The sequence below is a fragment of the Nuphar pumila genome, chromosome 2, assembly GCF_984573655.1.
Source record: "Nuphar pumila chromosome 2, dmNupPumi1.hap1.1, whole genome shotgun sequence".
Lineage (NCBI taxonomy): Eukaryota > Viridiplantae > Streptophyta > Magnoliopsida > Nymphaeales > Nymphaeaceae > Nuphar > Nuphar pumila.
The window spans coordinates 118,681,513-118,753,601 of NC_143250.1; the positions used below are offsets into that span (position 1 = coordinate 118,681,513).

Sequence of the window (72,089 nt, forward strand, 5' to 3'; positions counted from 1 at the left end):
GGATGGTGCCCAATGACGATGGTTAGGGATTTCAGTTTGCCCCAACCACCGTCAGGTGATCAGGTACAGGCACTCGGTGACAGGGTTTCTAGTTTGCCCCAGCCACCACTGAGTGACCGGGGTGCGACGCACGGTTGGCCAGGCTCAGTCCCCATCCGGTTTGTAGGGATCGACCCGGGTTGGTTGTGGTCTGACCTATTGATCGGGTTTGGCCTAGCCCGACCCAGTGGGCCAGACCTTGATGCTTGGCTATGGATTAAAAAAAATGAATAACTTTTTTTTTAAGATTTTTTTTTTGTCCAGGCCATTAAGTATGCATTTTAGGTCCCTTTAGAGGGTTGACTTCGGATAAATTTTTGACTCTATTTGGAATATGGCTTTGTTTTTTTTTCGCATGTAATCACATATTAAATTTGAACTATGATATTCTTTTTAGAATAAGGGTTTGATATTCTAAAATGAGTTGATTGAAACAACATGTTACCAAAGTAACCTCTCTTGTGAAGATTGAATTGTTTAGAATATTAAGATGTTTGTATATTTGAGGTTCATGTGAATAGTGATCAGTCCAAATGAAGATTACTATTTAGTCAAGCTCAAATATACTTTCAGTAATAAATATGAGATGATTATCAGGTTTTTCATATAAACAATGAGTCGATCCAAAGAAAGGCTTGTTGTTTGATAGGATTAATTATTTATGTTTGATTACTGTAATAAGAGTATCACTTACAAGTTGACATTTTTGTCTAAAGACTAAATGTCAATATTGTGTTGGGTATCTTGTAATGGGGTTCACCACAGTTTAAATATGTTAATTAACGTTAATGCATGTGAATATATATATTAATTGTGAACATGTTATGATTTGTTTTATTCTTGATTTAGTTAATTCTTCTGCTTCTATAATATCTATAAATATCAGTTCAATCTCTATTTTGAATGGATCAAACTTCAAAAACTGGAAAAAGAACGTTATGATTATTCTTGGGTGTATGAATTTGGACCTTGCACTTCGAGAGGATCAGCCCACTGCTCTCACAGATAGAAGTTTCACTGAGAATAAAAGGAACTATGAGAAGTGGGATCGATACAATCACATGAATCTTATAATCATGAAACATGCAATTCTGAAATCCTTTTGAGATGATATGTTTGAAGAGGTTAATGCTAAGAAGTTCCTTGAGGAAATTGAAAAATATTTTACTAAAAATGAAAAGGCTGAGACAAGTACTCTCCTTTTGAGTCTTGTTTCAATGAGGTATAAAGGTAAAGAAAACATAAGGGAGTATATTATGAAAATGTCTCATCTTACCTCAAAACTAAAAGCACTAAAGTTAGAGTTATCTGAAGACTTACTCATGCATTTAGTTCTGATATCTCTTCCTGCACAATACAGTCAATTCAAGGTTAGTTACAACTGCCAAAAGAAAAAATAAACTCTAAATGAGTTCATTTCACATTATGTGCAAGAAAAAAAAGGAAAAAACAAGAAAAGATAAAAAGTGTTCAATTGACAGTTACCTCTAAAGACAAATTTAAGAAAAGAAAAAAGGATAAAGAAGCTTCAGTGGACCCTCCATTGCAAAAGAAACATCATGATATAAATTTTAGTTGTTTCTTTTGTAAGAGTGAGCGTCACATGAAGAAGAATTGTACCAAATATCATGCTTGGCATGAAAAGAAAGGTACCCTCCTTAACTGATCTCAATTCTTGAATGAGACCCATCTAGGTGGTGTTGCTTCTGGATTACTTCTTTCATCTGGATTTCTCAAAATTCCAGAGTTTTAGTTAGATTAGGACTTTGTATTTTCACCTTTTTAAGCCTTTTTTAAAATCTCATTTATGTTTTAAACCAGAAGTAGTTCTACCCCTTATCCATTCCTTTCATTTTGGCCAAAATCTCAGAGTCTTAATCAGATTAGGACTCTTTTGCAGAGTTTCAGTCATATCAGAACTCTACTTTTTATTGCTATTTTTACCTGTTTTCAAGAAAACCTTCCAAAATCTTTCATTTTTGCCAAAATTTTAGAGTTTTAGTTGGACTAGGACTCTGTCCCTGAGTTTTAGTCGGATTAAGACACTATCCTGATTTCATCCTTTACTTCTATTTTTCACTTGTTTTTTAAAACCTTCTTATATGACTTTCAAAAAGATAGAAATTTTAGAGTTTCAGTTGAACTAGAACTCCATCACAGAGTTTCAGTCAGACTAGGACTATATCCTCCATCTCTATTTTTACTTATTTTCAACAAAATTTGTCAAAATCATCTGTTTTGTTCAAAATTCTAGAGTTTTAGTTGGACTGAGACTGTAATGTTACTCAAAACAAAGATATTCATGTATGGCATAAGAGATTGGGTCATCCCAACATTGTTAAAATCTCTTATTTGCCTTTTATTAAGCATCTTTGTAATGAAAATTTTGTATGTAATAAATGTATTCTTGGGAAAATGAAAAGTCTTCCTTTTTCTCAAAGATCCATGTTTACAACAAAATCTTTTGAAATTATTCACTCCGATGTATGGGGTCTGGCTCCGGTGATATCTAAAGAAGGTTTCTCATACTATGTTATCTTGGTGGACGATTACACTAGATTTAGTTGGATATATTTTCTTAAACATAAACATGAAGTTTTCTTGATTTTTAAAATATTTCATATGATGATTTTAAATTAATTCAATAGAAGTTTAAAAATTCTTAGAACTGATTCGGGTGGCGAATATTTTTCCAATGAAATCAAAAGTTATCTTGAAAATCATGGTATTCTCCATAAAAAAATCTTGTCCTAAAACTCCACAACAAAATGGGTTGGTTGAACAAAAACATAGGCATATTATTGAAACAACACGAACTTTGCTCATTTCACAAAATATTCTGAAAAGACTCTGGGCTGAGGCAGCCCTTACATCAGTCTATCTCATAAATAGACTCCCATCAAAAAACTTGGACAAGGTTTCCCCATTTGAAAAACTATACGAAAAAGAACCTGATTATAGCAGATTAAGGGTTTTTGGATGTAAATGTTTTGTCCTTACTGATAAAAATGACAAACTCTCCCCCAAGGCCATTTCTTGTGCCTTTCTTGGTTATTCTGAAACTCAAAAAGGTTTTCGTTGTTATGATATTAAAAATGATAAACTATATGTTTCCAGAAATGTAAGCTTTTTGAAAAATATCAGTGGTTTCGAAAAAATTGAATCTAATGACGAGAATATAGACTATTCTTTTCTGTTTGATCTGTTGACTGAAGATGATGATACTAGTGATGATGAGTCGAATCAAAATGACTCAAGTAATAATGAAACCAATTTTGTGCCCCCAACGTTTCATCAACATGTCAATGAGGAACCACATAGAGATCCCATAACCTACACTCATAGAGATAGGAGTACTTTCAGAAGTGCCCTCGAAAGATATTGTTCCGAGGTTAATTTAACTTTTGTACCCAAACACACTTGGTGAATGAATTTTGGTGCTACCACTCACATAAGTGTGTTTATGCAGGGTTGCCTAAGTTGTCAAACGTCAATTGATGCTGAAAGATTCATCTATGTGGGCGATAGCAAACCAGTTCAAATTGAGGCAATAGGGACTTTTAGGTTATTATTAAAGACTGGTTGTTATTTGAATTTGAAAGAAACATATTTTGTACTGTCATTTAGACGAAATTTGGTTTCTATTTTTGTATTAGACAAATCTGGTTATTCTTGTTTATTTGGAAATAGTCAATTTAAGTTATTTCTTAATTCAAATCTTATTGAGACTAGTTCTTTATCTGTGATCGATAACTTATATTTACTTAATATTGTTATCTCATATCATGAAACCTTGCATTCAAATTCACGTGGTAAAAAACAAAAATTAGCCAATGAGAATTCTGCTTTATTATGGTACAAGCGCTTAGGTCACATTTCTAAACAAAAAATTGAAAGGTTCATGACAATTGAAATTCTTGATTCCCTTGATTTTACTAAATTTTAAGTTTGTTTTAAGTGTATAAAAGATAAACGAACAAACATAAGAAAAATAGGTGTCGATAGAAGAACAAATGTCTTAGAACTTATTTATATAGATATTTGTGGTTCATTCCTTATAGTGACTTGGAACGGTCAATAATATTTTATTACGTTCATAGACGACTATTTACGTTATGGGTACCTATATTTGATTCATGAAAAGTCTAAGTCACTGGATGTGTTCAAATCATTTAAGGCTAAAGTTAAAACCCAACTTGGCAAAAGGATTAAAGTTGTCATATCTGAGCGTGGTAGTGAGTACTATGGTAGATATGATAGATCAGGTAAACAATGTTCAGAGCCACTTTGCTAAATTCCTAAAGGAATGTGGTATTGTCTCTCAGTATACCATGCTAGGTACTTCTGGCATGAATGGTGTTGCTGAGAGACAAAATAGGACCTTAAAGGATATGGTAAGGAGTATGATATAAAATATGGATACACAAAAAGCCTAATATGAAGCATTTTCATATTTAGGAATGTCCAGTTGAGGTAAGGCCATATAGGCCACATGAAAAGAAACTGAACTCAATAACAGTTAGCTGCTATTTTGTTGGATATTCTGAAAGATGTAGGGTTATAAATTTTATGACTCTATAAATAAGTCCTTTTTTTATACGGAAAATACTTGTTTCTTTGAGGATGCCAAGTTTGAGGAAGGTGATAAGGTAAAAGACATTGCTTTTGAAGAAGAATATGTTTCTCTTACTATAGTTGTTGTTGACAATAATCAGATTTCAATTTCTGACATTATTCAAATAAATCTAGAATAAGGCAATATTCAAGATCTCTCTATCTAAAATCAAGTCTTTTCTCTAGAGTACAAACTCAATAACTTCAAGAAACGCCTCAAGAAATACCTTAAGTAACTCAAGAACAAGTGTCATTAAAGAAATCCACTAGAGAGAAGAGAAGGGCAATTCCAGATGATTATATTATTTTTCTCTAAGAATATAAGGGTGATACTGGCTTAAAAGAAGGTGATACAATCAACTTTCAGCAAGCTATACAGAGTTTTAACTCTCAAAAGTGGATAGATGACATGTATGAAGAGTTTAAATCCATGAAAGACAATGACGTATAGAATCTTGTCCCATTACCTGAAGGTGTGAAACTCATTGGTTGCAAATGGATATTTAAAACCAAGAGAGATTCAAAGGGTGATGTGGAAAGATATAAGACATGGTTTGTTGAAAAAAGGTTTACTCAAAGGGTAGGCATTAACTATAGAGAGACTTTCTCTCCAGTTTCTATGAAAGACCTTTTCAGAATTATGATGGCACTTGTAGCATATTTTGATTTGGAGCTACATTAGTTGGATGTAAAAACTGCATTACTTAATGGTGACATTGATGAGACAATATATATGTTACAACTGAAATATTTTGTCCCAGGCGATGTAAAGAAAATTGTTTGCAAATTAAAAAAAATCATCTATAGATTTAAGCAGGCTTCCCATCAATGGTATCATAAATTTCATCAAGTTGTCCTCTCATTTGGTTTTGAGATGAATGTGATTGATGAATCCATATACCATAAATTCAGTGGGGGTAAATTTATTTTATTGGTTTCATATGTCGATAACATACTACTTGCCAGTAATGATATAGGCTTATTGTATGAAACCAAGAAATTTTTGACAAAAAAATTTGAAATAAAAGATCTGGTGACATCTCTTTTATATTAGGGATTCAAATAAATCGAGATCATTTTTGAGGTATTCTTAGATTATCACAAAAGAGCTATATCTAAAAGATTCTTGACAGATTTGGCATGAATGATTGTAAACAAGGTGACACCCCTGTTGCTAAGGGAGACAAGTTTAGTCTCACTCAGTGCCCCAAACACTAGTTTGAAGTTAAGGATATGAAAAAGATTCTCTATACATCTGCTTTAGAGAGTCTTATGTATGCTCAAGTGTGTACACGTCCAGATATAGTATACATTGTTGGAATGTAGGCAGATATCTCAGTAACCCAGGTATGTATCATTGGAAAGCAGTCAAACGGGTTATGTGGTACTAGTAAAGAACAAATGATTACATGGTCACATACATGAAGTCAAATTAGTTAAAGATCACTAGGTATTCTGATTATGACTTTGTTGGATTCCAAGACAGTCACAGATCCACGTAAGGTTATGCTTATCTATTGGTCGGGGGAGCTACTTCTTGGAGGAGTGCTAAGCAGACACTCATTGCATCTTCCACTATAGCAGCAGAGTTTGTAGTCTGTTATGAGCCATCCAATCATGGAATATGGTTATGCAATTTTTTCACTGGCTTGTGGATTTTGGATAATGTTGAAAGACCGCTAAAGTTGTTTTATGATAATAATTTGGCAATACTATATTCCAACAATAACATGAGCGCATCAAAGTCAAAACATCTAGACATCAAGTTCATCATTGTCAAAGAAAGTGTGCAAAATGGTCAGATATCTATTGAACATATTGACACAAACTCTATGATTACGGATTCGCTTACCAATGGTTTACCACCAAGGTCTTTCATGAGCATACTGCTTGAATGGGTGTTGTATCATTTAATGATATGCTGGTTTAGTGGGAGTTTGTATTCGGATGTTCAGAGATAAAATAAAGTTTCAGTTTATTACTTTAGTATAAGGTTCAGGTTTCCGTTTCTTTGTTTACTCATTTATATTGATCTCACTAAAGAATAAGGCAGGACCAGTTGAAAATAGGCATATTTGGATCACATTACATGTAATTTTCATGCTACACATCCATACTTAATCTATGTCGTTGGTTATGTCAATATACGTGATCATTGATGGATATAATTATGATGATTGTAATGAAGATCACTTTGGTTCTATATTAACATAATTGATGAACCAGATTGTTAGAGATGTCATCTAGTAAGACAGTTTTTCTTTTTTAGCTCATAAGGATATTGTATAATGCATGATCATATGGTAACATATATGGCCCAAGTGAGAGATTGTTAGCAATTTAGTATGGGCCAACATATGTAATTGATCACACATTATAAATTGTCTAAGGAAAGACTCATACAAAGTGATCTTATATGGTTGGGCCACATGGCATCTTATAGAGTATGGTTATAATAATGTGTAGATATCACATGTACCCTTATATGTGAATTTTCTATTTAATGATGGGCTAAATTAAAAGAAGACAATAGAGTGGTTACAATTAGGTTATGGTCCCCAAAGCCATATATAGTGGTGGTTCTCTTTTACCTCCCTATTAAAAAATCTCATTAGGTTTAGAGAAGAAAGAAAGGCCACCTATAGAGGTTTTGGAAGATCTACACCATCAAGATCTACCGGTGCTACAATGTTTTTAGGTACGCTTCTACATTATGTTTTATTTGTTTATGTATGATCTTTTCAATGATTTAGCATGAACAAATTTTGAAATCAAGAAATATGATTTCTCTAATAAGGAATCCAACAAGATATACTATTGTTCAAATACAAGGGATTTTTACAAGAGCCGCAGCGACATTCTGCTACAACAAACCCCGATCTTCAAGAAGATGACACCTTGCACCTTATGAAACTCACTTCTCATCTCTAACCTCAATCGCAAGGCTGGTGGTGCCCCAGGTGTGCGACCTTCAATGCACTAGCCTCCTCACAATGTTTATGCTGCAAATTTGATAGTGAATCATGCCACCTGCATCTCTTTGTGGCGGTGACAAACGCAGGTCATTCTCAAGAACAGAGCAATATGGGTGATCATGGCTAGACCGAGGTCAAGTCCAGAAGGAGGAAGCGTATGGATAAGAAAGCACATCAAGCTACTACATCATTTAGAAAAGTTGGTGGAGACTGGTTGTGTGCCTCTTGCAAATATCGTAGAACACTTTGTCCTCAGTGCAACTCAGTCCCAAAAATGCATTTCAATGCACCCTCAAAGTCCAATGCGTCAGAGGGACGAATGAGAGGACTTTCATCTTCTCCCACCATATTCAAAGAGGTCTCTGCAGTCCCAGTAGGCAGTCATGTTCTCCTTTCAGACCATAGTGCGGATCATGGAAATGGTGTTGGCACTCACATAGGGGATATGGGGGAAATCTTCTTCGGACAAATGCGATGTCCCTTAAGAGGAACATCAGGGGGGTGGCGGCCATTTGTGGTCCGCTTGAGCCTAACTCATTTGTACCCAACCCACTTCTAGTGCCATGGAGGACTTGATGCCTTCTGACGCAATGATAAATCAAACACCCAGCCTGTTCGGTCGTCGAAAATCTCACGAGCTTCAAGCTGCTTCAATGGATGCCATGGCGTCCTCCCTCAATGTGGCATGTGTTTCGAAGGTCAATCATGAGCTGAAACAATTCGAATCCCCCAAAACAATCATTATTCTTTTGCTTTTTCCTCGACCAATGGGGTTCATAGCCTCTCCTTGGAAATAGGGGATTTAACGGGAAAGAGTGGAAGTGTCTCACCACCTTTTAATACTTCCCTATTTTTTCTCCCTTTTTGGAAGTTACGTTGGTCACCACTATACGTGAATTGGTTTGGCATTGCTCTTTGGATCAGCAAATGGTTAGACCGTTTTTACTGCCTCACCCAGATTCAAACCTGATAGCTCCAGCTCATGTAGAACTAAGCCCAGCATCCAGCAACGACCACTATATTTATTTCTGATCTATGGTAGATCTCGAAGCGATTTGCTCAGCCCAGGACCCGGTTTCTACTTTGAATCTTGCATTTTGTAATGAACCGGTTTGTTGCCAGTCTACAAAACTGGTTTCGTCCATTACACATTGCATTGAACTGGTTCAGTGAACAACACCACATGTTGTTGACCCTCATCTAGTCATAGCATCCTTGAGTATGGGTTCAATGTTGACTCTGGCCCTTGAGCTGACCTTGTAGAATCAGTCTCGTTGGCAGCATCTTCATCCGATCTCCCCTCACCTAGCCATATTCTTCAGCCACCATTGGTTAACACCTCATTGAGCTTGCCCAGGCACCCTGCATCACCCAGTCAGCGGATGGACTGTGACCATCCTAACAACGATGTCAATGATGAACGTACCCTAAGTGAAATCCTCAATGCTATCAAAATCATTTTGGCAGCATCCACTCGATCCTCAATTTTATCAGATTTTAGATCGACAAAAAAGTGAGTATGTACTAGACTCGTGTCTGTTTCTTCCTCACGTTGATGCCGCTGCAGTGTAAGGTTTGAAGGGGCACCTCTAATCCTATTGCCAATAAACATAATGATGTGGAATGATCGAGTATTGGGCGGTCGAGCCAAACAACTTTTTATTTCCAGTGTTCTTATGCATAAAAAGTATGTTGTCATCTCTATTCAAGAGGCAAAATTGTTAAAAATTAGAAAGCTTTTTATGGAGGATTTATGGCAGAGGTGTTCCTATGCGGTGCGGCCAATATTAGGTATCTCAGGGGGCATCCTTGTTGCTTGGAGGGGCAGCTTAGAAGGCGAGGTTATGCATGTTGGGTTGTATTCAATTTTTATTTTATTTTCAACAGGGGAATTGTAGTTTCCCTTCCTATTATCGTCGATTTACAGGCCCAGGACTAGCGCCTCTAAAAAAGAGTTTTGGGCTAAAGTAAGGAATATAATGATGATGTTTGATCCGGATATTACAAGTAATTGGTGTATCAATGGTGACTTCAATTACATTCTTTGGTTGCATGACTCGAATTGTGTACAACTCTTTACTAGAAATATATGTCAGTTCGCAGATTTTATAGAAGTACATTTATTGGATGTACATATGAAAGGTTCTAAATTCACATGGTCCAATAATAGAACGCCACCAGTGATGAGGAAGCTAGACCATTTTTTGGTTTCCTCTTACATGATTCTGCATCTTCATGACTTGCGATCATCGACGAATCTAATGGAGATTTCAGACCACTCTATGATTTGGATCTCTTGGGGACAAAGCTTTGGCTTTAAGCTTGAAATGTGGTAGTTTCGGGGACCCAGATTAAACGAATATGTCTCACAAAATTCAAGGACCTAGATGAATGGGAAGCTAAGTTGCATCATTTTCAATCACTTGAAGAGACTACCCTTGACATTGGGAGGCATCCAACTTGAAAATGAAAAGGCAAAACCTTGTAAATCTTATTGGTGAGCGGTGAACCTGTGATTGTATGAGATAGAAACAACGGGCCAAGGCTTATTGGCTAAAGTCTAAAGAAATAAACTCCCATTATTTTCATCAATGTGCCTCTTCAAGGAGGGTGAATGAGGCTCCTTCCTTAGTCATTAATGGGGTTAGACTTGAAGGTCAACAAATCCTACCACATGTTGCAGACTACTTCAAGGACCACTTTTCAAAGGTTGTAGTTACGGACTATGATATATCCCTCTTAACTTTCAATTTCTTGAATTTATCGAAAAGGGCGAGAATCTCTAATGCCTTCTCTATGAAAGAAGTCAAAAAAAGCTATTTGGTCTCTTCTAAATGGATCCGGGTATAGATGGCTTTCCAACGGAAATTTACAAACACATGTGGGATACTCTACAAGGGGAGTTGTTACAAATGATGACGGATTTTTTTGTCAATGCAAAAATCTCTTTGGCCTTTTGTAAATCTTTGGTGATTCTTATACCCAAAGAGTCACACCCTTATGATCTAAGTCGATTTTGACCAATTTCTTTGGTAGGCTTTCTCTTTAAGCTTATTTCAAAAGTGTTGACCTTAAGGATGAAAAATATCTTTGGACGGCTTATTTCAGATTCTCAAAGCACATTCATTTTGGTGAGAAAGCTTCATGATGCGTGTGTCATAGCTTACGAGAATATCCATTCCATCAACCTTAAGGTACACAATCTCCCATCCTCAAAATAGATCTTGAAAAAACATTTGACTCCTTAGGTTGGAGATTTTTGTTGAGTTACATGCGAAACATGGGGTTTGGTAAGAAATGGATATGCTGGGTTGAAGGTTTTTTATCCGCCACTTCAATTGCTATGTCTATTAATGGTGAAAAAGGTGAGTTCTTTAAACCTAAAAAGGGTTTGCGACAAGGGGCCCCGATTTCTCTCCTTCTATTCATTATTGCCATGGAGGCATTATCGGTTATGATTTCCAATGCGGTTAGGGCTGGAATATTCAAAGGGTGTATGGTATCGGATTCAGTATCTATTTCACACCTCCTCTTTGTGGATGACTTATTAATTTTTGGAGAGGCTTCGGAGACAAACATGTGAAACTGATGAATCATCCTTAAATATTTTTCAGAAATGTCGGGTCTAAGTATAAATGAAGGCAAATCTCAAGCTATGGTGCTTAATGACCCTAGCTAGCAGAAATCTTCAAATCTTGGCCTCCTCCATATTCAATTGTGATGTGGGTGGTCTACCAATAAAATACTTGTGTCTTTAACTACATCTCGGGGTCTCTAGGGAACACCATTGGAATCTGGTAGAAGATTGAATTAGCCAGAAAATTCAATCTTGTGCCTCCTGGTTTCTCTCAAGAACCTAGAATTAGCCTAGTGCGGTTTAACATCTCTTGCTCGGCAATTTTTTTTTTTACAAATCTTCAAGATTCTAAAAAAGTTGGAAAAAAATGTTTATCTCTGTGTTTCAAAAGTTTATTTTGGCATAGGTCTTTGGAAGGAAAAGCTAGGGCGTTGATAAATTGGGACTCTTTATCTTAGCCCCTTTTTTTTAGGGTTTGAGACTTCACGACTTGGAAAGATTCAATAAAGCTCTATTGGCAAAATGGCTATCATATTTGTAAAAGAGAAGGCATCCTTAGCCTTATTTTTATAGAGAAATACGGCTTGAAAGGGTGGGCTTGGGGCTGGTCAGAAAATCATAAATGGCTTCTAGGATGTTGTATTTGAAAGGGGTGGATATCGGTGTTTAAAGACTTCAATGAAGTGAAAATAAAAATCAAAACATACTCTTTTTTGGCAAGAGCCTTGGCATGAAAATTTTAGACTAAGGGACATATATCCTTTAGTTTATGATCTTCCTCATGCAAAGTATGGCAAAGTTCGGGACTTTTGGTCACCTACCTCGGGAGCAAGGAAAGTTGTGTAGCGTAGAGATCCCTTGAAATTAGTATTTCATCAATGGTATACCCTTATGAACTCTCTACGTGGAATCTCACTATCGCATCAAGAAGATTTGGTCTATTCCTCTCTCTCTCTAACGACAAGTCCTTCTCCACTTCTTTTATGTACTCCTTAGGTCATCATCCACTTTTTGGCTCCCAAAGCATGCTTTGTGGGGAGCTTGCCAACCACCTAGAGCCTCTCTTTTGGGATGGATGATCCTTAACGACAAGGTTAATGCGGAAGCCAAACTCAATAAGCATGGTTTTGCTCTAACTAGTCGTTGTTCGCTATGTTTGTGCACGGAGGAGTCCACAATTCACTTGTTTTGGGACTGCAGTTTGTTTTGTACCTTGCTTCACTGCTCTTGGAGCAACCTCTTTAGGGATTGGGACTCTATAGCTTTCCCTAGAGATTGTCATAGCACATCATTTCAAGGCAAGAGGTGCTCGTTGGTTGTTCCTTTGGCGTTCATGGGTTCTGACTGCTTGGCGTGAGATATGGTTAAAGCGGAATAAGTGTATCTTTGCCGGAAAAGCTACTAACTTAGAAGTCATCCTTTATCATCTACGTTGGGAGATTGGTGCAAGAATTAGGCTAAAATGGCCCAGCATCCCCATTGACTGGGTCGGGGTACGAAGAGCTCTTTTCGCTTGATCGAGGTTTTTTCTCAGTTCTATAGCAAGGGCTGCATGTAGCGTTGGGTGTGTGCGTTCTGGTGTGCCTGTGTGCGTGTGTATGGGTCTGCTATGTGTGCATTTTGGAACCTGTGCGTGTGTGTGTGCGTTGTGTGGTGGGGGTCTTTGGGTGTGTGAGTCGCCGAGTATGATACAGTGGTTCGGTTGAAGATGTGCATGGTTCCCATGCCTGCTGTCGGGTGCTATCCTATCCATTGCCTTCTATAGAAATGCAGAATTTGTTCCATTTCTTCTGCTGCCTCACTTTTGCTGGATGGTCGTGTTTCTGTCAATACTATTTCTGCCGTGCAGGTCATCTGAGGTTGGGGAGATACCATGTAATGGGAATCTGTATGCCCGTTCCCTTGGCCACTTCTGGCTGCAGCATCCGGTGTCAACGAAGCTGATTTATTCATCTTCATCTTCCGTGTGTTGGAGCTGCCTTCATGGATCCACTCGTGAAGCAATCCTTTGGCTTCTTGGCATCCAGAATGTCATCCTGTCTCATCTGCTTATGATGGAACTGCTTTACGTTGGGCTGGTTTCTTCTCTTAACTATACTCTGATTCGGTCTACGGTTTACTGCCTTCTCTATTTTTCTTATCAACAGCAAGCGATATCTCATTATTTGCTATCTATATCTGTATTAGCTTTAATTTCATATTAACATATCATTCATTTCTTTCAAAAAAAAAACATTTAAACTCTACTAACATGAAACGTATATTATGTTACTAAAAAAAATCATGTGGTCCAGATCTTTATAATGGTTAAGATCCAGCTCAGCCTGGTCCTTAGTTGTATAGCCCTAATTATGAGAGGGTTGTGTATGTTCGCCCCCGATGATTCACTCAATTCCACGTCTGTGTTCGGGGCGTTGAATGAGCACCACGTATACAAGCACATGGGGCTCGTATTCCCGTGTATGTTGGCATAACTTTGCATCGGACTCTGGTGTTGTTGCAAAGACTTAAGTACCCTTTCTTGCTATTCTTCTCATAAAGTGATGGTTTGAGAAAATGACAAAAATGCCCTTCATTCAAAAAAGAAAAAACAAACAGTTCAAAAAAAGGACAAACATGTCCTCCATCCAGAAAGTCGAGGAAGATGTTGTCTCTTCAAAGTCTTCTTTTTCTGTTCAAAAAAAGGACAAACATGTCTTCTTCTTCTTTCTCCGTAAAACACTGTAAAACCCTCTCTCTCTAGAGAAGAAATCAAGGGAAACAAAGAGTTCTTCCTGGAGAAGGCCATGAACAACAACCCTCTCACTCTCTCTCTCTTCTCTCTCTACTTCTGTGCACATCCAACAGACGATCCTACATTGCTCCATCGTCATCTTCTTCTTCTTCCTTCTTCGTAAAACACTGTAAAACCCTCTCTCTCTCTAGAGAAGAAATCAAGCGAGGTAAAGGGTTTCTCCTGGAGAAGGCCATGAACACCAACACTCTCACTCTCTCTCCCTTCTCTCTCTACTTATGTGCCTGATTTAGAGTTTTTGCCCTTACAGGAGGGGGGTCCGAGGGTACATCCCAGCGTGGGTAGCATCATTCAACTTGATGAGTTGTGGAACCTGATTTAGAGTTTTTGCCCTTACAGGAGGGGGGTTTGGGGGCTCCTCCCAGCGTGGGTAGCATCATTCAACTTGAAGAGTTGTGGAGTCTGATTCAAAGTTTTTATCTATTCATATTTTAAGGCATTAGATCTCATTTTTGAACATCCACGCATGTGCAGTTTGCTTTCATCATATTCAGTTGCTTTCTAGATTATACTTTGAATTCTTGTGCATTTTAGATCTATCGATTTATATGTAACCAGAGCTCATTTTAACTTGAATTTTTTACTGCAACTTCATGCATATGTCTTCATGCTCTCCACCAAAAATCAGACCATTCTGAGTTTGTTTGACCCACTTTAAAAATCGAGATTCAAAACCTGTTATTTTGCACCATCAGGATTTTAGCAGAATCAGGACCAACTTGCGGAAGTGATTTCTCCCTAACCAGAGATGATTTTTCCGATCCGTAAAAAAGGTTGTTTTCTAAATTGAATCTAGTTTATTCATACCAAATTTTAGCGATTTCTATGGTGTTTTCGTACCCGTTTCGGGTCAAAAACCATAACCCTGTCACCCTGTGTCATTTTAACGGCTCAGATTTTGATCTCTTTTGTTTGAATTTTATTTTCCTAATGGAAGATCATTTTTAAATTCTGTAAAATGGGTTCTCTTCGTTTATGTCTCTAGTTCATCCCTGTAAATTTTCAGAATTTTTCATGGTCAATTACTATTTTATTTTGATTAAATACCAGAACCTTGTATCCAAATTTTATAAATATTCTGATTTTGGCCCCCATATCATGACTCTTGTAGCACTTCTTCAACAAATTGTTATTTGATTGGCAATATTCTTCAGCAAATTATTGTTATGATTTTTTTGAGTCTCTACTAGGATTTGTAGTATTTTTGGGTCTCCAACGAGCCTCACAATGATTTATAGTGTTGTTCGATCTTTTAACTATGATATATAGTGCTTTGGGGTCTCCAACGAGCCCCACAATGATTTGTAGTGTTTTTCGATCTTTTAACTATGATTTATAGTATTTTCGGGTCTCTAACGAGACCCACAGCGATTTATAGTGTTGTTGGATCTCGCTATAGCGATTTGTAGTGTTTCTCACTAAACACTACAGCGATTTGTGATACAAATCGCTATCCAAATCAGGACCAACTTGTCAGGGTCATATCTCCCTAACCAGAGATTGGATTTCAAATCCGTAAAAAATGGTGTCTTCGTTATGAAGTCTAGTTTATTCCTATAAATTTTCAGCGATTTCTATGGTCATTTGATACCCTATTTGGATCTAAAACCAGACCCCTATCAGTCTGCCTTATTTGAGTTACATAGGTTTTTATTTCATTTTGTAAGAGTCATATCTCCCCAACGGAAGATCATTTTTCAAATCCGTAAAAAGGGTTTTTTTCCTCTATGTGTCTAGTTTATATCTGGAAAGTTTTATAACTTTTTATGCTCATTTGATATTTCGAACCTGTTAAAAAGCGAGACATGTTATAAAATGTTATAAAACTTAAAAAGTTTGAAACTTCCTCTATGTGTCTCGGTTTTTAACAGGTTCGAAATATCAAATGAGCATAAAAAGTTATAAAACATTCTAGATATAAACTAGTCACATAGAGGAAGAAAACTCTTTTTACGGATTTGAAAAATGATCTTCCGTTGGGGAGATATGACTCTTACAAAATGAAATAAAAACCTATGTCACTCAAATAAGGCAGACTGATAGGGGTCTGGTTTTAGATCCAAATGGGGTATCAAATGACCATATAAATCGCTGAAAATTTATAGGAATAAACTAGACTTCAAATCAAAGATACCACTTTTTACGGATTTGAAATCCGATCTCTGGTTAGGGAGATATGGCCCTGACAAGATGGTCCTGATTCGGATAGCGATTTGTATCACAAATCGCTGTAGTGTTTAGCGATTTGTAGTGTTTCTCGCTAAACACTACAGCGATTTATGATACAAATCGCTATCTGAATCAGGACCAACTTGTCAGGGTCATATCTCCCTAACCAGAGATCGGATTTCAAATCCTTAAAAAGTAGTGTCTTCGTTATGAAGTCTAGTTTATTCCTGTAAATTTTCAGCGATTTCTATGGTCATTTGATACCCCATTTGGATCTAAAACCAGACCCCTATCAGTCTGCCTTATTTGAGTGACATAGGTTTTTATTTCATTTTGTAAGAGTCATATCTCCCCAACGGAAGATCATTTTTCAAATCCGTAAAAAGAGTTTTCTTCCTCTATGTGACTAGTTTATATCTAGAATGTTTTATAACTTTTTATGCTCATTTGATATTTCGAACCTGTTAAAAACCGAGACATGTTATAAAACTTAAAAAGTTTGAAACTTCCTCTATGTGTCTCGATTTTTAACAGGTTCGAAATATCAAATGAGCATAAAAAGTTATAAAACTTTTCAGATATAAACTAGACACATAGAGGAAGAAAACCCTTTTTACGAATTTGAAAAATGATCTTCCGTTGGGGAGATATGACTCTTACAAAATGAAATAAAAACCTATGTCACTCAAATAAGACAGACTGATAGGGGTCTGGTTTTATATTCAAATGAGGTATCAAATGACCATAGAAATCGCTGAAAATTTACAGGAATAAACTAGATTTCATAACAAAGATACCACTTTTTACGGATTTGAAATCCGATCTCTGGTTAGGGAGATATGGCCCTGACAAGTTGGTTCTGATTCGGATAGTGATTTGTATCACAAATCGCTGTAGTGTTTAGCGATTTGTAGTGTTTCTCGCTAAACACTACAGCGATTTGTGATACAAATCGCTATCCGAATCAGGACGAACTTGTCAGGGTCATATCTCCCTAAATAGAGATCGGATTTCAAATCCGTAAAAAGTGGTGTCTTCGTTATGAAGTCTAGTTTATTCCTGTAAATTTTTAGCGATTTCTATGGTCATTTGATACCCCATTGAGATATAAAACCAGACCCCTATCAGTCTGCCTTATTTGAGTGACATAGGTTTTTATTTCATTTTGTAAGAGTCATATTTCCCCAACGGAAGATCATTTTTCAAATCCGTAAAAAGGGTTTTCTTCCTCTATGTGTCTAGTTTATATCTGGAAAGTTTTATAACTTTTTTTGCTCATTTGATATTTCAAACCTGTTAAAAATCGAGACACATAGAGGAAGTTTCAAACTTTTTAAGTTTTATAACATTTTATAACATGTCTCGGTTTTTAACAGGTTCGAAATATCAAATGAGCATAAAAAGTTATAAAACTTTCCAGATATAAACTAGACACATAGAGGAAGAAAACCCTTTTTACGGATTTGAAAAATGATCTTCCGTTGGGGAATATGACTTACAAAATGAAATAAAAACCTATGTCACTCAAATAAGACAAACTGATAGGGGTCTGGTTTTATATTCAAATGGGTATCAAATGACCATAGAAATCGCTGAAAATTTACAGGAATAAACTAGACTTCATAACAAAGATACCACTTTTTACGAATTTGAAATCCGATCTCTGGTTAGGGAGATAGGGCCCTGACAAGTTGGTTCTGATTCGGATAGCGATTTGTATCACAAATCGCTGTAGTGTTTAGCGATTTGTAGTGTTTCTCGCTAAACACTACAGCGATTTGTGATACAAATCGCTATCCGAATCAGGACGAACTTGTCAGGGTCATATCTCCCTAAATAGAGATCGGATTTCAAATCCGTAAAAAGTGGTGTCTTCGTTATGAAGTCTAGTTTATTCCTGTAAATTTTTAGCGATTTCTATGGTCATTTGATACCCCATTGGGATATAAAACCAGACCCCTATCAGTCTGCCTTATTTGAGTGACATAGGTTTTTATTTCATTTTGTAAGAGTCATATTTCCCCAACGGAAGATCATTTTTCAAATCCGTAAAAAGGGTTTTCTTCCTCTATGTGTCTAGTTTATATCTGGAAAGTTTTATAACTTTTTTTGCTCATTTGATATTTCAAACCTGTTAAAAATCGAGACACATAGAGGAAGTTTCAAACTTTTTAAGTTTTATAACATTTTATAACATGTCTCGGTTTTTAACAGGTTCGAAATATCAAATGAGCATAAAAAGTTATAAAACTTTTCAGATATAAACTAGACACATAGAGGAAGAAAACCCTTTTTACGATTTGAAAAATGATCTTTCGTTGGGGAGATATGACTCTTACAAAATGAAATAAAAACCTATGTCACTCAAATAAGACAGACTGATAGGGGTCTGGTTTTAGATCCAAATGGGGTATCAAATGACCATAGAAATCGCTGAAAACTTACAGGAATAAACTAGACTTCATAACAAAGATACCACTTTTTACGGATTTGAAATCCGATCTCTGGTTAGGGAGATATGGCCCTGACAAGTTGGTTCTGATTCGGATAGCGATTTGTATCACAAATCGCTGTAGTGTTTAGCGAGAAACACTACAAATCGCTAAACACTACAGCGATTTGTGATACAAATCGCTATCCGAATCAGGACGAACTTGTCAGGGTCATATCTCCCTAAATAGAGATCGGATTTCAAATCCGTAAAAAGTGGTGTCTTCGTTATGAAGTCTAGTTTATTCCTGGAAATTTTTAGCGATTTCTATGGTCATTTGATACCCCATTGGGATATAAAACCAGACCCCTATCAGTCTGCCTTATTTGAGTGACATAGGTTTTTATTTCATTTTGTAAGAGTCATATTTCCCCAAAGGAAGATCATTTTTCAAATCCGTAAAAAGGGTTTTCTTCCTCTATGTGTCTAGTTTATATCTGGAAAGTTTTATAACTTTTTTTGCTCATTTGATATTTCAAACCTGTTAAAAATCGAGACACATAGAGGAAGTTTCAAGCTTTTTAAGTTTTATAACATTTTATAACATGTCTCGGTTTTTAACAGGTTCGAAATATCAAATGAGCATAAAAAGTTATAAAACTTTCCAAATATAAACTAGACACATAGAGGAAGAAAACCCTTTTTACGAATTTGAAAAATGATCTTTCGTTGGGGAGATATGACTCTTACAAAATGAAATAAAAACCTATGTCACTCAAATAAGACAGACTGATAGGGGTCTGGTTTTAGATCCAAATGGGGTATCAAATGACCATAGAAATCGCTGAAAATTTACAGGAATAAACTAGACTTCATAACAAAGATACCATTTTTTACGGATTTGAAATCCGATCTCTGGTTAGGGAGATATGGCCCTGACAAGTTGGTTCTGATTCGGATAGCGATTTGTATCACAAATCGCTGTAGTGTTTAGCGATTTGTAGTGTTTCTCGCTAAACACTACAGCGATTTGTGATACAAATCGCTATCCGAATCAGGACCAACTTGTGAGGGTCATATCTCCCTAAATAGAGATCGGATTTCAAATCCTTAAAAAGTGGTGTCTTCGTTATGAAGTCTAGTTTATTCCTGTAAATTTTTAACGATTTCTATGGTCATTTGATACCCCATTGGGATCTAAAACCAGACCCCTATCAGTCTGCCTTATTTGAGTGTCATAGGTTTTTATTTCATTTTGTAAGAGTCATATCTCCCCAACGGAAGATCATTTTCCAAATCCGTAAAAAGGGTTTTCTTCCTCTATGTGTCTAGTTTATATCTGGAAAGTTTTATAACTTTTTTTGCTCATTTGATATTTCAAACCTGTTAAAAATCGAGACACATAGAGGAAGTTTCAAACTTTTTAAGTTTTATAACATTTTATAACATGTCTCGGTTTTTAACAGGTTCGAAATATCAAATGAGCATAAAAAGTTATAAAACTTTCCAGATATAAACTAGACACATAGAGGAAGAAAACCCTTTTTACGAATTTGAAAAATGATCTTTCGTTGGGGAGATATGACTCTTACAAAATGAAATAAAAACCTATGTCACTCAAATAAGACAGACTGATAGGGGTCTGGTTTTAGATCCAAATGGGGTATCAAATGACCATAGAAATCGCTAAAAATTTACAGGAATAAACTAGACTTCATAACGAAGACACCACTTTTTACGGATTTGAAATCCGATCTCTGGTTAGGGAGATATGACCCTGACAAGTTCGTCCTGATTCGGATAGCGATTTGTATCACAAATCGCTGTAGTGTTTAGCGAGAAACACTACAAATCGCTAAACACTACAGCGATTTGTGATACAAATCGCTATCCGAATCAGAACCAACTTGTCAGGGCCCTATCTCCCTAACCAGAGATCGGATTTCAAATCCGTAAAAAGTGGTATCTTTGTTATGAAGTCTAGTTTTTTCCTGTAAATTTTCAGCGATTTCTATGGTCATTTGATACCCCATTTGGATCTAAAATCAGACCCCTATCAGTCTGTCTTATTTGAGTGACATAGGTTTTTATTTCATTTTGTAAGAGTCATATTTCCCCAACGGAAGATCATTTTTCAAATCCGTAAAAAGGGTTTTCTTCCTTTATGTGTCTAGTTTATATCTGAAAAGTTTTATAACTTTTTTTGCTCATTTGATATTTCGAATCTGTTAAAAATCGAGACACATAGAGGAAGTTTCAAACTTTTTAACTTTTATAACATTTTATAACATGTCTCGGTTTTTAACAGGTTCGAAATATCAAATGAGCATAAAAAGTTATAAAACTTTCCAGATATAAACTAGACACATAAAGTAAGAAAACTCTTTTTACGGATTTGAAAAATGTTCTTTCGTTGGGGAGATATGACTCTTACAAAATGAAATAAAAACCTATGTCACTCAAATAAGGCAGACTGATAGGGGTCTGGTTTTAGATCCAAATGAGGTATCTAATGACCATAGAAATCGCTTAAAATTTACAAGAATAAACTAGACTTCATAACGAAGACACCACTTTTTACGGATTTGAAATCCGATCTCTGGTTAGGGAGATATGACCCTGACAAGTTGGTCCTGATTCGGATAGCGATTTGTATCACAAATCGTTGTAGTGTTTAGCGAGAAACACTACAAATCGCTATAGCGAGGTCCAACAACACTATAAATCGTTGTGGGTCTCGTTAGAGACCCGAAAACACTATAAATCATAGTTAAAAGACCGAAAAACACTACAAATCATTGTGGGGCTTGTTGGAGACCCCAAAGCACTATAAATCATAGTTAAAAGATCGAACAACACTATAAATCATTGTGAGGCTCGTTGGACACCCAAAATACTATAAATCATAGTAGAGACTCATTAGAGACTCAAAAAAATCATAACAATAATTTGCTGAAGAATATTGCCAATCAAATAACGATTTGTTGAAGAAGTGCTACAACAGTCATGATATGGGGGCCAAAATCAGAATATTTATAAAATCTGGATACAAGGTTCTGGTATTTAATCAAAATAAAATAGTAATTGACCATGAAAAATTCTGAAAATTTACAGGGATGAACTAGAGACATAAACGAAGAGAACCCATTTTACAGAATTTAAAAATGAACTTTCATTAGGAAAATAAAATTCAAACAAAAGAGATCAAAATCTGAGCCGTTAAAATGACACAGGGTGACAGGGTTATGGTTTTTTACCCGAAACGGGTACGAAAACACCATAGAAATCGCTGAAATTTGGTATGAACAAACTAGATTCAATTTAGAAAACAACCCTTTTTACGGATCGGAAAAATCATCTCTGGTTAGGGAGAAATCACTTCCGCAAGTTGGTCCTGATTCTGCTAAAATCCTGATGGTGCAAAATAACAGGTTTTGAATCTCGATTTTTAAAGTGGGTCAAACAAACTCAGAATGGTCTGATTTTGGGTGGAGAGCATGAAGACATATGCATGAAGTTGCAGTAAAAAATTCAAGTTAAAATGAGCTCTGGTTACATACAAATCGATAGATCTAAAATGCACAAGAATTCAAAGTATAATCTAGAAAGCAACTGAATATGATGAAAGCAAACTGCACATGCGTGGATGTTCAAAAATGTGATCTAATGCCTTAAAATATGAATGGATAAAAACTTTGAATCAGACTCCATAACTCTTCAAGTTGAATGATGCTACCCACGCTCGGAGGAGCCTCCAAACCCCCCTCCTGTAAGGGCAAAAACTCTAAATCAGGTTCCACAACTCATCAAGTTGAACGATGCTACAGTTAGTGTGCAGGTCAGTCGGTGTTTGATGGAGAAATGTTGGATCGTTTGTTGGATGTGCACAGAAGTAGAGAGAGAAGGGAGAGAGAGTGAGATGAGGTTTTACCCCTCTCTTGTAAGGGTAAAAACTCTGAATCAGGATCTACAACTCATTTAGTTGAATGATGATACCCACGCTGGGAGGAGCCCCCAAACCCTCCTCCTGTAAGGGTAAAAACTCTGAATCAGGCTTCACAAGAATCAATGTATAGGTCAGTCGGTGCTTGATGGAGCAATGCATGATCTTCTAATGGATGTGCACAGAAGCAGAAATAGAAGGGAGAGAGAGAGTGAGAGGGTTGATGTTCATGGCCTCCTCCAGGGAAGATTTCTTTCTCGGATAATCCTGCAGTGCAGAGACTGGGTCTTAAATAATCATCTTCGGGGCACTTAAGTCTTTACAACCACTCCTTTTCAAGAACCGTCATTTTTTTTTGCACCAATGGAGGAGAGGGTACTTAAGTCTTTGCAATCTTATCAAACTTCAACGCTAATTAATGCTGACAAACATGGGGATACGAGACGCACATGCTTACATACGTGGTGCTCTTTGAGACCCCCGATCATGAGATGTAGCTAACTGCCATGTTCGGGGGGGAACATATAACCTGCTTTGCCTAATTATAGATTACTCCTATACCTTCCTGTAACATTTTCATTTTCAAAAGATGGCTACTCTGACAGTGTTGATTCTAAATCAATTTAGTACAGCCTCTAAAACTATGTGAATGATGGTGGTGCGAGTATTAGTAGCTAGTTTGCAAGTTTTTGGTATCTAGCCAGCCCACTGATAAGGTTTCATAATCTCATACTGTTGGTTGTAAATTAATTTAGTAAATCCTTTAAATCAAATTTTGTTGACATTCCCCCATTGGCAAAGGGAGAGGCTGATGATAATGTTCCTCCCATACGTATGGATCAAGAAGAAAGCCTAGGACCATCATCCAATATCAAGCTAACATTATAAAAATTGTGCCATCGTTTTTGCTATAGTTACCAGGATAAGAAATCGGTATGATAACCAATGGGGGCTCCGCTTGTCTGGTAGGAAAAGCTAGTGAATGTCGACTTGTGTTGGGACGTTGCAGGTTCAAAACTCAATGGTATAGTTGTATAACTGGTAGGAATCTGCCTAACCCCAGCTTGCCTTTCAAAAAAAAGAAATGGGTATGAGATGAGATAAACTAAGTATTATGTGAGAAGCAAACATTTAAAATATATCTTTCACATGTGAAAATGAAGCATTTAGGAAGTATAGGAAAGCAAGCAAGAATTTTTTTTGAGAGAGAGAAAAGGCAAATGTTATTTATTTATTCCATATTCATTTTCCGTTTATATGATACATATTTAAAGTTGTTACATTTATGTTACAAAGCACATAGAGAGGTGATAAGCCCTCCCAAATCCCCAACTGAGAAAAAGCAATTCATGCTTGTCAGGGAGAGTTCATGGTGGTTTTCAATGATTTTTATAGAAATTCATGCTTTTCCGTAAAAGCAAGCAAGAATCCATGCCCCGAGGGAGGTTGGCGTAGTGGGGTGGGGCCTTGACTGCTAGATGGGCAATTAAGATTTGATTCTCATGGGTGTCACCCCTTTGTGCAAGCCAATGCGTAGCCTAGGCTCCAGGAGCAGGGGTCCTGGACTCGGAGTTTTACGCTGCTGGCACTACCATCATGCTATGGCAGGTTGAGCCAGCGCGACCATGTCTTTATGCTGGGTGCGGTTTCTTTGGGTTTTAAATTCAAAAAAGAAAGCAAGCAAGAATCCACAATAGAAGCGAGTAGAAGTGGCCTAAGGTAAAACTTTTACTTTTACCTAAAATCACCGTATATGTTTATTATCGACAAGCACCAATCATACACGTAGGCTTAATAAAGAACAAATTTTTAAAAAGAAAATACAATTGTTTTATCATAAAAGTGCATTTCTTACATCAATAAGGTTAGTTTTCATATTGAGAAAAGCAAGTTTTCCTCTCTCTAAAAGAGAATCTAAAAGTTAGGATCCTAAAGCTTAAAACATGAAAGTGAATGGTTTCATGCTTTTGAAGTGTACTTTCTGCAAAGCGAGTTTATGAAGTTCTCAGAAGCTTCCAGTAACTATGGCTTTTACATGACCAACGGGGTTTCGCTTGTCTGGCAGGTGCAGTTAGTGAACGTTACCTTGTGTTGGGACGTTGCAAATTCGAACCCCAATGGTATGGTTGTATAACTGGTAGGGGTCTGCCAAACCCCAGCTTTCTACAAAAAAAAAAAGAGGAACAAGGAACAAAAAAGGGCAAAAAAGAGACGAGACATGATGAGGCCGTAACCTGAAATTTAAGAGAAACAAACAAGTCTTGTATTAATTCATATTCTTGTGAGAGAATCTCTGCATTATGGATCCGGAAGTGAATGCTATAAATATCTTGAAAGGTAAAACTCAAAATAACCAAGTAAAGGCACTAGTTTCCTGCACTTATGTAAGAGCAGTTTATGTGGTCAACTTTAAGCTGTATAACCTCTTATATAGTAAAGAGGAAATAGATTTTAAAGGAAAATAGTTCCACTAGTGGAAGATTTTCTAGTCTACATCATGACATTTATGTTTACAAGTACCATCTTAATGGTTTTCACAAACAAAAGGCATCTTTTCCTAAGATTGAAAAAGACATGAGCTAGTTGTTTCCATTGAATGGATCACCTCATTTGGTCATGTATGGCTGGCTCTTGGTACAGCCCGCAACGGTTCCACTCATCTGGTAGAGGTGACTTGTGAATGTCACCAAGTTGACCGGACGGCACAAGTTCAAATCCCACGGGGAGCATCCCTTGTTGCAAGGTCGGGGCTGGGCGTACTACCGGGTGGGCAGGGGGGACCTCAAGGGTTTTACCAACACAAGGCCAACCAATATGGGGTTGGTGATGGGGGGGGGGTCCCTTGGCCTAGCCAAAAAAAATGCTCATGGTACTTGAAAAACATCTTGTTTTGTTCTTTTTGACATTTATTTGCACATCAACCGTATTCAGAAATCTTAGATATAGAACTTCCCTTGATTGTATTTTTCATAGATTAATGCAAATTTTTTTCTTTTTCATGTTTATTTTTAAAATAGTTGTAGCAGGCCCACTAGGACTTCACACACCTGCATAGGTGGGTTGCCTTAAGGCTTTTAAATTGAAGGAGGTTGAGAGTTCGATACCCCAAGTATGTATCCTTTGCTGCAAGGCCTAAGCCAGGGGGTGTTGGGGAGAGGAGAGGACAGGGAGTACTCGTAGAGTTTTATGTTCTGAGGTCTAAGACCCCTCTCACCCTGTAACAGGGCGTCCAAAACGTAGCAACAGTTTCTCCGTGCTAAAAAAAGGAGAGAGAGAGAGAGCTGTACCATTTAGAAAAAAGCCTGCAGTACAAATACTTTTTTTTATTTGGAATATTTGTATTGAGGATGAAGCCAACAGACTGATCATTCTTTGAATATGAACTGTGGCTATATGCGATGAAACTCATGTAGTTTAGTCATGTTCTATGATGCAACAGCTGCATCTGATTTTAGAGAGAGAGAGAGAGAGTTGTTCCATTTAGGAATCAAGCGTACAGTATAAATACTTTTTTTATTTGGAATTTGTATTGAGGAAGAAGCCAACTGACTTATTATTCTTTGAATATGAACTATGGTTATAAGTGATGAAACTCATGTAGGTAGTTATTTTTTATGGTGCAACAGCTACATCTTATTTGGAGTGTCGATTCAAGCTACTCCAGAACAGAAGTTTCACGTGATATTGTGTAATTTTAGCTGCATTTGCATTATTATTATCCCTTGAGATATGGGATAGGCAACATGACGACCAGCTTGTGTCCCACCTTCCAAAGAGCTCGCTAGAACTCATAAAATTGGCTCAGCAAGCCTAACATGAATAGCAGGTACGTGTTCGGCTCGTATATGCTTGTTATGTGGTAATGAATATAATTTAAATATATATATATATATATATATATATATATATATATATATATATATATATATATATATATATATATATATATATATATTATGTAGTGCATAACAAATGGCTGAAGTGTTGGGCTTGTAAGTGATAGGTTTGAAGTTCAAATCCTATAGTTAGCTTGTGCTCAGCTCAGCAGATCCTAGAGTTCCAATATTATTAATTGTAGCATTGCAACAAATAATGTGTCTTCTTTGAATGAGCTCAGCTTGTTCAGCTCAGGCTCATCATGAAATCGAGCTCAACTCCTCAGCACAAGCACAGTATGAGCTTGAATATCTCAAGAGCTTGGCACACCGCTCATTTACCAGCCCTACCTAAGATGCATGACAGACAATGTCACGGGTTTACTTTTTCAATAAGCCAGTGCGGCGCAATGGTCCTTCCTTACCGTCGCAAGCCTTCCTATCGCTCTGTCACGAGCATAGAATGTTTCGCAAACCTGCGATGTGCAAAGCTGTCCAATCTAACCAGTCTAACAACCAAAGGCAACGTACCAACAACTTTTCATGTGCTGAATCATTTTCATTGGCCCTGCACGCCACCTCATACGCAACTGCTTAGCGGAAGCTGATCAAGCGCATTTTCAAAATGTGCATTTCATCTAGTCCACGTCGCTTAGTGCATAGTCGTCACATACCAGCTATCACTTTCAAAAAGGGCACAAACTTGCCTTAGCCTTGCATGCCATGAAGCGTATTGCGACTCCATACGTACGACATAGCAAAACCTCACCACTGAAGGAACAATACCTTGTAGACCTCAGTCCGAAGACCAATTGATGATTAAACACCATAGCGAAGAGCACTACCCAGACTCATTCATCGACGCCTAGGCATTCACTCGCCTAGCCCCGAGTCACCATACTCGATTAAAACTACCTAAGGTGATCCTTGGAGGAGTTAGCCCTAACCCACATGCACCCATATGCATCCAAAACTGTTATGCGTGAGAATTCTTGCAAGCCGAGACGTCCTTAACCAAATCTCCAAACGCAACATCCTTTGATCCGCTGACACTGCTTAATCAAACAATGCTCTATGTTTGTGCTGCCACATAACGATGCACTAACAATGATATTGTTGCTTATCGCATGTCGTGCTATCACCGCACGTCACTGATGAAGCCAACGCATGCTGCGCATTCCTGCACTTGATGCATTTTTCACTCAGTAAAGCTCTGCATTGTGCATGCCTCATTCCAAAAGCTCGGTTCGGGACATTCTATCTCACTCAAACCATTGTCGTCCTCGACAATGCTGGTGCAGGTAAGAACACAGTCTCAACTGATATGTCAGTTTTTCTTTGTACTTATCTTTGGTTTACTTTTTTTCTTCACCTTACTCAACTTGTTCTAGTTTTCATCCACCATCGCCGCAACCTTTAACATGTCAAGTCTCATTCCTTAACGCACCTCCGATCACTTAGACAGTAGTCTTTCACTCCATCAACATCGAGCATCGTTTGCTCGTGGGACTCCAGTGCAGTCTCATACACAAACAAATCATCATCGCCCGCACGACAAACTAGTTATCTTTAAACTCATGGTTGGGGTGCCTTCCAACCCCAACAAGAGAAATTCCAAGCCCTTTGTGGTCCTCGTAGAGAAAGACAACCACCAACGCGTGCCACAAGGATATCAACTCCCTTAAGCACCAACTTGCGATTTTTTAACGGCTCAAACTAATCCTCAAGTGAGGGATGCATACTTGCGTATCACCTCAAAGCGGTCCTTCAAAGTGTCTTCCTGGGCACTCGTCCTCACAAGGCCACATTGGCCCCACGCTGCAACTCCTCTCCCGGAGCCAGCACGCTGTAACTCTCTCTCAAAGTCAGCAAAATATTTTCGCAGAAATCGATGAGCTATGAACAATAACTTTTTCTGCACACACAATTCAGAGAGGATCTGCCAACTCAAGGGACCAAAACAATGAGCATTCTGCTCAATATGGTCACTCCGCTAACCCACAATCTTGGGAGAGAATCATGAAGTTTTAGTTGAGTCTCACATACCCAAAGGTTTGCGCAAATCCATTCAGCCAAATACAACGTGCATTCTCTGCATGCACAAGACAAATGTCACACTCCACCTGCGAGCCTAATGCACAACTGGTAAGAATCTTTGCCTTATCTACGTTTCCTTAACCAACTGAATAGCAACATTACACTTCTACTTACCACATCCTGCCAACATTTTACTTATGTGTTCGGTCAACAATACTTCAGCTGCACAAATTTGTGTAACCAAGATAAATCATCTTTGTCTTCTTCAGTGTCGCATACAATAAACAACAAGGTCTCTGTAACTCTTTCTGCTTTGATGTCAATTTATCATGGGTTTACTTTTTTAATAAGCCAGTGCAATGCGACGGTCCTTCCTTACCGCTGCAAGTCTTCCTATTGCTCTTTCACGGGCATAGAATGCTTCGTAAACCCTCGATGCGCCAAACGGCCAAAAGTTGTGTACCAACACCTTTCCATATAATGAATCATTTTTATTGGCCCTGCGCATCACCTCGTGCGCAGTTGCCTAGTTAAAGTTGATCAAGCATATTTTCAAAATGCACATTTCATCTAGTTTATGTCGCTTAGTGCATAGTCGTCCCATACCAGCTATCACTTCTGAAAGGGGCACAAACTTGTCTTAGCCTTACGTGCCATGGAGCGTATTGTGACTCTATGCACACGACACAGCAAAACCTCACCACTGAAAGAACAAGACCTTGCGGCCCCCAGTCCGAAAACCAGTTGATGATTGAACACCATAGCAAAGAGCATCACCCAGACTCATTCATCGGCGCCTAGGCATTTACTCGTCTAGCCCTCAGTCACCATACTCGGTTGGAACCACCTAAGGTAATCCCTGGGAAAATTAGCCCTAACTCACATGCACTCTCGTGCGTCCAACCGCTACGCGTGAGAATTCTTGCAAGTTAAGCGGTCCTTAACCAAATCTCCAAAGGCAAGATCCTTTGATTCGTTGGCACTGCTTAATCAAACAATGCTCCACGTTCGTTCTGCCACATAATGATGCACTAACAACGATATTGTTGCTTATCGTATGTTGTGCTATCACCGCACGTCACCGATTAGGCCAACACATGCCACGCATTCCTGCACTCGATGCATTTTTCACTCAGTAAAGCTCCACACTGCGCATGCCCCATTCTGAAAGCTTGGTCCAAGACAAACAGATTCACTTGTTGAATTGATCACCCAAGCGGATTTTGCATTTAACAAGATACTTGGGAAGGTTATCCACTTGGATCCACTCAAACATCTCTGATAAGTATAGACATTATGCTAAGTTAACCTTAGGAAACTCTAATTAACTATAGTTTATTGTTCTAATGTTTTGCTAGCCAAGATGTGAGATTAGCTCCATTTCAACTATGTGGCTTCTTGGTTAAAAATAATGCGACTCCACAGGTCCAGCTGCTCAACCATCATTCTTTTTTTTTTATATGTAGAACTAAGAGATTCATTGCCTATATAAAGAGGCATTGAAATATACATGGTCATATTCATAGGAATACCAATTTAGATTCAACGGTTATTGAAAACAAATACGAAAGACAATATAGAGGATTGTGATCTATAAATTCTTAAACTTAACATGCTTTAAAGAGCCAAATAAATTAAGATTATAGAACATAAAGAAGCATTAGAAAGGTGGGAGTTCAAAATGATGGCATCTCTCTCTCTCTCTCTCTCTCTCTCTCTCTCTCTCTCTCTCTCTCTCTCTCTCTCTCTCTCTCTCATCATTGAAGTCTTGTGATCTCCTTTTGTGTTTAATATTTTGTAAAACGCTTAAACCTTTCAATTCCTTTAATTCTTGTAAGAATGGGATTGGAGTAACTTCATTTTTTTTCCTTTTTTACGTGAATGAGGGGCTTCTTGAAAAGAATTATAGAGCTTTTGAACTGTCAAATTTGGGGGATGTTATTAAACATGGCAAAGCTGGTCAAATGAGAGTTTAATCAAATTGGGTGAAAGATTTCTTATAGAAAAATCAAAATGTTCAATTTTTATTTGGTTTTAACATGCTTCACCTAGATCTCCATCAGGTATTAGTTTTTTCTGTCTCTCGACTCATTTTTCAAAAGCCGGTGAAGCATAGCATATTCTCATCATAGTCACAAATATTGTTACCGAGAAAAATATAGGAAAGGGAAATCTCGCATTGTTTCAAAAAATTTGGTGTCACAAAAAATGTTGACATACTTAAAATACATAAAATATAATATATTATTATGTATGTATAAAAATATAAAATTTATAAAAAAACAAAAAATTGTTGTTATCATGATAATATTTTGATAAAACATGATATTTTTTAGAATAAGTGATATTTTAAAAATAACACATTTTTCTTGGCATCATATCAACCTTTGAAAATCTTGTGATAACAACATGATATTTTAAAACATGTGCCGTTATTTGTTACTACGATTCTCATGCGTCTAGGCCTACGCGGAGAGGGCAACTAGGCAATTCTAACTTAAAGTGAGATCTATACTCAAATAACGAAGCTTTAAATTATAAATTTATTGTATGTCAAACACCAACAGCTGAATGTTTTGAATTGACAAATGCTAACAAATTTAATGTTTTAGACACTTATTTTGAAAATTAAGATCCCTTATTTGATGTTAACTTACTGTTTGAGCCACTTGCCTAGGATCATTATTTGATGTTAGACTTATTCGTTTGATGTGTAACCATTTTGAGGATAATTTTGAGTAATTTGCATTTATTTATTAGATATTGTCATCAACGCCAGGCATTGTCCCACCCATTTGTCGTCCAATTATGAGTTCCATTTCGGCAATAATTCTCTGACATTAAAAAAAATCCAACATGGAGTAAATTATAGTAACCCAACACACGTGCATGTGTGCACGCACATACACATTGATTTCATCAAAGTAGAAATTAATGTACAGATATGACACAATTAGATCACAAATAGGAAAAGAAAAGAAAGGATAAAGCTTGATATTGATGATTACGTGATGATGAAAAGATGCAATAACTTTAGCTTGAACATATGTCACAGGGACACCATTTTAGCTGCATGTCCCTGGTGACAACCGGACACGATGACATGGACGACATGGACACTGACACATGGATAATAATTTAATATTTTGATAGCTTTACATAATATTTCAATAGAAATACATTTTTATATATTAAAATATAAAAACAGTTTTTTACTGATTAAAAAAGTAAAAAAACATGCTCTCATGTCCTATTTGAGAGATGCGTGACTGGGACTTACCAGTGAAAGTGGTAGGGACATGTTTTCTAATTCTCAAAACCTGAAACAATCGGAGAAGAAAAGCCATCAGAAGATTAAACAGGAGAAAATACAAATTACATTTATTCAATTTAAACATATGTATCCAAGTACCATTCAGCTTGCAAGTTGCTCAAAGGTTTTGCTTATTCTTCAAAATTCAGGAGAGGTCACACAGCAACCAGTTAATCCGCACGGCACTATAATATCTTGGTTTACATCAAGCAACCTATTTGTAATTCAATACATTGATTTACAAAAGATATAACATTCATATAATTTTACAGTGAGAATGGATGCGGTTTTGCAGACACTTCAAGAATTCGAGTTTCAAACTTCAAATTCCAAAGCCAAAGCTGAAGCTACCTGATCATTTATAGACTAAATAATGCAAGTGTTCACGTTGGCTTTTCATGCTGATTATGAGATTCTACACCTTCGATACGCCGCGTGATCTGAGATATAGCATAATGAGATGCACTTGAGGCGGCATAGTACGATGTCACACAACATTGAGCAAATCTAGGAACCACATATCCTGTAGAAATCCCATCAGAATGTAATCAGTTCGAAAGCTTCTAAAAATTGATACACAATTTGCTAGAATGTAACAAATTCCCAGAAAAAAAAGAAGTCTAGGTCCAATTGAAAATCACCAATCAGATCAGTCACCTTCATGACAGTGTTAATTTTCACTCAATCTCCAAACCAATGTCAGAATCAGTTTCAGGTATCAATCGATTTTTAAAATGATTCAGAGATTCGGCCGACTCAGAAATTGAACCGGATCTATCAGAATCGGTCAATTAACCATCAGATGACACATCATTAAGAAATAAAAAAGCAAATTATTAAAAAATTATTTAACCACCCTTAAAATTTGTTAAAACATTAAACCAAATCAGCCCTTTAGAAAATCGATTTTGAGCTGATTCAGTACAAATTGGTCAATTCAGGCTGTTTCACAATCATTCTTACAACAATGCTCTGAACTGTTCAATGAGACTAGCTAGTTGTGCCCCCAACTGATGTGAGTTCCAAAGAATGAGACTAGCTAGTCGTGTACCGTAGAGAGGATATGCAACGAAAGGATAAGTAACAAAATGCATAAGTCCAGCTTTTGAGACAAATGGGATGCAGAAAAGATGATCACTTGAGAGCTTTCAGTAAATTCAAACTAATGACCAATATGAACGTTCAGCTGGAACAGAAAAGGCTTGGTGAACTGTGTAATAAACAGGAAGGGGAAGGGAAGAGAAGGCTCTCCCTCTCTCCCTCTCTTTCTTCTGCTTCCCCTTTAGTTTTTTGGGTCCTTGGTCCACATCTAGTCCTGCTTATGCGCCTAGGAGGCCTTTTAGGGGCCTAGTTCAAAGCACTACATGTTGATTAATTCACCTCACAAAATGCAAATCAATCAATAGAAGCAGAAGAATAGTCAAGTAGGATTGGCTTAAAAAATAGATGGTTCGGTCTCCAATATAAAGGCCGAAAATCAAGGATGTCTAATTTTGTATTCCAAAATACAATGCTCTACATGTGCATAGAACGGATGCAATACATGAGACTGTTATTGCGTCTTTATCGCAGTAGCTAGAATATTCCCCCATTCTTATGCATTTCCTACACCTTTTTCCTTCAAAATAACAATTGACAAGTCATTATAAGATGGCAACAGACAGATTTGTGAGGAGTGCAATGAGGTAGAAGGGATTTTGAGATGCAGAAACTCAATGGACCAAGTTGAACCTTAAATTGAGAATTTATCCCTGGTTCCAACATAGCTCCCTGAAGAATGGGCAAACCCCTACTTGGACATAAGGTCAACTAGGCAGAGCTCTCCATGAAACGAGTCATAAAATGGGTCAACTCCCAAAAATATATCAATGCAAAATTTGAAGAATAACATGACTAAAGAATGTCAGGCTGCAAGAACATCACAATGTAAATTACTTTTGAACATAAAAGAAAGAACAGAAATTTATTGAAACAAGTGATGTATCCATTGGTTTTGAGTAAATCAGCCTACTAAACATATGATGAATGAATAAAGAATTAATCACTTTTAGTCTAACTGTTGCAAGCAGCACAGAGCCACAGAGATGTTGAGAACATTTTTTTCCCACTTTCTAGTGTTTGTTATATATTGTAGACATTTCCCATTTCCTTACAGTCATCCACAGAAATGTTGAACATTTTTTCCCCATTTGCTAGGGTTTGTTGTGTATATTTGTAGACATTTCCCATTTCCTTACATTCATCAGCATGGTTTAGTTTCCTTATTTGAATCTTTTTATACAACAGATAAACATCAGGAATACAGTAAATACAATGGCAATATCCTTTCTTATATCAAGCAGCCTATTCCAGCAAAGTCATATGCCAATGATTGAAAAAATAAGAATTGAAGATCTCCAAAAAGCAACAAAGATTCAATGAAAGGTAAGAAAGCATATATTTTATACCGACAGGTTCATAACTATCTAACACTTAAAACACTTTGAAAAAGAAAATAAAAACATAGAGCTTCACATCCAGTCTCAGAAACATACCTCCAAATGCAGCACCTGTAGCAGAATACAACAGAACTGGAGGAAGCTGCAAACAATCACATGCACGCTAAGGAATGTATATCTCATGATCTTAAGAATTTGAAGACCAGCATCAAAAGAAAGGTGTTCACGATTAAAGCAGGATACTACTAAACCACAACAGCAAGCAGTCCCACAATGCTTAATCTTGATAGCAATAAAGCAATGAATAGTTTTTCATTAATCCCATCAGTCAAGGAAATTATCATGATTGTTCTTTAAGTTTATGTAGGTGAATTACCCAATGTTGTAAGTATGATACGGTATAATACGTATTGTTACTATGGGCAAAATCGATACAATACACACTCGTATTGCGATACGAGTTGTATCGTATCCATATCGGGTGTATCATACGATACAGCCTTGCATCGTGTATCGTACGATACAGGGTGTATCATATGTTACACTTTCGACGCACTTTAAAAAGGACCGAACCATATTTTTTATTTTTTGGTTTTTAAAGACATCTTGAAGGCCGACTTCCTCATTTGTGTAGAGGCCATTAGAGGGGTATTCACACACTTTAAGAGTCATGAGAGTAATTTGTGCTTAAGGGAGAAGGTTTTTGCAGTTTGCTCAATTAAGAGTGCATTTTCACTATTTTTTCACTCAAGGAAGTAGGTTAAGGTAAAAAAAATCATATTCTTTACTCTTTAATAAGTTATTTTTTAGAATATGGCATCAGATGATCCGTCATGGTAATAGGGCACTCAAGTAATGAGTAAAAACTAATTGAAAATTGAGTGAAACTATTGCCATCATATTTTTTTGGGTGGTATCACTCGGTTAAAACATCATTTAGCCAGGACACATCACAATGTTGTCGCCTGCACGTCAAGCCATTTGTCGGATGCCGTGAAATGGCAATGCCAACAATTACTCATTGGTCTGAGAGAAAAAAAACAAGAAAAACATATGAGTGAGGCAGAAATAGGGTATGTGTAGCCCTGGGAGGATAATATAATGAAGATGATCTCCCTACTTATGATCCTACAGTCAAGGTTGTACATATTGTATTGTATCGTATGATACGTATCATTACTATGAAGAAAATCGATATGATACGCACTCGTATCGTGATACGAGTGTGTATTGTATTTGTATCGTATGTATTGTATAATACAACCCTGTATCATATGATATTGGGTGTGTCATACGATACAGGGCCGGCACACTTAAAAAATGGTTGAATCGTATTTTTTTAGTTTTGGGCTTTAAATACTTCTTGAGGGCCGACTCCCGCATTTGTGTAGAAGCCATTAAAGAGGTAGTCACGCACCGTAGAACTCACGAGAGAGATTTGGTAGCCGATCCGTGTGCAAGGAAGAGGACTTTTGAGGTTTGTTCAAGAGTGCATTTCTACCATTTTTTCACTCAAGAAAGTGGGTTAAGGTAAAAAAAAAAACCTTATTTTTTGCTTTTTATTGAGCTTTTTTGGGGGAAAATGGCATCAAATGATCTGGCATGACAATGGAGCACTCGAATAATGAGTGAAAATTGATTGAAGATCGAATGCAACTATTGCCATACTGATTTTTTGGGTGGTATCTCTCGGTTGAAGCAACATTTAACCGGGACACATCTAAATGTTGCGTCATGCATGTCAAGGAATTTGCCAGATGCCATGAAATGACAATGCCGACAATTACTAATTGGTATAAGAGAAAAAAAACAAGGAAACAAGATGAGTGAGGCAAAAATAGGGTATGCACAGCCTTGGGAGAATGAAGATGAGCTCCTTGCTTCTGATCCTACAACCCCTAACATAGTATCAAAAGTAAGAAGTTTTGCAGCGAAGAGGAAATGTGTGGTTGGTTCTAGTAGTAGCAGTGTCGCGGGAACAAAAAAAAAAGGATGATGAGAAAGAGGAGTAGGAGGGGATTATGCGAGATGAGGTAGAGCTAGAGGCTCTATTAGGAGTTTTTTCCTTCCTAAGACTGTCCTTAGGGTGCAACTCGACATTCGTACTGCTATGACTCCTCAACATTTAGTTGAGCAAGTGAATGTCGCAGTTGGGAGATGGTTCTATGATGCCTGCATAGCAAATTCTTTTCATTTTCAGGTCATGAAAAATGTCATAACCAATATAAGGCCTGGATATAAAATGCCTTCATATCATGCTTTTAAAAGAAAAATTTTAGATACTAATGTGAATGAAGTGAAGGCCTATTGTAATGAGATGAGGCAGTCATGGAGAGAAACTGGGTATAGCATCATGGCAAATGGGTAGACAGACAGAAAGTCTAGGACTTTAATAAATTTTTTTGTCTATTACCCCAAAGGAATTATGTTTTTGAAGTCAATTAATTTGTCTGATACACCCAAAACAGCAGATGTGTTGTTCAAGGTATTTGATCAGGTTGTCGAAGAGGTTTAACCAAAAATATTGTTCAATTCATTACTGATAATGCAACAAATTATAGGACAACAGGTAAAGAATTGATAGAAAATTATGGGTCATTCTTTTTTACCTTGTGTGATGCCCATTGCATAGACCTCATTCTTGAGGACATCGGCAGCATGGATAAGATAAAGCACACAGTTGAATGTTGCCAAGAAGTTACTAAATTTATTTACAATCATGCATGGATTTTGAACTTGATGAGAAAGTATACTATGTAATGAAATGCCGAATAAGAGGAGCGATGTCTCCAAGAGCAAACAAGAGAGCACGCACATACACAAATAGCCATTAATGAGCAAGAGTACAACAAAACCACAAAAGTGGCAAAACACCCAAAAGAAGAAGAAAAATATATTCCACTCAAGAAGGCTTCAAAGAAGCATGCTTTACAATGGGGAAAATCCCTTTATTTATAGACAAAAGAGGAGGCCTTGGAAGGACTCCTAGAGGGACGTTGGAGCCCTTCCAACGGTCATAAATATGACTGTTGGATGTGAAAAGATATTGTCATTCAGTATAGGGTCTGGATCTCAGGATCAAGACCCAATCCCTTTCATTTAAACACATGCTCATTAATGTTTCATTAATGGCATGTTGTAATTTTAGCATATCATATAATGGGTATTTTCGTACCCTAGCTATTGTATCTGTGTGTATTTAATCAGAGAAGAAAAACTGAATACCCTGATTAGGGATTTTTGCTGCAGCCACGTTTTCTCTCCCCTTGTTGTGCTGTTGCTTGTGGATGAAGAAAGGAACCCATGATTTCTATCATGGTATCAGAGCAATAGGTTCAATATTGAAGATTGGTTCCTCCTATGACTGATTTGTCTCCTTCTAAGGTACATGTTTCCTCCTTGCCCCTATCGATTTCTCTTTGCATTCAACTCTGCAGTCCATCTGAAATCTCTTCTTCGTACTGTCCCCTTTCTTTTTGTTCTTTTGAAATACCTCATTAATCTGTTTATTGTCTCCTTCAAGTACCTCTTTTTTATTTCCCCCTTTTTTATTTAAGCCGTGTTTCTCTTATTTCCAAAATCCAAAACTTAAATTTGGTCACGTTGTCATATTTCCTCCTTTCATTGCCTGTTCTTCTTCTGTACAAAACGTGCTACTTCTTTCACATTGTTGCACGTGATCTTACCCATCCATAACTAAAGTAATCAAGCAAGATCAAATTTTGATCTATGCGTGATTACAAGAGTTGAAAAGGATCACGCCAAACTCATTCGCATATTGACGTCAGATCAAATTGTGATCTACACGCCCAGATCTGTCTTGATTAAAATAATTGCATCTTCGAACTCGTTTACATCTCTGTTTTGTACTGTTTTGCCTCTTTTCTCATTATTCTAAAAGGAAAATACGTTATTTTCAAAATAACGTACCTATTACTGATTGAATTTTATTCAGAACAGATCCTTTACTGCGCAGTTCCGTTTTTCTGCCTCGGGTTCATCAGTTAAAAGAAAAAAAAGGTGGTCGCAGACTTTAGACTTCTCTGATATTAAAATTTTTGTTCTGAATTATACTAGAATTCAATTGTGGTTGGGTCTTTGTCGTAAGGCCATTTCCTTATTTATTATTCTCTCTTGTTTTTGGCTTCAAAAGAATATGGACTCATTCCCTCATTCTCAGTCTGGTCTTTCCTCAAACTTTCTCAGTCAACTCGTGTCTGAAAAACTCAACAATTCCAATTTCCTAACTTGGAAGCGACAAATCATATCATTCATAAGAAGTCAGGACCTTTCTGGACATCTAGATGGTTTTGTTCCTGTTCCTCCAGAATTCATACCACAAGAAGAAAAAAATGGTGAGGGAGATCTTTCTATTACCTATGTTAGAAATCCTGAGTATGTATCCTAGATGAAGTAAGATCAGGCGTTGGTTGCCTATATCACTTCTACATTGTCACAGGAAGTGCTTGTGGCAATTCCAGATGACTGCTCAGCAATGCAATTATGGCATCGACTGGTTCAGACATATTCTCAAGTTTCCCAGGCCAGAGTATTATTTTTAAAGAAAGAGTTTCAAATGGTGAGGAAGGGCTCCATGACTATTATGGAGTATTTGAACAAAATGAAGACTATTACAGATCAATTGGCCATTGTGGGATGCCCTGTTAGTGACAAAGATATGGTGCAACAAACTTTGAGTGGGTTGGGATCGGACTATCATATGATGGTTACTTCCTTATTGTGTTTGCCAGATTTACCTACATTTGAAGATCTTTGTGCTAAGCTTTTACAGTATGAGATGACGTTGAAAGGATTTTCTAAAGATATTCATGCTCATGTTGGAGCACAGAATGTTCTTGCCACAGGAGTTGCCTATGGGTGAGGACGTGGTAGGTATGATTTTCGAGACAAATGGGGTCAAGAAAAAAAATGGAAAAGGAAGTCGTGGAATACTACCTACACCCAATATTCCTCCCAATGGGCAAAGGCAAAGGACAATACCTACCTGCTTTCTCTGCAACAAAAAGGAGCATATAAAAGCAAATTGTTGGTTTAACCCGCAAAATAGAGGAAAGCAATCGGAGACAAGAAAGGGAACAGATACATTGAAGAATAGTGGAGAAGTCAAAGAGTTGCTATTATCTGTCTTGGCTGAATTGAATATCAAACAGAATAATCAAAGTACTTGGTATGTTGATTTGGGTGCAGCCACTCATGTCACCGGTGATGCTGGTAAGCTCCTAAATCTTGTTCCTTATGTTGGTAAAAATAATATAGTCACTGGAGATGGGTCTCGCCACCATATTTCGCACGTTGGAAATTTTGTAATTCTCATGTCCAACTCTTCTCTTGCTCTTTCAAATGTCATTCATGCTCCTAATATCAAGAAAAATATTGTCTTTGTTTCTAAACTTGTAGATGACATTAATGTTTCAGTTGAGTTTACTCCTTTTTCTGTTTGTGTTAAGGACCTTCAAACGAGGGAAACGTTCACTGAAGGAAAACGTCAAGGAAATATGTACGTGTTCCAAGAGAATCCTTCCTCTCGTGTTCAACCTGTTGATTCCATCTTGAAGCTCACATCATCATCTTCAGTTTTTCCTGAGAGTGTCTTTAATCTTTCTGAATCTATTGAGCTGAATCTTTGGCATGGTCATTTGGGTCATTATAGTAGTCGCTTTATTGATAAGCTTGTTTCAAGTAGTCTTATTCCCAAGTCAAGTCTAGACTTAAGTGTCGATAATAAAAAATGTTCTAGTTGTCTTCAGTGTAAGAGTCATGTTCTTCCTTTTCATTCTATTAATAAAAGAGCTTCAAGACCATTTAAAATTATATGTTTTAATGTTTGGGGTCCGGCTCCAGTTCCTTCCCTGTCTGGCACTAGATATTATCTCATATTTGTTGATAGCTATTCTCGATATACATGGATCTTCTTTATGAAAAGTAAATCTAAAACCTTCAAGTTATTTCAGAATTTTCATTCTTTTGTTCAAAACCAATTCTCTAAGAATATTATTTGTTTCCAATGTGATGGAGGGGGTGAATTCTCTTCAAATGACTTTATTAATTTCCTCCAGACAAATGGAATAAGTAGACAGGTGTCTTGCCCTCATACACCTCAACAGAATGGGATTGCTGAACGGAAGCATCGCCATATTGTTGAGAGTGCAATGAGCATGATGCATGATAGTAACCTTCCAGTTACCTTCTGGGCGGAGGTTTTTCACACAGCGGTCTATGTCATAAATCGATTGCCTATGAACATCTTAGAAAACAAATCACCCTATTTCTCTTTGCATGGTGTGCATCCAAATTATCACGATTTGTGTGTATTTGGGTGTGTATGTTATGTGTTCAATGCGGCACAAGTTTCAGGATAAGGCCTTAAAATGCATATTTACAGGGTATGCTAATGATTACAAAGGCTACAGATGTTATGATCCCGTGAGCAAGCGCATCAAAATATCCAAAATTGTTGTGTTTGACGAATCAAATTTTGGTCATAATGCTAGCAGTCCTCCTAAAATTGAAGTTTATCACCCTTGGTTGAACTCAGATCTCTTTTCTAGCATTGATAATGTATGTTCTTCTGAATGTAATCAAAGAGACGAGGGAAACGTATCTACTGCTGCGCAAAGGACTCAAGAAAGTGTAATGTCTGAATCACTATTGGCCCTAGAAAGGCATTGTTTACTTTCGATGTGAGAAGGAGATACCTCCCAGCCTTAATCAGGAGCATAATTCTCCTTTTGTTTCCACTCGATCAGCTGCTCACAGAAGGTCTACCCGACCTCGGCATCCTATTGATAGGTGGGTTAGTTATGAGAACTTCACAATGGATTTTCAACTTTTCTTAACCTCTTTGGGCAAGGAAGATCAACCAACAATATTTTATCAAGCAATAAATTCTAAGAGATGGATTGAAGCTATGAACGACGAAATGGAGGCTCTTCATGAGTGTGGCACTTGGGATGTTGTTCCTAGACCATACAATCGAAATGTGGTTGGGTCAAAGTGGGTGTATAAGATAAAGTATAAGCCAGATGGTACTATCGAGCGATACAAGGCAAAGCTGGTTGCCAAAGGATTCACACAAGAGCAAGGACAAGACTATGATGAGACCTTTAGTCCAGTCGTGAAAATGGGAACTATCTGCATCGTACTATCATTGGTTGTTGAGCACCAGTGGACTCTCAGCCAACTGGATGTGAAAAATGCGTTTCTACATGGAACTCTGAAGGAAGAAGTATACATGGAGCATCCCACTGAGTATGCAGAAGGGAACTCTAAAGAATACGTGTGCAGGTTAAAGAGAGCTATATATGGTCTGAAGCAGGCATCTCGATCTTGGTTTGACAGTTTCTCTCTTGAAGTAGAAAAATATGGCTTTAGTCGGTCTCTTCTTGACCATTCTCTTTTCATATTTAAATGCAAAGATATAGTTACCCAGTTATTGATATATGTTGATGACATTATCATTACAGGTAACTCTAATGAACATATTGAACAAGTTAAAGAACTTTTGAACCATAGATTCAAGATAAAGGATCTTGGTAAACTACGATACTTTCTTGGAGTAGAAGTTGACAGGACTCCTGAAGGCATGATGCTTACTCAACATAAGTATATCATTGATGTTCTTAGCAAGGCAGGTATGACAGATTGCAAGCCCCTAACCACACCCGGTGTACTTCATCAGAAACTCAGTTGCCAAGATGGAGATTTGTATGAGGATCCTACAGGATATCGCAGGATAGTAGGAATGCTTCAATATCTTACCTTCACTCGGCATGATATTGTCTATTTTGTCAATCAGGTATCTCAGTTCATGCATGAACCACATATTGGGCATATAGAAGCCGTTAAATGCATTCTTCGATATTTGAAGGGTACTATTAGAGATGGTCTTCTGTACAGAAAGAATATGCCTAGTCATCACATGCATGAACTCTTTACTTACACAGATGCAGATTGGGCAGGAGATCCAGATGAACATAGGTCTGTCTCAGGATACTGTGTTTTCATTGGGCTAAATCTTGTCTCTTGGATCAATAGAAAACAAAAATCCATAGCCAGGTCGAGCACAGAAGCTGAATATAGATCAATGGCAGTTGCTACAGCTGAAGTAACATGGATCAGACACCTGTTGATCGATTTCTAAAAGCATTCTCTTGTTTGATAATCAAAGTGCTATCAACATGTCATTCAACCCTATCTACCATAGTCGTGCCAAACATATTGAAATTGATCAACATTTTGTAAGACAAAAGGTCAAAGAGAAGGAAATTGAACCAGAATACGTGCAGACTGTTGATCAAGTTGCTGACTTGTTTACAAAAGGACTTATCAAGGACAGATTTTGGATGTTAAAAGGCAAGTTGTTCATGGTCCAAAACCATGTACAACTTGAGGGAGGGTGAAAAGATATTGTCATTCAGTATAGGGTCTGGATCTCAGGATCCAGACCCAATCCCTTTCATTTAAACACATGCTCATTAATGTTTCATTAATGGCATGTTGTAATTTTATCATATCATATAATGGGTATTTTCGTACCCTAGCTATTGTATATGTGTGTATTTAATTAGAGAAGAAAAACTGAATACCCTGATTAGGGATTTTTGTTGCAGCCACGTTCTCTCTCCCCTTGCTGTGTTGTTGCTTGTGGATGAAGAAAGGAACCCATGATTTCTATCAGGATGCTCCAACGTCCTTCTAGGGGGGCCTTTCCAAGGTGAAAAAGAATAAGAAAAGAAAAAAAAGAAAAAGGAGGAAAAGAAAAAAAGAAAATTACAATATGCATGAAAATGTAAAAAGACTATTTTACCCCTAGTGAGTATTTACAAAAGTATATATTTATATATGTAGATAGACATATATGTGTAATATATATGTGTATGTGTCATAATCTATATATATACATATATATGTATAACATATTTTAACACCCCCCCTCAAACACACGGTGAGATCACCGAGAGTTTGCTAAGGAGAAAGTAGAAACGAGGCGATGGCAAAGCTTTGGTGAAGAAGTCCGTCAACTGAAACTCGGTAGGAACATATGGCAATTGAATGGTGCCCCGTAAAAACTCATCACAAACATAATGACAATCCATCTCAATGTGCTTTGTTCTTTCATGAAAGGTGTGATTGCTGGCAATGTAGATAGAACTCTTGGTGTCGCAGCACAGCTTCGAAGGAGTTGAGAATGAGACTCCCATATCTTTAAGCAAACTTCTTAACCATACAATTTCAGTGGTGGTAGTGGCCATCGCACGATACTCTGCTTCGGTAGAAGAGAGAGAAACTTTATGTTGCTTGTTACATCTCCATGAAATAAGTGACTATCTAAGGAACGCACAATAACCTGTGGTAGAAATACGATCATCGGGGTTATCCCCCAATCAGAGTCAGTATAAGCAAGTAAAGTAAGAGGTGAAGAAGAGGGTAAGAATAATCATTTTTGTTATGGTGTTTTTCAAATATATGATAATTCTCATTATTGCGGTCATGTGAATGGTGGAAGGAGCAGTCTGAAATTGACTTGCACTATGAATCGCATGAAAAATATTGGGTCTGGTGATAGATAAATATGTTAGTGACCCAATCAATTGACAATAAGGTGTGGGATCTGCTAAAGGAGTGTCATCACTAGCTCTCGTCTTAGCGTTGATCACTTCTGGCGTATCCACCTTCTTGTCATCTGTCAGCCCAGACCGATCAATAATGTCGGAGGCAAGCTTCATCTGAGAGAGAACATACCCCTTAGAGGAGTATGCAACTTCAATTCCTAAAAAATACCTTAGATAGTCAGACATATCAAAATTTTCTTTAAGAATGTTTTTAATAAGGTCAATACCCTTCTTATCATTACCTGTGATAATCATGTCATCAACATAAAATAACAAAATTGTAATGTACTCATTAGAATTTTTAACGAACAAAGCAGTATCAGTATAACATGAAGAAAAACCATTATCGAGAACTACTTTGTTAAAAAGATCATACCAAGCTTTTGGTGCTTGTTTAAGACCATAGAGAGCTTTATTTAACTTTAGAATATTTCCTTTACCAATTTCAAGACCTGGCGGAGGATCCATAAGAACTTCTTCACATAGAGTTCCATTTAAAAAAGTATTTTTAACATAAAGTTGATATATCGGCCATTGTTTAATGAAGGCTAAGGCAATTAATGTTTGCACACTAGTCATTATAGCTACAGGAGCAAAAGTTTCTTCATAATCAATCCTATATTCTTAGGCGTAGCCTTTTGCAACCAAACGAGCTTTGTATCTCTCAAGAGATCCATCATATTTGGTTTTGACTTTATATACCCATCTACACCCAATTGCCTTTTTTCCTAATGGTTGACGAATAATGCTCCAAGTTTGAGCTTTGTTAAGAGTTTCTAACTCAACTTTCATAGCTTTAATCCAACGTGGATGATCTTTAGCTTCTTTAAATGAAGTAGGCTCATGATACAAATGTATTAACATGAGACAAGCCCTATAATTAGGTGAGAAGGATTCATAAGATACAAATTTTTGTGGTGGCCTACTATTACGAGAAAATCTTCTAGGTGGATCAATAGGTTCTTCTAAGGAGAAGTCTTGGGAATATCTCTCAAGAGCAAGTTGATGTTCATTTCCCAACTGTCGGGTATATACATTTATATCATTAAGGTTCTCATTTTGAGAAACATTATCATGTTGTGGTATATCATTATGATGTGAAATGCCATCATAAGTATTATCGCAAATAATTGCATTAAGAGACTCAATTCTAGGAGCTAGATCAAATAGGAAGGAATAGTCAATGTCTTCTCTAGATGTGTGTGTGAAAGTATCTCCAACAAGATACTAATATCAAGACCTTAATATTCTTGATATTGAACCCACCACGAAAGCACAATAAGAACACTTTAGAACACTTGTGCACAAAAAGCACAACCCACAAATAACTCACAAATGCACAAAGGCATAAAATAATGGAATCAATTTATTGAGAACTTGGGCTTTGACTCAAAGCCATGAAGAAATACAAAGGGGAGAACCCCTATTTATAACATCACTAAAGGGGGCCTTGGAGGGGCTCCACCCATAGTCGTTGGAGCCCCTCCAACGGTCACAAATGTGACCGTTGGAGAGGGCCCAACGACTATGTTGGTGGGCCCCCCCAAGGTACCTTTTAGGTACAAATTCAAAAAAAGAAATAAAAAGAACAAAAAGAAAAATAAAAATAAAAGAAACATAATTACAGTCACATCCGAAAAGTGAATGTGCGCAAAAATAGGGAAAAGACTAAACTACCCTTATGACAAAATAAATAGAAATATATATTTTATATATATATATTTGAGTAGATACATATACATATATATTAATATATGTATATGTATTACCATATATATATAAAATATATATATTACATAATATGATTAATGTACATAATTTAACACCCCCCCTCAAACTTAGGGCAGGATGACCGAGAGTTTGCTAAGAAGTTGAAGCGCGGAGCACACAAGGCTTTAGTGAAGAAGTCTGCCAACTGATACTCGGACGTGACATATGGAAGGTCAATGATTCCTTGGAGATACGCCTCCCGAACATAGTGACAGTCCATCTCGATATGTTTAGTCCGCTCATGAAAAGTGTGATTTTTAGCAATATAAATCGCACTTTTGTTGTCACAGCAAAGCTTGGTAGACCCTTCAATTTTGATTCTCATATCTTCCAGCAACTGATGAATCCAAACAATTTCCATGGTAGTAGTTGCCATGGCACGATATTCGGCTTCAGTTGATGATAGAGATACCTTTTGCTGCTTCTTGCATCTCCATGAGATCAATGAGTCTCCTAAGAAAACACAAAAACCAGTGGTGGAGTGACGGTTATTTGGGTCACCTCCCCAATCAGAGTCAGTATAAGCAATTAATTTTAACTCAGAACAGGAAGACAAAAAAACTCCCTTATTAATAGTGTGCTTTAGGTATCTCACGACACGCAAGATAGCACCCATGTGAACAGAAGTTGGTGCATGCTGAAATTGGCTTGCCGTATGCACCGCATGTGAGATATCGGGTCTGGTGATACTTAGATACATCAACGAGCCTACTAGTTGCCTGTAGGGAGTAGGATCGGAGAGAGGAACACCATCATCAATCTTCATTTTTGCTCCTACTATAGCAGGAGTTTCACAAACTTTATCATCTGTAATACCTGACCTGTCAATAATCTCAGATGCAAGCTTAGTTTGAGACAAAAAGTACCCTCTATGAGAGTATGCAACCTCAATACCCAGAAAATAAGTTAAGAAACCCAAATCAGACATTTCAAACTTATCCTTTAATATGGACTTTATGCTTTTAATCCCTTTAGAATCACTCCCAGTAATAAGCATGTCATCCACATATAGCAACAGAATAACAATCCCTGCATTAGACTTTCTAACAAACAAAGCAGTATCAGTAAAGCATGATGAAAAACCATTATCTAACATTACAGAGTTAAACCTATCATACCAAGCTTTGGGAGCTTGTTTTAAACCATACAGTGCTTTTCGAAGACGAAGCACTTTCCCTTTAGGATACTCCATTCCAGGAGGAACATCCATATATACTTCTTCGTTTAGATCTCCGTTTAAAAACGCATTCTTAACATCCATCTGATAGATGTTCCATTTGTTTATTGAAGCAACAGTTATAAGACATCGGACGGTAACCATCCGAGCAACGGGGGCAAAAGTCTCCTCATAATCAATCCCATATTTTTGACCATACCCTTTTGCAACTAAGCGGGCCTTATATCTCTCAAGAGACCCATCACACTTAGTTTTGACTTTAAACACCCATCTACACCCTATTGCTTTCTTATCTTTAGGAAGGTCTTGAAACTCCCAAGTTCTTGCTTTCTTTAGGGCTTCAAGTTCATTGTTCATAGCAACTATCCATTCTGGGTATTTACGTGCTTCCTCAAAATCCCTAGGTTCTATGTACGAGTGAATGGCGCTTAGACAGGCTCTATATTTTGGTGAAAAAGACTCATATGAGATGAACCTAGAAGGGGGTTTTCTTGATCTTTCGATCCTACGAAGATTTCCTTCACTTGAAGGGGTAGACTCACTATCATATCTTTCGAGAGCACTTCTAAAAGTACTCCTATCTCTATGAGAGTAGGTTATAGGATCTCTATGTGGTTCTTCATTAATGGATTGATCAGTATGAGATTCAACACTTAGATTTGTTTCATCATCGCTAGTATCATCATCTTCAGTTAACAAATCAAACAGAAAAGAATAATCTATATTCTCATCATTAGTTTCAAGTTTTTCGAAACCACTAACATTTTCCAAGAAGCTTACATTTCTGGAAACATAAAGTTTATCACTCTTAACATCATAACAGCGAAAACCTTTATGAGTTTCAGAGTAACCAAGAAAGGCACAAGGAATGGCCTTAGGGGAGAGTTTGTCATTTTTATCAGTAAGGACAAAACATTTACATCCAAAAACCCTTAACCTGCTATAATCAGGTTCTTTTTCGTATAATTTTTCAAACGGGGAAATCTTGTTCAAGTTTTTAGATGGAAGTCTATTTATGAGATAGACAGAGGTAAGAGCAGCCTCCGCCCAGAGTTTTTTCGGTATATTTTGAGAAATGAGCAAGGTTCGTGTGGTTTCAATAATATGCCTATGTTTCCGTTCAGCCAACACATTTTGTTGGGGGGTTTTGGGACAAGATTTTTGATGAAGAATTCCATAGTTTTCAAGATAGCTTTTAAATTCATTGGAAAGGTATTCGCCACCTGAATCAGTTCTAAAAATTTTCAAATTTCCATTAAATTGATTTAAAACCATCATATGAAATGTTTTGAAAGTTGAAAAAACTTCATATTTATGTTTAAGAAAATATATCCAACTAAACCTAGTGAAATCATCCACAAAGATAACATAGTACGAAAAACCTCCCTTGGATATCACCGGAGCTGGACCCCATACATCGGAGTGAACGATTTCAAAAGGTTTTGTTGTAAACATGGATCTTTGAGGAAAAGGAAGACTTCTCATTTTTCCAAGAATACATTCATTACAAACAAAATTTTCATTACAAACATTCTTAACAAAAGGCAAATAAGAGATTTTAACAATGTTGGGATGACCCAATCTCTTATGCCATACATGAATATCTTTGTTTTGAGCAACATTACAAAATTGATTCTTGGGAATTTTAAGAAAATCAACATAGTAGAGGTCTCCTCTCCTAGAGCCTTCCCCAATCAATTTCCCGGACTGACGATCCTGTATCCAACATTTATTAGAAGAGAACTTTATATCGCAACCATAGTCCGAGAGTTGAGAAACGGAAAGTAAATTTAAGTTTAGTTTTGGAATAAAACGAATTTTTGGGATAAAAAAATCTTGTTTTTCAAAATTACCCATTCCTTTAATTTCAAGAGGGGTTCCATCCGCAGTTGAGACAAAAGATGGAAGGCGATTTTCAGAATAATTAGAGAGAAAACAATGACTTGGAGTCATATGAAACGAAGCACCAGAATCAAGTAGCCAAGATGTCTTACCAAGAGAGGAAGAAGATGACATGGCGGCTCCAGAAGTGCCTCCTTTGAGAAGAGGTTGAAGAGCATCCATAATTTGATGAAGCGAAAGAGGTTCATTCGATGTTGAAGGCCGTTCCTCCGATTGGGATGCTAAAGCCGCGGCGAGGAATTTCTTCCATTTAGGACAATTTGGTTTGATATGTCCCGGTTCTTTACAAAAATGGCAAGTTAATTTGCTATAATCTCTCTTGCCATATCGATCATTTTGCCCTTGATTTTTGAAATGGGGCGGTTTGTAGGTCTTCAAATTATTACCGGGTCTTGACACGGCATTGACCACTTCATAGTCATTTTGAGAAGGTGTAGCAAGAATGCTTGGGTTATTTTTACTAATCCCCATACGTGTTTCCTCACCACTTAGCTTGGTGATGACATCTTCAATAGATGGGGAGGTAAAAGCCGATAGAAGGGAGGACCGAATTTGCTCAAATTCGGGTCTAAGACCATTTAAGAAGTTGAAGAAACGATCTTCCTCAAGTTGTTTGTGCCTTAACTCAATAGCTTCTCCACTCCATTTTGGTTCGAGCATGGCAAGCTCGTCCCAAATAGATGATAATTCGGCAAAATATTCCCGAATAGATAAATCATTTTGTTGAAGAGTCAAGGCTTTCTTTTGGAGGTAGTATTTGTGAGACAAGTCCCTTGACGTATACATTTTTTCAAGGTATAACCAAGCTTCGGAGGCCCTTTTAAATTTGATGATGTTGGCATTGATCTTGGTTTCAACGGACGAAAAAATCCAAGACAAAATTTTGAAGTTCTTCATTTCCCACTCATCATGCCTTTTGGAATATTCTTCTAAGGCCTTTTGTCTATCTTCTCCTTCAAGAATTTTGATTTCCCCTTTCTCTATAATAGAAAGCTTGGGTTCGGGTTCCGATATGGATCCTTGAACATAACCCCAAAGACCTTTCCCTTTGATGTGGGCTTCCATGTTGCCGGCCCAAACATGGTAGTTTGAACCACTAAGTTTAAAACCAAGAGAGAAGTGGGAGTCTTTTTCACCCATTATGGAGAAGAGAAGATGAAAAATAAAGTGTACCTTAACGGATTTTCAACCTTTTCTTGACAAAAGTTGCTTCTAAAATATTGCCCGGAGCAAATGCTTTACTCAAAAACTTCACTAGCTTGAGGGCACGATTTTCGAGGTGCTTCACAAGAGGCGAAATACACGATCTTCTTTCTTCCAACGAGGCTCTGATACCATGTGAAAGTATCTCCAACAAGATACTAATATCAAGACCTTAATATTCTTGATATTGAACCCACCACGAAAGCACAATAAGAACACTTTAGAACACTTGTGCACAAAAAGCACAACCCACAAATAACTCACAAATGCACAAAGGCATAAAATAATGGAATCAATTTATTGAGAACTTGGGCTTTGACTCAAAGCCATGAAGAAATACAAAGGGGAGAACCCCTATTTATAACATCACTAAAGGGGGCCTTGGAGGGGCTCCACCCATAGTCGTTGGAGCCCCTCCAACGGTCACAAATGTGACCGTTGGAGAGGGCCCAACGACTATGTTGGTGGGCCCCCCAAGGTACCTTTTAGGTACAAATTCAAAAAAAGAAATAAAAAGAACAAAAAGAAAAATAAAAATAAAAGAAACATAATTACAGTCACATCCGAAAAGTGAATGTGCGCAAAAATAGGGAAAAGACTAAACTACCCTTATGACAAAATAAATAGAAATATATATTTTATATATATATATTTGAGTAGATACATATACATATATATTAATATATGTATATGTATTACCATATATATATAAAATATATATATTACATAATATGATTAATGTACATAATTTAACAGTGTGAACATCAAATCCATTTTGTTCTTTAAGAAAGTTTACATTTCTTGATACATAGAGTTTATTATTTCGAATATCATAACATCTATAGCCTTTTTTATTTTCACCATAGTCAATGAATACATATTCAAGAGCCTTGGGTGATAATTTATTTTGTCCTTGAACAAGCACAAAGCATTTACATCCAAATACCCTAAGTCTATTAAAATCTGGAGTAATTTTAAATAATTTTTCAAAAGGTGATACATTTTTTAAAGAAGAAGAGGGCATACGATTGATAAGATATGTTGCGGTAAGAAGAACTTCGGCCCAAAAACTTTTAGGAACATTTTTAGAGACAAGAAGTGTTCTTGTAGTTTCAATTAAATGTCTATGTTTCCTTTCCGCAAGACCATTTTGTTGCGGAGTTTTAGGACAAGATCGTTGGTGTAAAATTCCATTTGTTTTGAAATAAGTTTGAAAATCTTTAGACATGTATTCACCTCCAAAGTCGGATCCAAATATAACTATATTGTTTTGAAATTGATTTTGAATAAGAACATGAAATTCTTTAAAATTAGTGAAGACATCGGATTTGTTTTTAATAATGTATACTCATGTATATCTAGTAAAGTCATAAATAAAAGTAACATAGTAGGAGTAGCCCCCTTTGGACATAACGGGTGCCGGCCCCCATACATCCATATGCACAAGTTCAAAAGGTCTTTTTGACACAAAGTTACTATGTGAATACGGAAGCGAATGGATCTTTCCAAGAATACAATCATTGCATGTAAATGTATTTGTATTACAAAATTTTTCCAAAAAAGGAAACAGATACAACTTGGAAATACTAGGATGTTCAAGCTTCTTATGCCAAGTCTCAATATCTTTGGATTGAACATGATTACAAAATGATTTGGATGGCAACGACAAAAAATCCATATAATAAAGATCCCCTCTTCTATGGCGTTGCCCAATCGGCTTCCCAGACCGAAGATCCTGCACATAGCAATGGGTAGGTGAAAAAGTGACATCACATTCAAAATCAGTAATTTGAGAAAAAAAATCTAATTAAGTTTTGGAATAATTCGGATTTTGAGAACAAAAAAATCTTTGTTTTGGTCATAAGTTTTCTTAAGATTCTCAATGCCTTCAACATCCAAGGATGTTCCATCGACAGTGGAAACATAAGATTTGAATTTGTTGAGACTTGGTTTTGATAAAAGTGATGCATTCGGAGTCATATGAAAGGAGGAACCTGAGTCAAGAATCCAAGAGGTCATACCTGGGAAGGATGAGATGGCGGCACCGGAAGTGGATGGTGTAGAGGATGATGGAGTGGAATTCATCTTCATGAATTGTTAAAGAGTTTTGGTAAGATGAGCAATGGACTCCTTTATGCCTCCATCTTTCTTTGAATCTTCATTCGGAGGAATTTCCCCAATGGAAGTCACCTTTTTAAACCTTGAACAATCCGGACGAATATGGCCCAGTTCATTACAATTATGGCAAATAATTTTTCTTCCTCCACCACCATTATTTTTCCAAAAATGGGGTGGTTTATATGGGTTTACATTGTTGCCGGGTCTAGACACGGCATGAACTTCATCAACATTCTTTTTCAAGGCCAAACGAGTCTCTTCTTGACACAAGTCGGCCAAAATGTCACTTAGAGGAATAGAAACCCTATGAAGGAAGGATCCTCTTAATTGCTGAAACTCATAACGAAACCCATGAATAAATTAGAAAAATATTTCTTTCTCCATTTGATCTTGCCTCATGACAATAGCACTACCTTCCCATTGTGGTTCGAGATGGACAAGTTCATCCCATAAAGAAAATAGGGTACTATAATAGTCTCTAATACTCATATCACCTTGCTTGGTTTCTCTTACTTTTTTTATAGGAAGAAATGTCTAGCAAGATCTTTTTTAGTGTACATGTCTTTCATAAAGAACCAAGCTTCATTGGTCCTCTTAAACTTTGCAAGATTTGCACAAATTTTTAACTCAACATTATTCATGAACCATGCCATGCTCACTTTCCCAATCTTCCATTTTCGAGGAGAAATCAAGAATAGCTTTCTCTTTTTCTTCTTCATTCAATGCTTTTTCTACATCGCCTTCAAACTTGGTTAACTTCAATTGTGGTTCCGAAATAGTTCCACACACATAACCCCAAAGTTTTTTACCTTTGAGATTATTTTCCATAGCGGCCGCCCACATACGATAATTGGTCCCATCTAACTTAAATGAGAGGTCGATTTTGGCGTCTTTGTTGGCCATTTAGAGAAAAGGAGTTTAAAAGCAAAAGAGGAGAGATATTACTTGACAAGAGAGGATCCGATGAAGCTTTCACAACCAAGGCTCTGATACCATGTAATGAAGTGCTGAATAAGAGGAGCAATGTCTCCAAGAGCAAACAAGAGAGCAGAGCACACACATACACAAATGGCCACTAATGGGCAAGAGTACAACAAAACCACAAAAGTGGCAAAACACCCAAAAGAAGAAGAAAAATATATTCCACTCAAGAAGGCTTCAAAGAAGCATGCTTTATAATGGGGGGAAATCCCTTTATTTATAGACAAAAGAGGAGGCCTTGGAAGGGCTCCTAGAGGGACGTTGGAGCCCTTCCAAAAGTCATAAATATGACTGTTGGATGCTCCAACATCCTTCTAGGGGGGCCTTTCCAAGGTGAAAAAGAAAAAGAATAAGAAAGGAAAAAGGAAAAAGAAGGAAAAGAAAAAAAGAAAATTACAATATGCATGAAAATGTAAAAAGACTATTTTACCCCTAGTGAGTATTTACAAAAGTATATATTTATATATGTAGATAGACACATAGACATATATATGTAATATATATGTGTATGTGTCATAATCTATATATATAGATCTACGTCACATGGGTGCGGGTGCGGGTGCGGGCGCGGGTGCGGGTGCGGGTGCGGGGATTCGGCACTTCCAAAAAACCCGGGTGCGGGGGTGCGGCAGGGGCAAAAATGTAATATATATATATATATATATATATATATATATATATATATATATATATATATATATATATATATATATATATATATATAAATAAAGGGGGTCGGGGTTTTTCAAATTTCACAACAGCAGCTGACAGACAGCTGTCTGTCAGCTGCTGCAACTGACAGACAGCAGTTGTCAGCATATTTTTTTAAAAAAAAAAATTTGCAGCCCATTTGGGCAATTTTTTTTTTAAAAAAAAATCCAAAAAATAAAATGGACCTAAATGATCCTGGGTGCGGTCAACGCACCCAGGATCGGGTTGACCGCACCCGCGTCGAGTCGCGTCGACTCGGGTGCGGCACCCTGCTAGCCGAATCCCTGTGACATAGATATAGATATATATGTATAACATATTTTAACATACTAGTAGCGTTGAGTTTATTCGTAGTGCAGTTACTAAATTTGCTACGAATTTTTTGATAGTGTAAAGCCTAGTAAAGAATAAAACTGCACTAAAAAAAAATCATCAGATGAGTGGAGTACATATCTCCATGCACAAAAAAGAAAGTCGAGAAATTATAGATATTGTATTTAGAAGTGAATTTTGAGATTCATGCATCAATTTATTGTGAATAACTATACCTTTGGTGAAGGTGCTTCAATTGGTTGACAGTGAAAACAGACCAGCTATGTGTTATATATATTGACAAGAAGACATGAAATTACATAACTCAGTTTCACACCTTAAATTTTTACGACACGATAGATTAATTCTCCAACAAATAATGGCAGGGAAAGAAATGCCTCTCATATATATAGCAAGAATGGAAAAACAACAAAAATGATAATAGAAAATAGAATTTAAAGATCAATGAAAATAATAATTCTCATACGGCATACACAAATATAAGTTAAAACATGCAATGTGCAACGTATACAAGGAAAATGTCAAATTTTCTTTTACAAAATGTTAAGCATTATAAGATATTGACAACACATACCCCTAGAACTAGATGCAACCACATAGGCCCCTTCACACGGCTTCGGATAAAGGGCGTCCCTGCAAAGGTAGTAAAGCCAATCATTAGTTCAGAAATACTTCAGATATGCCTGTAGAAAACTATGTTATGGCAGTTTGGATTCACTCATATTCTTGAGGACCACAAATTTGTGATAGACACCTATAACTACAAAAATTGTGAATAAACAAGCATTCTAAAGGAGCCATCTTATACCTCTATTGAGACCATGAATAGCACTAAGCATTCCTCCAGCACCTGACCCAGCCTAGCATGTCAAACATAAAATAGATGAGTCAAATTTCTGAGAGAATGATAAATACAGTTAGGAATCAGTTTTTCTTTTTCAACAGCCCTGTGATTGTGATTGTGATTGTGATTGTGATTGTGATTGTGATTGTGATTGTGATTGTGATTGTGATTGTGATTGTGATTGTGATTGTGATCTGAATTATCAAAGTACAATGTCTACATTGTGAACTACAATATCATGGCAATATCATGGCACCTAACAAAAAATGTTTCCTTGGCATGAAAACAATGAATTATTGTACATTTATGTTGATTATAGTCCTCGGTTCATAGTCTGCAAAAACAATAAATCAAGCAGCTAGCAAATATTGCCAAAATTGTCCAAGAGCCAAATGTAGGGCAACATAATTACATATTAACAAGAGGAATTCCAAATTGTTATTTGGATCAAGTTTCGTAAAGATTGGTCCACTGTAAATTTTCAGATATTCCCAAATGCTACATTAAATTTATGAACGGTGTCATGGAGTGTGGTAAAAAACCCTTGAGTACTGGAAAAAACTTAATGTCCTCAGAACTCTAGCTCCCACAAAAAGCAAAACCATACTGAGCAAGGAAGCAAAATATGTATTTTAAATTTAGCACTCAATATTTCATGTAAAAATTAAATAACTAAACATACCACTGCAGTTGCATCATGTAAAACAGTTGTTATGGTCCATTCCCCTGCTTCCTGAACAGTAAAAATATATCCAACAAAGACCTCAGTAAATGGCAGTGATAAATAACGAGTACAGAAGAAAATCATCAAGTTACATATCTTATATCATATATGATATACAATCTTATCAAATAAATTCAAGAGGACAATTATTTAACTCAGCATAAAAGTCAACATGCCAAGCTAGTACAGGACCTGAGGAATTCCTCCAAGTTAATTGATGCTGGCTCTCTCCTCAACAACTGAGAGAGTTGAAAATAGACTTTACATTTGCTGAGGATATGGCATTTAGGTCTAGTCCAGATGATCAGCCAACTTGGTCTTCACCGACATTACCAACATATTTCACTTTTATTCCCGTACCCGTTTACCCATATAATGCCTTTAAAAGACCATGTAATGGAACAGCAGGACCCATATCAAAGCATATCCTTGTCAAGTAGATCATAACCAAGAAAATCGCATAGACTGCATGTGTCTTACACACATTTCTGTATTTTAGTTACATCCAATGTCAGACAAACACTTACACTTAGCATGTGTATTCCATACTGACACTACACGATACTCAGACACTTCACGGACACGATGTGACACTTCATTGACATAGTCAAACCAGTTTCACGCACAGTGAACATTGTCATTAATTTTATCTATTTTCTTTTATGATCTTATTTACTTATTTCATATTCACATGAGTTTTCTTTCTTTTAAAATTTGTCATCAATTACATTACATTTCAATATTAACTTAGTTTCATTATTTGATGTTCCTAATTGTAGTGATTAAAAATTTGTTGTTTTGTACATACATATACTCACACACATCGATATGTGTGTGTACGGTCGTGTCCCTGTGTGAAAATTATTGTTCACACTAACGATATCTGCATCCTGTCCTGCTCCAACATCCGTATCCATGTGACATAGGTTACACCTGAGTCTTGTGATTATGAGCAGATAATGTGAACAATATTCTTTTCAAGCCCAAATTCTAACTACAAGCACTTGTCTGGTCCGCTGATGATTTACATGAGAATATAGTCATTTGTGGTTATTTTTTTTAAATGGATCAGCCAGCTTAGGATACAGTATTCCCCATGAGGACCTCAGCTCTTAACTTTGCATTTTACATTTCTATATTTTATTATTATCTGATTTAATTATTTCTTGTACTATTATACTTGATGGCATTGCATTTCAAATTTCTATATTTTGTTATTATCTGATTTAATTATTTCTTGTCCTATTATACTTCTGATGACATTTCACCTTCTTTTAGTTGAAAGTTTCTTTACTTAAAAGAAAATTTGTTTTGTTACTTGGTTTGATAATGAAGTAACAGCAGTGATGTACTCAACAAGAAACATGTAGGGGATATATGATGGAAGGCCCTTATACCAAGAGATGAACTTTGTGGGATGGAAATAATGCAGAACTATAAAAGACAAGATGGGGTAATATGCATTGACTCGAGCAACAAACAGCTAATGATTTTGCATTTAGCGCTAGAGGGCTGAGGGAAAAGTTCCTAGCAAGTGAAGAGTTTTTGTAAACACAACCATGACAAAATTACTCTTCTTTCTAAACATCCTCTTAAGGAGTAACATATGCAAGGATTTAGAAGCTAAGCCCTTGGCCATGGAATGGAATAGGCTATCCAAGACCGCATGTGACATTGTCATATAATGAAATGCGTAAAGTAAATCCCAGCTTGCTTATAGGGAGAAAATAGTAACTAAAAAAAACTATTCTATAAGCCATCCCAGCCTACAGTTCTCATTTAGTATCTTTCTTCTTCTTGTTGTTAACCTAAACCTTTCCAGAAATTTATCTCAAACCTAACTTCTGTAATGCTTTATTTCTTTACTAGTCTCTCTCCTAATCAGTGCCTTCTTCTCACTTGTATTATTCTTTCTATTCATACCTTTCAAGTTCATGTAGTAAAGGACAAGAGTTGGATATCACCTCAAATAAGACAAAAATCATGTCATTTCTAACACCCAAAATCAAGTCTGGATTAGCTTAATATTTCTTTTCAGGAAATTCATTTAACATTAAAGAAAAGAATTATAACTTTTCCTCTCAGGTTCTAACTTCCTGTGATCTTCTGTAGATTTTCTTTACCTATGAGCTGCCAACATTTTGTCTCTCTTCAATTGATGCATGAAATTCCATCATCTCCATCACGCTTCCAAATAATGACAGCACTGAATTACCTCATTCTCATTTCTTTATATTGGAAGGACTAAAATCCAAACCCTAATAGCACTTAATGATCAAGGAGACCAATGGCTTTACAACCGTATTCAGGTCCCAAATCTTTAGCTTCAAGACCTGTATGCCACTAAATAACTTACACTGATAGATTGAATGTGCCACTCTTTCCTAGGAGATACTATTTGGAGATTTCTAGAACATGTTAAAATGCACTTGCAGATTTTTAAGGCAAGACTTATGAAAGTAAGCCCCGAGCTTCAAGATCAAAGTGAATGAATTTCTTCAACAAAACTAGAGCAGATTATGCTGTTAGTATGTTTCTGTTAACCAAATAATCAGTGAAAACAATAAGGTATTGTAATAAAGCAACTTCTACTATCCTTCATAGAAATGACGCCATCATAAGCTGCCAGCATACTACAACATAAAACATGTTGTAAGAAAGGATTCCTATCGTCAGTCCCATGATTCCGTATCATGGCAGTGACACAGAAATAATGTTCATTCTAAGTAATGATCAATAAATCTGAAGACACAATCCAACACATGACAAACCCATAGCAAGGAGGGTTTTCTAAACAATCTTAAAATCTCCAAGGAACAGCCAATAATTGTGTCCAAGTTGGCAATTTATCATAAGCTTCCTTTCAGTGAGTATTAAAAAAGGCAATTTCCCCCAAGGTTTTTCATGCAAGTGATTCCATGTTCAATGTCAAATTCTTTGTTCTCTTCCTTCATAACTATACATTTTAATCAAATATTTTCTGAGCCAAGAATCAGATGTTTTCAGTCTTACAAAAAAAATAGACGTTCTAAATCCATTGTTGTCATAGTGCTATGGGAAAAACAAATGCTCTCTAGGACTTGAACTTTAATTCCAATAGTTGAATGAGAAAAATAGTCTTTGTATTTGCTTATAAACCTAATTAAAAAAATGATGTTACCGAAACATAGACATATCAATACCATATTTTGATAATTCATCTTCTACTTCAACCAAATTTAAACACTAAAATAAGTAGAAAAAAAGGAAAAAAAAAACTGATTAACACCATCAATAATGGAAGCAATAGTAGTAAAAAACAACAAAAAAGCAAACTACTCGTTATTATCAGGTCTGGAACACAGAGGACTGATTTTGTCGTTCAAAACTGAGAACTGCAAATTCTCAACAAACATACAAACGCAAACTACACAACTTGATAAACAATATTATATCGTCAGTCAAAAGAATACGAAATACCAACCTGAAAAAATCAACCTATTGAACAAAATTTCATGATGGGTCGTCGAAAAACTGAAAAAAAAAATCGAGAAATACAGGACTCGTGTGAAGAGAGATCACGAAGAAGGGTTGAAGAAAGAGTACCGATTCTGGATTGACGAGAGAGAAACAACGAGGGCATCGTGGGGAACCGAGGCCAGGATTGATGGTTGGTTGATGGTATAGGTTTCCAGATCGAAGCTTCTCTTCGTATACCTCCCTCGTTCCCATCGGGGAACTCTCTCTCTCTCTCTCTCTCTCTCTCTCTCTCTCTCTCTCTCTGGTTCGACTGTTCGACAGGTTGGGGTGGGTCGCAGAGTCGAAACTGATCGGATTTGGACCGATTTATGATATGGATCCGAAAACTTCTCTCAGCGTGGATCTTAAAATAAGATCCGGATTTAGTACTCGGATATGATCAAACTTGCCCTGTGGAACTCTGTTCGAATCGGGATCAATATACTGTTGGATTTATATTTGGATCCAATTAAAGTCCAACTAATTTGTACTTTCTTTTTATGGCTAGGGTGCAGTTCAAGGGAAAGCCCCCCAACATTGGCAGGCCTTTGGTTGGTAAAACTCTTGAAGTCCCCGCAACCCATCCTAAGTACATTTGGCTTTGACCTGCTGTAAGAGACTTTCCCTGTGGATTTCGAACCATCTTAATCTCATGTTATGTCACGAGTGCCTCTAACCAGGAGGCCCTCGTGCAGGGGCTTAGCTAGGATTCATGTGTGTGTGTGCGCGTGTGTGTGGTGGTGGTGGGGGGGGGCAAACAGGGGTGTAGCAAAAAAAAAATGGTGTGATAGTCTTGAGAGCGCCCCAGGAAAAAAAATTTGAGATAAGTTAAAAAATGGATATAATTATTAATAAAAATCTATTTCATATGGACAAATCAAACTATCTGCAGTCAGGGCTGGGCTAGGATTGGGCTACAAAAATGGATAAAAATCAATTTCATATGGAATCAAGGCTAGGCTAGGACTGGGCTTTTAAAAAAAAAATTTAACTGGGCTGGGAGGCAATTGATTTGTATTCTTTTTTCATCTAAAACTGATACAGGAGCGGGAGCAGGACACTACTGGGTCCATAGGCTTCATTCTTATTCATTTTCATTCTTTGGTTTTCTTGTAATTGTTTTGTTTTAGTTCATAATCTTGTTATGGATCTTATTTTATACCAGATATATCTCACATCTATATTGGTTTTTTAGTCATGTTTGGACTATAGTTTTGAATTGAATTCGTTTTAGATCCATATTAGGATCAGGGTTTTTAAGGTTTCTTTATTGTTTGCTATAAATATTCATTGTACATGGACATATGAGAGAGATGAATGAATTATGAGTGATTTTAATTGTTTTCTTAAATTTTTATTATTTTTCATGTTTTCTTAGTTTTCTAGTTTCACAATTACTTTAAGGTATTAGTGGGGAGTTCAAGAGTGATCTCCATATTCATTGTATCAATTTGGTATTAGAGCTTTCATTATTTCTCTTAATCATCACTTTATTGCGAAGTTTGAAGAAAGATCTTGTTAGAAAAAAAATTCCTTAATTCGTTCGATCAAACGATTTTGAGGAAACAATCACACCAAATTCAAGGGTTGCAGTTTGCATTGAGTCAAACAGTGGGTAGGGAAACTCGCCTACCGACTGGCACTCCCTAGTGATGTTAAGATCCATCACATTTTTACATATCTCTCCTTGAGTCCATCCATGGTGAGCCTCGAAAGGTTGTGAATGTGCCCCATGACGAAGACAGTGAGCCCCTAGCCCATGGCCATATTAAGAGTCAAGAGGCTCCGAAAGTGCGATCGCATGATGAGGACGCATTTGATGGGAACATGGCGGGAAGGAATCAACGGAATGGGAGTGGGAATTTGAATTGAAAAGGCGATTTTTGCATTTTGGACATTGGAGGCAAGGTAAACTTGGGCGTGGTCGAATTGTTACGGATCAATATCCAAGATGCATTGCAAATCTGGGCTCCAGGATCTGCATGCCACCTCGTATGGATGAGAAGATACGCCAAAGTGAAAATGGGAAACAGGAGGATGATGTGGCAGCTAAGGTGGTCTTTTTTTATGGACAAAAGTCAAAGGACACGTGTAGTCTTTCTATATAAGCAAGGAAAGAGAATATGAGTCTCATAGGGTGAACACATGGCACACAAAGGAAAAAACTTTTCTTATTTGTAAGGATACTTGACATATGAAGGAAGGAGGAGACAAATGAATGAAAGTGGCTAATTTAGAAGGGTTACAAAGTCAACAAGGAAGGGTGCCATGTGAAAATTGAAAGAAAGAGAAGAAAGGTGAGGAGGACGTCCCTCGCTTCCCTAAAAGAGGATAGGATGCCCCTTCTCTCTCTCTCATTCTTTCTATTTGGTAAAAAGGATCTAACTTTGAGTTATTTTCATTTATTTAATTCATGGTTTTAGTAATATAGTTAGGATAACTAGGACCTGGTTAGAGAAGGACCCCACTAAAAAGAAGGTATTGATTATTTTGATACTTTTGCTCTTGTAACCAGAATATCTACTATTAGAATTCTGATTGCCATGGCTGCCATATATAATCTTCAAATAAATCAAATGGACGTGAAAACGGCCTTTTTAAATGGAGAATTAAATGAAAAGATATATATGGAGCAACCTAAAGGTTTTGTAGTGCTAGGGCAAGAGCGCAAAGTTTGCAAACTTGAGAAATCCTTATATGGATTAAAGCAAGCCCCTAAGCAATGGCATGAAAAATTTGATAGTCTCTGGTACATAATGGTTTTAAAATTCATGATGTTGATAAATGTGTCTACAATAAAGTAGATAGTAGCTCAATTATTATTATTTGTTGATATGTTGATGATATGCTTATTTTGGGTAACAATAGTGAATGCATAAATCAAACAAAAAGATTTTTATCTTCCTTGTTTTGTATGAAAGACTTGGGTGTTGCAGATGTTATTTTATAAATCAAAATTATAAGAAATAAAAATGGCATTGTATTATGTCAATCACATTATATTGAGAAAATTCTTACAAAGTATGGATATCTTAATAGTTCACCAGCATGCACCCCATATGATCCAAATATGGAATTGACTCCTAATGTTGGTGAAAGTGTTCAACAATTAAAATATGTCAGTGTTGTAGGTAGCCTTATATATGCAATGAATTGCATAAGGCCTGATATTGCCTATGCAATGAGTAAAGTGTGTAGATACACTAATAATCCTGGTCATCAACACTGAAATGCAGTGAACAAAATTCTTAGATATCTTAAGCATACTTTAGACTATGAAATTCACTATACCGAGTTTCCTACTATTATCGAAGGGTATAGTGATGCAAGTTGGAATGCCGACTTAGAAGATTCCAAGTCTACGAGTGGTTGGGTTTTTACCCTTGGTGGAGGAGCAGTAGCATGGGGGTCTAAGAAACAGACATGTATAACTCATTCTACAATGGAATCTGAGTTTATTGCTTTGGCATCTGTTTGTAGAGAAGCTAAATGGCTTAAGAATATGCTAGTGGATATTCCACTAGGTGAGAAGCCTATACCTGCTATATCAATGTTTTGTGATAGCCAATCAGGTATATATAAAGCAGGTAATATGAAATACAATGGAAAGTCTAAACATATTAGTCTAAGACACAGTTTTATAAGACAAATGATTAATGGCAATATTATTTCATTGAAATATGTGAAGTCATGTCAAAATTTGGCAGACCCATTTACGAAAGGCCTTTCGAGAGATGTCATCAATAAAACATCGAGGGGAATGGGAATTAAGTCAATTAAGTCATCACCTAAGGATACCCAACCTAGAGCGTTGGAGATCCCACATGCATAGGTTCAATGGAAAACGAATTGGTGCATGACAGATATTGAGCATATTTATGTAAGCTCATTACTAATGTGTGCTCATGAGCTGTAACTAATATGAGGGTTGAGCTAATAGCTCTTAATGAGTTTGTAGGCCTTAAGGCTAGGGTGTGTGTTACAGTATACCTAGACAAACTTACCTATATGAGTGTAGAAATGTGAGTTGTTTCTTATGAGAATTGACAATTCTCTAGAGCACTCATGAAAACAAGAAAAGCACAAGGCTCTAAATGTGCTAACATGAAATCCACACAATCGAACTTTTGGAAACCTATGTATGATTGAAAACTCTGTCAACAATATAAGGAGCTAAGTTCAAGGTAAGTCCACTTAGCACCTTGGTTAATTTAGGTTTTCTTTCAAATAGTGGGGGTTCAAGTCATGCAGACACTCTCACTGATGCATAAGTTTCTATGCAAGCCAAATATATTTTAAAACTAGTGGTGGATTGTTAGGAAAGTTTTAAAATATTAATGATTTTGTGTACTACCAAAAGTGTTTTGAAAAAGTTTAGTCCCATATCTAAGAGAGAAAAGTTTTTCAAGAGGTTTAAATAGAGAGTTTGATATCTATTCTTTACTTTGTTAAGCCTTGAGTCTTTAGGTGGATTGTGGACGTTGTTGCGCATCATGCAGCAACGGACGCGCCGTTCGCACAGACACACACGCGTGCGCATGCAAGGGCGCTTGAGGCGCAATGTGACGTTTTGATGGCGCACTTTGCACTTCGCACGCTCGCAGCGGTGCGAAGTGCAAATGTCCGTTTTGGATTTTCGGTTTTGAGATATTTGGTCGTTTGAAAGGTTTTAATAGCATTTATATTGAGTTAATGTTGCATTGTGACTGTTGGACAATTTTGAAGGCCTTTGATTGACAGCCAAAGGTGGGTGACCGTTCAAGGACCTTTTCGTCCTATTTTCAAACCGTCTGGATTATGGCCATTAATCTCATTTATCTCAAAACGTTTTGGCCTTTCTCACAAGTCTATAAATCTCTTCCTTTTCCGTCTTTTGAATCATCGGAATTTCTGACTCTCTAGTTTTCCTCCTTTCTTTCTTCTTGGTTTGGCTTGCAGAGTTCATGTGTGGGAGAGGTCATCTGTTCTTGTGAAGCAGTGTCTCTCTTGAGGTTCAAGCCTAGTTGTATCCTGGGAACTCAATCGTAACAAAACCCTTTTTTGCATCTTCGGAATTCCCGAAGTGGGGCGATTGAAGTTCTAAAAATAGCGATCTTAAGAACGTGCCTCTAGGCTTGAAATCGCTTTTCTGAAATCTATTTTTCACAAGGTCGAGATAACAGGAAGAAGGTGAAGGAGGGTGGCACGGAAGGTGTCTGGCGAACCAGCGAAAGAGGGGGGTAGAGTGCACAGGTATAGGGTCATCGAAAAATCGGGTGGCTCCGGTCGAGGGGTGGTTGGCGATGGTCATCAGCGGTGATGCGCCTGCGGCCGAAGGAGGAGGTGGTGAGGGAGAAGGGTGGTCGATGAGAGAAAGGCACGGTCGTCGGGTGGTGAGGGATTTAAATAAGGTGAAAACGGGTTTGGGTTGCATCTGATCCAAACCTTATTAAGAGGACCTAGTTAGGACCTAGTTTGGCTCTTGGTCAGAGGGTTCAGCCACCTGGCTGGCCCCATGCCACACTTGTCCAGCTTGGATTGGTCAAAAAGATTGAAATTCCCCTTAAAACAAAAAAAAAAAACTTCAAATGGATTATCCAAAACTCATTTAAACCTTTGGTCAAACCTATAATTAACCACCATGCCATCCTATCAATAAAAAAAAGGTCAAACATAGCCTTCTCACAGTTTATTGAGTTGGTGACAAAGTTAGACCACCATGTCCCTTATGACCAAAATATCTTCAAAATTAACATAAAATAATCATTATGCCCTTAAAACTTGTGGGGGAACGCTATGAACTCATTTCAACTTTATTTTTTATGAAATAAAGGTCATGCTATTTAAAAAAAATCTACAAACACTATCGTATACTCAAAACTCATGAAAAAAACCTCAAAATTTTTATTATCTAGATATTATAAATAAAATAAATGTCATATATTATAATCTACCCCACTGTCCAACACCTATACAAGACATTTTCACATGTTCCTAGGCCTCCCTAGGACCTTTGGTCTAAGTTTCACACATTTAAAAATATGTTTCATACTCAAACCACCCATCGAGCCCAAATTGCACTTACCTTATTAGCCGTTTAGCCACATTTTTACAATGAGGAACCTTCGGCCTCTTTCCCATTGTGTTCATCAGAGTGCTAACACTAGGACACCTATACTACAAGTTCTATAGGAAAAAGTGTAAGTTCGATCCACTTTAGTTCATCGGGCTTCGATTAGAGTACCCATCTGTCGCAAGCCCCAGGTCCCCTACCAAGCCTTCTTTCGATCCCAACGTCAGTTCATCCCACATGAACCTTGAATTTCCTGAGGGTACAACAGGCACTACCCAAACAATGCCAAAACCTTATTTATGCCCAAAACCCAGTTTTAATTTGGGTTTTGGGCATTAACCTAATGGGGACTAGAGGAATTTAGTCATTTTGTTTCTACACAATAGCTCATTAAGTGATTTTGGACCAAAGGTTACTATGAAACAAAGATGAAAAAGAATAAAAAGCTAATCAAGGTTGTGTTTGGATGACATAAGCAAACCATATTTTTCAGTAACTTGGTTTTGTTAGTGCTTGGATGATCTAAGGCATTAAAAAATAGGTTTTGGGTTTTCAAATCTCAAAAAAGAAATAATAATTAAATAAAAAATGATAGATGGACATTTTTTGCCCAACCATCGGCTAGAAAATGGCCAGTTGGTGCTACACATGTTGAGCAATAAAGCTCACCCTTGCTGGGAAATGGCGGGGATGGTTGGCCATAGAGCAAAAAAATGAAAAAAAAAGAAAAGTTTAAAAAAATAAAAAAATTAATGGTCAGCCACTCACTAGAAAATGACGGGGATGGAGCCAACCTTGATGGGTGGCACCAGCAAAACCATTTTCTGGTCGGTGGCTGGTTAGAAAATGATTGGAGAAAAAAATATAAAATATAAAATAAAAATAAAAATGATTGACCATTTTTTGGTATGCCTTCAGCTGGAAAATGGCTGAGATGGAGCTACCCTTGTCGTGTGGCATGAGTATGGCCATTTTATAGTTGATGACTATCCGAAAAATGTCTAGGGAGGAAAAAACTAAAAAAATAACATAAAAATAAAATAAGTAAAAAGAAAAATGGCTGGTGATTTTTTGGCCAACCACTGGCTGGGATGGTGTCACCATGGCTGGGAGGCACCAGCCTGGCCATTTTTCAGCTAGTGGCTAGCTAGAAAATGATTGACTGGTAATAAAATAATATATATATATATATATATATAAGAAAAAATGAATGACCATTTTCTAGCAAGCCACTAGCCAGAAAAAGAACGGGATGGTGCCACGCTTGTCGGGTGGCACTATCCCAACCATCTTTTGACTAGTAGCTAGCTGGAAAATGGTCGGTCATCCATTAGAAAAGCTCAAAAAATACTTTTTAACCATTTCCAGCTAGTCACGGGCCAAAAAAATGTCCTACTGGTATCACACTCACCAGGCTGTACAAGGCCAGCCAACTGTTGGTCAAAAATGGCTAGTGTGTGCAATATTTAGAATGTTGAAAGGGATGGGAGTGGATGAGGGGGGCATCAGAGGGAGTTGGAGGGTGGAGCGAGATAAACCAGGTTAGAACCTAAAAAAAATGGGTAACCCTAGTTTTTTTAGAACTTAGTTCAAGTCGGGTTTTACCAAACTCATTTTCAATGAAAGTCAACTTTAGTGTCTTCCAAACATACACCAAACTTGGTTTTCATGTGAAAACAAGGTTTACACCAAAATCAGGTGGTTTCAGGTGTCATCCAAACACAACCTATTATGATGACCAAAAGCTGGACAACTTTCTCTAAATAGCTGACAAGTTGGCATTTTTTTGTAATTTACTATAAAAACTATTTTGTAGATTATAAAATTTGTTTTTTTTCTTTGTCCAAGCCAAGGGGATAACCCTTTTATCACTGACATCACATTGGTAGGGCTTTGGTTGATAAAATCCTTCAGGTTCTCCTTGCCCATTGGGGATTACATCCAACTTTGACCTAGCGGTACGGGATGCCCCTATGAATTGGATGAAGAAACAAGCACAATTGGTTTCCATCTTCACAATGATTTTTTGTTTCTTTTTTGGTGTGTGGGTGGAGAAGGCAGTGGATGGTAACAAGAATAGCAAATGTTGAAAATGAATTGTAGGCAAATAAGTTGGCTACTAGCTAGTTTGAAGGATTTGCATTGTTTGATGTTCTTGAATTTTCATGTGGTTATGGTCAAATTATTTGCATGCAAGTTGAGAAGTAATCCTTTAACAACATTTATCAATGTTAAAGACTTTGTAGAAAATTTGAGGATTTAGAGAATTTAAGATCTTGTAAGTTGTAATAGCTGTGAATTTTTTTATAATTATTTAATGAATAAAGATGAATTTTATGTCTTGAATTTAAGTTGAATTGACATTTAAATTTGAATTTCATTTTGGGATTTGATTTTAATTTAGAGTTGAATTTCATCTGAGATTTAATTCTAATTTGAATTTAAGTTTCAATTTGAATTGAATTTGAGATTTAATTGAATTTAGATTGTATCTCAATTTGAATTTTATTTGAAGGAAGTTTGAATTAATTAGAAAGTTGATCCATAGGGTGGGATGCCTCCCCCCCCCCCCCCCTCCCATATGGGCCCTCTTGAGGTTAGAAACCAATTTGAGAAGGATTCAATTAGGTTATCAAAATCTTTCATTTTGATCTAAAGTTAAACTAGTCATTAGTTTTCTATTTCATAATTAAGACTAATTAGCTCATGTATCTCATAGTTCTCAATTACTTTAGAATTCTAATTAACTAGGATCTTTAAATTTATGCATAATTCACACATAATTAAAGTAAAATTTAATTTAGATAGGAATTAAAAGAGTTTTCATGTCGAATTAGGAAACCCTGCATGGGGTTATAAAAGGGGGAGTTTCCTTCCTCACCCCGCATAACCCCCTTGGATTTTTCCTCTCTCCGTTGCATACTCTCTACCTTCTATCTATCTCACTCTCTCTTCTTTCTTCCTCCTAGATGCCCTTCTCTTTGGAAGAGGAAGCCGATGTCAGTGGTGGATGCACATTGATAGTGCATACATAGAAGGATACAAGGTTGAACATAGTTTTCAAGAGTTGTTTCATATGTGCGGAACCATATAATGCATGATTTTTAGAAAACGATATGGGAGATCTTTACCAAATATGTTCAGATTTAGGATTGAATCGTGTGAATCTAAATCTTAATTCAAGTTAATGGTTTAGAATCATTGATTGAGTCTATGAGTGAGTTTTGCATTGACTTTCTATGATACTCTCCAAAACTACACCATGAATGTACGTGGCTTGAAATTTTGGATTTATCCAACTTTGAATCTTATATTCTTTTATGTGTGTAGTTGAATTTAAGATACTCAGATGTGTATCAGCATGCATATCATCCTAGGTTCACCTACGTAATGATATGAGTTTGATCACAGAGGTTTTTATAAACTCAAAATCTATTTTTTTGAAATCGATTTTAAGAAAAATATGTTCTTTTATGTAAAAATAATTTATCTTGTGTTTGATTCTTAGTATGAATTAGATCTTTGTATTTTCAACATGCTTAGATGTGTAGATGCATGAATATGATGTGTTTTGATGAATCAAATTCATTATATGCATGTTATTGATGTTTTTAAAGAAAAACATAAAGTTTTTGATAAAAAATATAAAGTTCTTGATGTATTCTCTTTTGATGTATTCTCTTGAAAACTATATGTTGTCCTGTTCATTAATTTTGACCAGCCTTAAAAAAGAAATTTGGTTCTCCAAAATGGTGAACCCATAACTCTTGAAAAATTAGAAGAATGTTTCAGACATATTGAAGCAAATCTCAAAAAAAAAATTGGGCTCAAATGAGTTCCAAGTTGAGAGATTCGACCTTTACAAGATGACATAGAATTTACATCCTTGTAGAAAAACTGTGCATGATGCATATTTATGTAAAAATTGTAACTCCTAACATGTTATGGATTTATGGCTATATTTTTCTGTTATTAATTTGTATATTGTAGAACACACGATAAAATTTTTGTAGTCTAATTCTTTATGGTTTCAAATTTAAAAAACTTAGAAGTTCGGTCCAGAACCTATAATTTTTGAAAAACATACAGTTAAATAATAGAAATAACCTATATTATGTAAATTTTAGTTCTCTAGAGGGAACGAGTTTTAACTCAAGGTTTTGGGGACTTGTGTCTGTCAGATATATCAAGTCACCCTTAGTAAAAATCTTAGAATTTATTTCATTGTGTAATGCATGGCTGATGTTTCATTGGAACGACTGAACTGAACAAGACTGTTCTGTGAATAGAAAACAATCGATGGTTCTGAAATTTTTATTTCCTGATATGATTGAGTTTAGGTCTAGGTTTTTTTAGTAGATAACTAATATGTGTGAAACTACAGTAAAAATCTTAAAGCTAAAATCATTTTATATGGTTTATGACAAAATTTCTATTGATTAAAATTTTTTTGTCCATAGTTCTAAATTGAGAACCTGAGATTACATGCATATCATGGTTTTGAAAGTAAACCAAATGGACATGGCTTGGTTTCAAAAGGGAACCTGATGGATACACAACATGTTAGTATACTTTATGTGTTCCTAATAAGGTTGAATGGTTGTGCAATCACTTGTAAATATATTTTGATTGTTATGCTGTAATTTTTTTTTGTAATGCTAAAATGGACTGCATGACATGTTAATGTGCTTGCATGATGTTATGGTATGCAACATGATATGGAATATGTGAACCATGATAATATGCTTATGTGCATTGAATGCATGATTGAATGTATGTTAGAATGCATGCACACGAGGTAACTTACGTATTGATGCTAAGTTTGAATTATTGAATGTGTAAGATATTATTATTTGACTTATCAAAGCATGAGAATGCATGTGTGAATTGCATTTATAAGAATTCGATTTGTCTGGATTAAGAATTAAATGAGGTTGTCTAATTGAACTTATGCATACTTGTGCATGAAAGGTGGCTATGCTTGTGCCCAAAAGGTTATTATGTATGTGCTTGAATTGGTGGTTGTTAACCTTGTGAGTGGTTAATTGTGATCAGACATGAATGATAAGAGAATTAACTAGATAAAAATGAAATATGCATTAATTCTCTTGAGGCTTACCAAGAAAGGGTAAGCGATACTCTAAGCTTCGGGAAATTTGTTTTATAGCACATTAGGTTACTTTTTCACAGTCACGAAGAGAGGGGACTAGGCTACCAATGCAGCCACAAGATGATATGTAGTACTTCAGCTGAAAGAATTCTGATATATATCAGGTTGAAGGATTGGGGACTCTCGACAAAGGTCGCCTCATACCTCCAAACATGTGAAGATGTGCAAAGCCAAGTTAATAAGTCACAAATTGTTTGAAAATATTCCTAGGCCATTGTTGTAATATCTGTAAAAAAAATATTATTTTTAAATAAAAAGAATAATTTGTTATAGTTGATATGAAATTTTTTGTTTAATGGAATTAAGAGTGGATGATATTTTAATTGCCATTTTCTTACAAATTATGGTGTAATTAGCAATTATTGGTTAATTGGCAATTAATTGCAATTTTATTTAATTTCTAATTAAATAAGTAATTTAATAAAGCATATACTTATTGATTAGATGTAGTTACATTATTTATCAACTTTGTTTAAATACCATATGTTTGATTATAGAATTCAATTTAACACTTAAATTGGAAAATTTTATTAAATTAGATTAAAAAGTCCACGTGGAGACGGATTGGATCCTTATGGACTTGGATCCAATGTAGACCCATGTAGGGTTAGTCCAAGTGTAGAGACTCTTAGAGGTTCTAGAAGTACTTTTAAAATAAAAGAAGGAGAAGAAAGAAATTGGAGGAAAGGTAGTTTTTGCTTCCTATTGAGCCGCATGGGAGGTGGCCCAATGGGTTTGAATATGTATGTACATGCATTTAGTTTGGATTATGCATTTAGTTATGAATATGTATGTGCATGCATTTAGTTTGAATATGCATCTGGTTTTGATTATGCATTTGGTTTTAAATATGTAAGTATATGCATTTTGAATATGTTTGTGCATGCATTTAGTTTTAAATAGGTGTATAAATGCATATTATGTTGAAATCTGATTTTTGTCTCAAGTTTGAAGTCTGGTTTTTGTTCTAAGTATGAAATTTTGATTTATGCCCTAAGTTTGGAAATCTGATTTTTGTCAGTTTGAAATCTAATTTTTGTTCTATGTTTCAACTCTGACTTTTGTCCTAAGTTTGAAATCTCATTTCTGTCCTAAGTTTGAAATATGATTTTTGTCCTAAGTTTGAAATTTTGATTCCTATAGTAAGTTTAAAATCTAATTTGTATCCTAAGTTTGAAATTTGATTTCTATCCTAAGTTTGAAATCTAATTTGTATCCTAAGTTTGAAATTTGATTTCCTGTGTATAGTGAAATCTGATTTTGGTAAGTAATGTGATATGTATGAGCACTTAAAAAAATTAATCATGGTAAGTGGTTGAGGTACGTAAGAGAACTTATGCAAAGGTAATTATGAACCATGAAATCTGATTTACGATCATACATGTATTGAATGTATATTTAAAGCATGATGTCAAATATGGTTATATCATTATGTTGGGCATGTGATTAGATGCAATCATGACACGTTGAAATGTTTCATTTTAAATATATACATCACGGCTTATGGCTCATAATGGAGCATGTGGATCAAGAAAACCATTTTGGTGCCTTAAATGTTATTTGATATGTAGGGCATGGATGAGTATGCATATACACATAATTAATGAAAACCCTTGGGGTGCAAGAGGCACACCTAGTTATAAAAATTCATGCACACATAATTTACTCAATTTGTTTAAAGGCATTAGGGATTATTGAATGAGTTATGACCAAGATAAAATAATAACGTGAAAGTTACCACGAAGGGTGCTTGGGACATTGAACCTAGA

The 72,089-nt window shown here is 36.5% G+C and overlaps 1 protein-coding gene across 2 annotated transcripts; it reads right to left on the bottom strand.

Annotated features, from left to right (window-relative positions):
- Positions 1-31,590: 31,590 nt before the first annotated feature.
- LOC149846907 (uncharacterized) lies at positions 31,591-59,380 on the bottom strand. 2 transcript variants are annotated; one of them, XR_016430327.1, is made up of 7 exons: positions 59,186-59,380; positions 55,559-55,609; positions 54,841-54,892; positions 54,607-54,665; positions 34,302-34,347; positions 31,867-32,290; positions 31,591-31,774 (listed from the first exon to the last, which is right to left on the bottom strand). XR_016430327.1 is itself a non-coding variant. In XM_089996653.1 (6 exons), the coding sequence occupies exons 1-6, from the start codon at positions 59,309-59,311 to the stop codon at positions 32,151-32,153; spliced, it is 474 nt and encodes a 157-aa protein (XP_089852779.1). In that variant the 5' UTR covers positions 59,312-59,380; the 3' UTR covers positions 31,822-32,150. The 2 variants fall into 2 exon arrangements, 1 of the variants encoding a protein (XP_089852779.1); XM_089996653.1 differs by lacking the exon at positions 31,591-31,774 and having other exon boundaries at positions 31,822-32,290.
- Between the last annotated feature and the right edge of the window lie 12,709 nt (positions 59,381-72,089).

Coding starts and splice junctions, on each gene's coding strand:
- LOC149846907 (XM_089996653.1), bottom strand. CDS start 59,311: ATGGGAACGAGGGAGGTATACGAAGAGAAGCTTCGATCTGGAAACCTA. Junction 54,893..55,558: donor TACATGATGCAACTGCAGTG/GTATGTTTAGTT, acceptor TTGACATGCTAG/GCTGGGTCAGGTGCTGGAGG. Junction 54,666..54,840: donor TATTCATGGTCTCAATAGAG/GTATAAGATGGC, acceptor CTACCTTTGCAG/GGACGCCCTTTATCCGAAGC.